Source organism: Manis pentadactyla, chromosome 13 (assembly GCF_030020395.1).
Source record: "Manis pentadactyla isolate mManPen7 chromosome 13, mManPen7.hap1, whole genome shotgun sequence".
NCBI lineage: Eukaryota > Metazoa > Chordata > Mammalia > Pholidota > Manidae > Manis > Manis pentadactyla.
Window position 1 is genome coordinate 57513756 of NC_080031.1, and position 72089 is coordinate 57585844.

At 40.0% G+C, this 72089-nt stretch overlaps 1 pseudogene; it reads left to right on the plus strand.

Annotated features, from left to right (window-relative positions):
* Positions 1-47532: 47532 nt before the first annotated feature.
* On the plus strand, positions 47533-53120 carry LOC118923813 (interferon-gamma-inducible GTPase 10-like; annotated as a pseudogene).
* Positions 53121-72089: the final 18969 nt, after the last annotated feature.

The window sequence follows — 72089 nt, forward strand, 5'->3', positions numbered from 1 at the left end:
TCTAGATACATTTCATAACGTATTTGTTCAAAACCATAGAATGTAGAAGAGTTAACCCTAATATAAATTATAGACTTATGGTGTCAAAGTAGGTTCATCAATGGAAAGGCATGTAACTTTTGATATGGATGTTAATAATCGAGGGGCTTTGAATGTGTGAGGCAGGTGGTATATGGATAATCTCTGTATTTCTGTTCAGTTTTGCTGTGTATCTAAAAATACGCCTCAAAACAACTGACTCTAAATGGGAGAGTAGTATTAAGGCAGACATGAACTGGAAAAAGAAATTTAGGAAATTTTTGGTGTTAATAGGAATGCTTTATAATTTGTTGGAGTTTTAGATTACATAAGATTAAGCATTTGTTGAAGTTTAACAAAGGAGTCCTTAAGGTTATGAATTTTATTGTACATTAATTTCACATCAGTAAAAGACCAATAGAAATATTGATCTCAGATTAACCATATGCATGCTAAAAAGTTTAAGGAAAGTATGCAAATGACTTCAATGAACAGTAGGAAGGATAGGAGGATGGAAATGTGATAAAAAGAAAAATAGTTATTAATGGTAGGAAATAAACATTATATATGTGTGTGTGCATGCATGCATGTATATGTTTACTGTAAAATTCCATCAGTTGTAATTTATATTGGAAATTTTTGTCACAAAATGCAAAATTTTTGATGTGCTAACACCATAAATATTTCTCTTAATCAAGTAATAGCCCATGTTTTTTAGAGAGTAACCCTTGATTGCCATGATTCAAATATTGATTGAGGAATTCATTCTCATCTCACGTGGCATGGCAACCTTAAGAGAACATTTTCCTCCATGCTTACAATGAAAAAGAGAGTCACTGTGGAGTCCAGTACTATTGAAAATAGCATTTGAGGGAGGGACATGACCAAGTGGGTGACATACATCATTCCCAACTTTGCTTCTCTTCACATGAGGAACAACTAACAACAACTATTCATGGAATAGAAACCATGGAGAAAATTCTAACACAATGGGAGTGACACTGGAGCACCCTCCCCACCATACCACAGAATCAAAGAAACTGTATTACAGGGGTAAGAATGGCTACACTTTGACTACATTAGCCCTACCCTAGGCAATCATAGCATGATACTGAGGTTTCTTCCCTGAGTCCATGGTTCCTCCAGTGTGAAAAGAAAGCCACGTGGATATCCAGCTCTCCTAGCATTGTTAGTCACTTCCTGGTGGCTCCCTCTTCACTCTTGTTCAATAAGGATCATAAGATGACCTTCAGGACTTGACCACTGGGTAACTACTTGACATAGATCAGGGGGAAGTCCTTGAAACAACCAGCACTCAGATATTGACAAAGATCTTACAATCACTGCACAGGTGTAGTCTGTTCCACCATCTTGGCTTGTCACCAGAATAAAAACAATGACTCATTTTGTCCTGGGAACCCATCAGAGCATAGGTTTGAATAACTGGGGTCCACAAATGAAGGCTCTCATTGACTTTGGAGATTAGTCTGCCACTGTCTTCCACTGAGGCTGATATGTCATAGCTAGGCACTCTGCAGAGGTAAGTCCTAGCTATAAAACTAGAATGCCTTATTTTCCAACCATGAAGTTGTAGATCCCAGCAATGCTTGAGCAGAGAGTGTGGCAGGCAGAGTTGGTTATCTATACAGAAAAGCCAGTGACACCATTCAGACATAGACCTTGGACAGCAGATTGGCTTGAGTCAGGACTCCAAAGAGGTTTAATCCACTCTGCCCAGGCAGGAGGCTAATTCATAACCACTGCTGAATGGAGTTCCAGGTCTACTTTTGCATAAAGCTAGACCGGGAACAACTCCAAGGCAGCTTGGACCAGCCCTCTTGATCTCCTTGATAGGGAACTAGTTGTAGCCCCACTGAATGCTAAATTCATGTTTCAGCTCACCTTAACAAGGAAGCAAATCACAGTAAAAGGGAACCTGCAGAATACAGCAATAGTCATCATTACAATGGCACTTTAACACAGAGCAATCCTATGACTTTGATTACAGAGAAAAACTGGTGTCCCTGTCTGGCCAGGGAATTCAGTGCAGAGTCTTGCCTGATTTGAGTGTTTATACAATAACCCATGCAGACACTGGAACTGTTTTGGTGTCCCATAAGTGGAAAGAATCTAATTCCTAGCACCTGCTACTGCTTAGTGTACTAACCAGTACCAATCACCCACAAAGCCTGACAAGAAAAAACAAGAAAGCACAGACCACATTACTTAGCTTTTTTTGTCAAGGAACCAATTCAGCAGTCTATTTCACAATTTTTATCTAGAAGCGCTCACCTCCTGAAAGCAGATCTCAGGTAGAAGTCTCACCAAAAAATATATGCTAATTGTGAGCCACACCTGCTCAAAGACATTACCAGAAGACACAGCCAGAAAACAAAATTTGAGCTAACTGGTGTGAATTGTCATTGACAAAGCAAACCTGTAAAATCTGGACAGGAGACTGATCACTGAAATATTCAGACTCCAGTGTAAGGAATCAAGAATCATGGAATATCAGGTACATATGGCACCACCTAGAGAAACTAATAAAGCTCAACCACTGACCCTAAAGAAATGGATGTCTTTGAACTGTCAGAAAAAATAATCTAGAAAACCCTCTATAAAATCTTTACTGAACTACAGGAACACACAGATAAACAACCAAACGAAACTAGAAAATAAGGTATGAACATAAAAAGACAACAAAGAAATTTTTTTAAAACTTCAAAAAGAATCTTAGAGCTAAAAAATACAATGTCTAGACTGAAGAATTCAACATAGCTTCAGAAGTCAACTCAGCCATGCAGAAGAATCATCTCCTATAAGACAAGATATTTGAAACTAGCCAGGTTAGAGAACCAAATGAAAAAAAAAGATAAAAAGTGAAGAAAGAATAAAGACTTATAGCCACAACCAAAGTAACAATATCCTCCTCATGAGAATTCCAATAGGAGATAAGAAAAAAGAAAGGGGGGAAAAGGTATATTTAACTCAATAGTAGCTGAAAATTTCCCATACCTAGAGAGAAAAGTGGACATTTAGATCCAAAAGACCTAAAACATGTTGAATCCAAGTAGGACTACACTGAGACATATTATAATTAAACTGAAAAATTCAAAGACACATACTGAATTTAGAAAGCAGAAAAAGAAGAGAGAAAGTGTCTACATGGAAATCCCCATAAAAATTTCAGGGGTATTCTCAATAAAATATTTTCAAGTTCGGAGAGATTGTGTTATATATTCAAATTATGAAAGAAAAAATGTGTTAACCAAGAATTCTATACCCAGCAAAACTGTCCTTCAGAAAGAAAAGAGACAGAAAGAATTTCTGAAACTATCAATGCCTGTAGAAGTTTGTCACTACTAGACCTGACTTAGAAGAAATAGTTATATTTACTTCATTGAGTGGAAGTAAATATAAGGATGGGTAAAATTCACTAATAATGTTAAAATATAGTCCAAATTAGATTCTGTAATATGTTAAAAGTGCTGCGCAAGTCTTACATTTACAACTGTAGATGAAAAGTTAGAAACAAATGAAGCACAAATAACCATAACTACTATTATCTGTTATTGGATACAAAATGTGAAAAAATGGGAATGCTGTAACATCCATTATGAAATATGTGAAGTGAAGGAAAAGTAAAGGCAAAGTTTACAAATGTTATTCAATTTAAGTTATTATCAGAATAAAACTGGGTATTGTATTTTAAGGTATTTATGTGAGTCACATGAAAACCACAATGAAAAGAACATAGTAATTACAGAAAAATAACTGATAAAAATGTCAAAGCATAATGATATCAAAAGACACCAAAACATACACAAAAAGATAGCAGGAACAGAAGCAAAGAACAGTGAACCATCCAGAGAATCAATAAGTAAATAGAGGATTAGAGCACCACTATAGACAAAATGGAGCTGATGAAATATACAGAACTTCCTACTGACAACAGCAGAATACACATTATTCTCACACAAACATGCCACATTTTCTAGGATAGATTGGATACTTGGCTACAAAACAAGTCTTAACAGATTCAAGAAAACTGCAATCACACAAAGTATCTTCAACAATATATGAAACTAAAAATTAAGAACAGGAGGAAAACTGGAAAACTAATGATAGCATATAAATTAACACTTTTCTGAGAAACAAATGGAGTATGGAAGAAATTAAAAGTATATTGAGACAAATGAAAATGGAAACATACTGAGCCTTAAGGACTGCAGAAAAGTATATTTCTAAGAGGGAAGTTCAGAGCAACAAACAACTGCATTTAGAATCAAGAAAGCTCTCAAATACACAACCTTAGGGTATGCTCTAAGGATCTATAATAACTGAGCATAAATTTGGCAGAAGGAAACAATAGAAAATATTAAACTAAGTTGGTTTGTGATGATAAAACATATTTTGAGTTACTGCTTGGGCATTTTACAATATAACAACTCTACTCTCCCTCAGAGACTTGACATTTAGAGAAGGACCAGAGCTACATATTCTCACCACAAGTTCCCAGTTTGCTTTTCACTGGGTACCTTTTAAAATCACTGATTAGAGTTGAGCTGGCACAAAGATAATAACCCCAAGCTACCTTGTAAGTATTAGGGGCTTGTTACCTTACCCTCAATACTCTGCTCACTTTTGACTTAAGATGGATGGTTGCCCATCCCAGACCATTGTGATCTTCTTTCTGTGATTTCAAAGTAATGTCTTTTGTGACTTCAGTTGCTTTGTGTAGGGCTATTGAAACTGTGTCTTCCATCAAAATGAGCAAAGGGTTTTCTCTTCCTCACAGTGGGAACTCAGATGCTAAGAGAGATACTAGCCAATCCTGCACAAGTGTCTTGTGTCTCATCATTCATATTACTAATTTAAGGCATGATCCCCAAGCACATAGCTATTTGCAAAGATAAATAATATTAACAAATATTGAGCTAGACTAACCAAGAAAAAGTATAAAAGACCAATAACCAGCACATTCTACATGAATGAAGTCATTACAACTGATACCAAAGATAGACAAAGGGTCGTAAGAAGATATAACAACAAACTAGGCAACCTAGAAGAAATGTAAAAATTCTTGAACACATACCATCTATAAAGACTGCATCAGGAAGAAATGGAAAATTTGAACAGACCAATTACCAGAAAGAATATTGAATCAATAATCAGAATTTTCCAATGAAAAAAATCACAGGACCAGATGGTGTTATTTGTATATTTACCCAAATATTTAAATCATTGATGCCAATCCCTCTCAAATTCTCCCAAAAAATCAAACAAGAGGAAGTATTCCCAATCTCATTTAAATGAGGCCAGTCTTACCCTGATTAAGAAAGTCAGAAAAGAACACCATTAGAGAAGAAAACCATACACTAATATCCTTGATAGATATAGATGCAAACATCCTCAATAAAACACAAACAAAATTTAGTAACCCATGAAAAATGACCATTCACCATGATTATGTAAGATTAATCCTTGTTACGCAAAGATGCTTCATTATGTGCAAATCAATAAATGTGATATATCATATTAATAGAATGAAAGAAAAAACATGATGATCTTAATAATGCAGATAAAGGATTTAACAAAATTCAACAACCTTCCATGACAAAAACAAAACAAAAAAAACTGTGGGTTAGCAGGGATGAACTTTTACATAATAAAAACCATATCTGACAATCCCACAACCAACCTCATCCTCCATGGCAGTAGGTTGAAAGCTTTTCCTCTAAAATCAGGAACAAGGTATGGATGCCCATTCTCACCACAGTGATACAACATAGTACTGGAAGTCAGAGACTGAGCCATCAGAAAATAAAATAAATAAAGGGCATCAGGCCTGAAAAAGAATAAGCACATTTTCCCAAATTGCAGATGACTTGATTTTATAAATATGAAATCCTAAAAACTACACCAAAAGACTATTCGATCCAGGCAACACATTTGAATATGGGGTAAATAAATTAACATAAAAAATCAGTAGTATTTCTGTACATTAATAATGAATTACATGAAAAACAAAACAATCACATTTATATTAGGATCAAAAACAATAATATACATAGGAATACAGTTAACCAAAGAAGTAAAAGATCTCTACACTGAGAATTACAAGACTTTGATGAAAGAAATAGAAGACAAATAAGTGGAAAGGAACCTGAGTTCATGAACTAGAAGTGGTAATATTATTAAAATGTCCATGCTCCTCAAAACCATCTTAGATTCACTGCTATCCCTACAAAGATTCCAATGGGTTTTTGTCCAGAATTAGAAATAAAATTGTAAAATTTTGGACCCACAGAAGACCTGAATAACCAATGTAATTCTGAGTAAGAACAAAGGAGGAGACATAGCACTTCCTGATTTCAAGCTATATTATAGAAGTATAGTTATCAAAACTATATAGGTCCAGCATAAAAACGGGCACATAGACAAACGCAACTAAAATGAGAGATGAGAAATAAACCCATTCATACACAGGTGACAAATATTGGACAGGGGAGCCAAGAATACTCCTTGCAAAAAGACAATCTTTTCCATCATGGTGCTAGAAAATTTTAATATTCACATGTAAAGAATGAAAGAGTATCTCTATTTTATACCATTCACAAAAATTAACTATATCTGCATTAAAGGTTTAAACATAAGCCTAGAAACCAGGAAACTTCTAGAAAACAACATTGGAGAAAAAGCTCCTTGACATCAATCTCAGCAATGATTTTTGGATATGACACCTACAGCACAAATAACCAAATAAAAAAAAAACAACTAGGACTCCGTTAAGCTAAAAATCTTTTGCACAGAAGAAAAATCAACAAAGTGAAGACAACCTACTGAACTGGAAAAAATGTATATCTAACCATCTATCTGGTAACTACTTAATATTCAAAATACACAAAAAACTCATTCAACTCAGTAGAAAACAGAAAAACAAATAATCCCTTTAAAATTGGGTGATGTTCCTGAATAGACATTGTCCTGAGGAATACATATAAATGACAAGAAGGTACACAGTAAGGTACTCAATGTTGCTAATCATCTAGGAAATGAAAATCAAAACCACAATGAGATATCACCTCGTGCTTGTTAGAAAGACTATCACCAAAAGAACAGGGATAACAAATGTTGGCAAGGGTTTGCAGAAAATGAAACTCTTGTGCCTTGTTGATTGGAATGCAAATTGGCACAGCCAGCCAGACAAATGGATGGAGGATCCTCAAAAAATTAACAACAGTTAACTGCTGTATGATCCCACAATTCCACTTCTGGGAATATATCCAAAGGCAATAGTGACACTGTGTCAAAGAGTAACTGCCACCCCATGTTCATAGAAGCATTATTTGAAATAGCGAAGATGTGGACACACCTTATCATCAATTCATGAATTGATAAAGAATATGTGGTATACATGATTTCACTTATATGTATATAAGTATAATCTAAACAACAAAGCAATCAAGCAAAAACCCCAGAAACAAACATACAAACTGGTGGCTGCTGTAGAGGAAGGGCATGGGAGGACACATGAAATAGGAGAAGGGGGTCAAGAGGTACTAATTTCCAATTATAACATAAGCCATGACAATGAGGGGTACAGCAATGTGAATGTGGACAATAAAGCTGTAAAAACTGTATGTTTGACAGACATTAACTACATTAATATTCAGGACAGAAGCCTCAGATTGAAAGACGCCAATATTTTATTTTAAACAGGCTTGTTTGTTTATCTTAAAGGTGTTAAGAGCCCCGCGTCTCGTTTAGCATGTAACTGAAGGCCTGCTGCTGCACTCAGGACCAAGGCTGGCAGGTGATATCTTCATAAAGTTGCTATTCCTCCCAGCAGACAGTGGGCTCTCTATACACTCTCACAATGCCTAAGTCTAGATCAACAGTATTTCCCAAAAGATCTTGTGCAGTCTCCTGGTACGATGTCTATGGCTGCTGCCCATTGGACACCCCTTAATTGCCTGGCTCCGGTGGCTCCGGGGACTTACCTTCCTGGGTCCCACAGCACTGTCACAAACACCTGGCTGACTGCTAGCCTTGGGGAACTGCATAGACAGCAGGTTGAAATATATTTCCCAGTAACTCTGTGAAGAAGGCCTGTTTGCTTGCCCTGTAGATTCAGACTAGGGGGGGAGGGGGGAAGGCTCCTGGTTTGGAAATAATGTAGGGGTCCAATAAGTAGTTCTCTGGGAAGAGAAGCAAGTGAATGTTATCTCTGCACTGTCCCATGTCTTTCCCAGCTGAAGATTGTCTCTGAGAATGGAGCTCGTACCCTAGTTAGGCTCTGATTTTTGTAGCAGGCTCCCACCCCGGTAGTTCACAGGTTCCTCTGGACTCAGCAGTGGAAGAGTTCTTTACCAGCTCTTGTCACAGTTACATCAAAAAGGCAGTAGACTCTGCCCCATCTTTCTGTGAATGGAGCCCATTAGCCTAAGACCATAGCTGCAGCCTTCACACATCTAAGGGCCAACTGTGCTCCTGTCCAGGCCTCAGGGGGGGGGGAGGGAGCGCTTATTCTAGCACCCTCTCTCGCTCTCTGATAAGCAGCAAAGCACTATTACCCAGAGGGGCATTTAAAGTTAAATCTGGAGTTCTGATTTTTTATTTAGGGACCCATTTCTGTGGCTCTCACCCAAGGGTTGCTCCTTGATCACGTGGGGCTGGCTGCTTCCAGAAGTGCTTGTGCTCATGAGTCCAGTGAGACAGTAGCAAAGAAAAACCACATGTAACTGGTTATCAGCCTATAGTTCAGTACAGAGGGACAGAAATGCCTGTCTTCCCCTGAAAGAGGTATATCCATCTATATTAAATTTGCTTCCTGAGAATCTGGCCTCCAGTCTGCCTGAATATAGATATAGGAACAAATCATCCCCTTTGGAACACAGATGATCTTGGCGTACCCACAGCTATTGGAAGACACTAGACATAGAGAAGTTGATTAGACAGACACAACAAAGAGGAAGGCCAGGGCTGAATAATACAATTTGTCTCTTATACAGATATACGAGTCAAGACTAGGAGAGCTTGCTGTTGGCAGTTGCTGTTCTATCTAATGCACAGAAACAAACACAGAGAGTCAAGCATATTGACCAAAGAGTGGAATATGTTCCAAATGAAAGAAAAGATAAAATGTGGAAATTATTAATTAACAAAATGGAGATAAGTGTTTAACCTGATAAAGTGTTCATAATAATTGTGATAAAGATGCTCCCCCAACTCAAAGAACAGTAGATGAACAAACTTAGGACTTCATCAAAGTGATAGATAAATATAAGAAAGCCCCAACTAGAATTCACAGAGATGAAGAATACAAAAACTGAACTGAATAATACAACAGCAGTGGTCAACAATAAACTAGATAAACAGATAAAAGGATCAGGGAACTTGAAGATAGGGCAGTAAATCTCAACCAATAAGAACAGAAAAGAAAAATAATGAAATCCTCGAAGTCCACAGACATTGTCTCAAACGGCAAGATTTCCTTTAATTAATGGCTCAATAATGTTCCATTATATAAATGTACTGTATCTTCTTTATCCATTCACCTATAAATGGGCTTTTGGTCTGCTGCCATATTTTGGCTATTCTAAATAATGCTGCAATAAACATAGGTGTGCATATGTCTTTTTGAATTAGTAATTTTATTTTCTGTGTGTGAACATTTACTATTGGGTATAATTATTGAGTCACAAAGTTATACTTCAGAAACCAATATATTATATGTCAACTATATTCCAATAAAAAATAAAAATAATACACAAAAATAAATAAAAATATAAATATTAAAAGAAAAATAATGAAGAAAGTGAAGATAGGTTGAAGGACTTAGGGGGCAAACATGAGTGGACCAACATTTTCATGATCGGGGTCTCAGAAAATGAAGAGAGAGAAAAAGGAGAAGAAAACTTAATTTTTAAAAATGGCTGAAATTTTTCCTAACCTGGTGAACGAAATAGATTACAAGATCAAGGCGTCCTGGGGAGTCCTAAATAAAATAAATTCAAAGAAACCTACAATGAAGAATATTAAAATTAAGTTGTCAAAAGTTATACACAAAAAGCAGATGTTTCACAAAAAAAATTGCAGGCCAGAGGAGAGTGTCATGATATATCCAAACTGGAGAAAACCTTAAAAACCTCTAACCTAGAATATTCTACATGGCAAAGTGGTACTTCAGAACTGAAGGTTAGATAAATGTTTACCAGATAACCAAAAGCTAAAGGAATTAAGAGGGTGTTACAGGAAGTTACTAAACTCACCACTCTGCCAGGACACACCAAACTGACAACTACATATAGAACAAATACTTCTGAAGAAGAACTGAGGGCTTATTGAGAGTTTCTGCACAACAAAGGATAAAGCAAAGACATAAAGGAAGATAGGAGAGACAGAGACCCAATAATAATAGTAAACTCACTCCTGACACAGGGATCCGCCATAGGGAGGTATATGACTGAGGGTACATGCAAAGACTCTCCTGCCCTGGGGCACAGCTGAAAGAAAAAAAGTGGTTTGAAGGGCAACTAGCCTGTAAGTGAAACATATCTTTTAAATAATCCTAGAGCATATGCCAAGAGGGCAGGAAACCTCTGGAACTCTCTCCAGGGTCAGACGTGAACAAATACAATTTTTGAGATGCTCCATCCTCCTCCATAGTGTGTGCAGGAGCAGGGTACAGGTGCTGTAGATGGCCTGCTAGGGCCGTACTAGCATGCTTTAAAGTCCTGGATTGCAGCAGTCACACCATCACCCAAAGGTGTCCCCCGGTGGCATGCCCTGAGTCCTTCTGCTATGCCTCTCTTAGTTCCACACATCCCAAAAAGTAGGCCAGAATGTGGCACACTCCGCAAACCCCAAAGTCTAAAATAGAAATTGCTGTTCCAACACAGCACCCCCACTGCAATACTCCCTAAGATCTCACACAACCAGCAGCTTTAGCTAAAGCCACCCTGCTATGGTGACCCTAGTATGGAGCCCCCTGGGACTTCCAAGTTCACCCCTGCTCTAGCACCACTGGTTTTGTCAAGGCAGACACTGAGCCGCACACCAAGAGTGCCCTAGGTAGTACCCAAACCACTCCAGCTGAACCACCAGCATAACCCCAAAAAGCACAACCCAGGGCCCCTGGCCCACACCTGCTCCTCCATCTCCAAGGCAGCCATGGCAAGGTAGTGCCAGGCAACCTCTTGTCAATGCCCGTCCCAGTTTCAGCCATCCCATAAAAGTAGCACAACAAGGAAAGAGACAAAGAAAAGAAAGGAAGAGAGAAGTGGTACAAGAACAAACAGAAAATAATTAACAAACAGAAAGAAGTCCATACCTATCAAAAATAACTTTAAATATAAATGGACTGAACTGAAATTATAAGACATTGGTGGCTGAATGGATTTAAAAAAGACATATCTATGTGCTGCCTAAAGAAAAGTCTCTTCAGATCAAAAGACATACAGACACTAAAAGTGAAGTGATGGAAGAAGATACTCCGCTGATGGGGTAGCCACACTCATATCTGACAGAACACTCTAAAACAAACCCTGTAACAGAATACAAAGCTGGGCGTTAGATAATGATTAAAGAATGAATCCAACAAGAACATGACAATTGCAAATTTCTACACACCCAGTAAAGGAGTACTTAAATATATAAAGCAAATATTACAGATATCATTGACAATAATATAATTACAGTAGAGGACTTTAATATCTCACTTCTTTCAATGGATAGATCTTCCATATACAAATGGCCAACAGGTACATGAAAAGATGCTCCACATTGCTAATCACCAGGGAAATGCAAATCAAAACCACAGTGAGATGTCACATCACACCAGTCAGAATAGTCACTATCCCCAAGACTAGAAATAACAAATATTGGTGTGGATGTGGAGAAATGAGAACCCTCTACACTGATGGTGGGAATGTAAATTGGTGCAGCCACTATGGAAAGCAGTTTGCAGGTTCCTCAAAAAACTTAAAATAGAAATACCAATATGACCTAGTAACTCCCCTCCTAGGAATTTACCAGAACAAAATCTCTGATTCACAAAGATATATGACCCTTATGTTTATTGTCACATTATTATAATAGCCAAGCAACCAAAGTACCCATCAATAGATGAATGGATAAAGAAGAGGTGGTACATATACACAATGGAATATTATTCAGCCATAAAAAGAAGAGAAGTCCTGCCATTGTGACAACATGAATGGACCTATAGGGTATTATGCTCAGTGAAGTGAGCCAGGTGGAGAGAGACTAATCATATGATTCCTTTACAGGTGGAATCTAAAAACAAAACAAAGCAAAATGAACAAAGCAGCAGTAGATGCGTAGGCACTGAGAAGTGACTGGTGATTACCATGGGGGAGAGGGAATGGTGGGTGTGTGGGAATGGTAAGGGGAATAAAAGGGTGCAAAATCAATTATAAGTTGGTCACAGGGATGAAAGTGAAGCATGAAGAATACAGTCAGTGGTTCTGTAACATCTTTCTATGTTGACAGTAACTACACTAATTGGGGAGAGTATTTAATAATATGGTTAACTGTTGTATTACTGTGTTTTGTACTAGAAACCAATATAATATCGTATATCAACTATATTTCAATAAAAAAAAACTTTTTCAGTGCCTCTGGACCAGTCACCCTGTCTTCTGCCGTTTCTACCACAAGGAGGCGTAAGCATGAGCTCAAACATTTCATGAGAAAGGCACTTGCTTTCTCTCAAGTAGCGGTTCTGTATTCAAAGACAGACACCACTCCCCTGGTGTCTTACATCAATACTCCTGGGCATCCACTTTTATTCACACTGAATTCTAAAAAAAGTAAAAAAGAAGCCTAAGTATGAAAGTTAAACGACAAAAATAGTAAAATCAACTAGAACTCTATTAAGTAGTTAAAAGACACATAAAAATATTTAAAATAGAACATGGAAAAATTAAGCATGGTTGGGGAGGTATTTGTAGTACTTTTAGAATGTTCAAAGTTAAGTGACTACTAGATTAAAATAGACTGCAACTTATACAGGTCAGTACATGTGAAGCTCACGGGATCCACAAACCAAAACTCTACAACAGAGTTTTAAAAATAAAGAGAAAATAAAGGAAGCTTCCCCAAAGCACAAGGGACAAAACAAAGAGAAGAAAGGAACAGAGGAGAACTACAAGAACAACCAGAAAACAATTAACAAACCAGCAATGAGTACACACTTTATTTACTTTAGCTATCTAAATTCAGAAATCGTAAGACACACGGTAGCTGAATGGATTAAATAAATGAGACCCGACCACGTGCTGCATGACAGGTACGGCCCTGTGTGACCTGTGGCTGGAGCCTCGGGAACAAAAGGGCCAACTGGGAAGAGCTGGAGTGTGAACCTGATGCTGGTCTTTGCCTAAGGAGCTCATTTTCTTTTCTTACCTCCTTGAATTTTCACTCAGGGAGCAGAGGTGGCGTCCAACACTCTTGAGCTCTTTTCTCATAGAAGGGAATCGCCATTTGATAGAAGATAGAAGAGATTCTTTCCATTTCTCTGTTCATGTCCTCAGCCGTCTTCTTCCACCAGCTATATACTTACCAATACGTGCATCATATCTCGACACACTTTGGGAAGCTACTTCTGGCTTTCTAAGCAGTGTATTTCCTCAAACCATTTTCTCTGGACTTGCATTTTATACTCTTTATGTGATTCAGTCAGTATTGTAAGCATTTCCTACACATGGCATATTTGCAATTATTATTTTTTCATTATTTTCAATGAAAAACATAACAGAACATGATAAGTAATGTATGACTAAGTGCATCACTTTCAGCAAGAGGAAATAATAATTCCATGAAATTAAACATACTGCAAAAACCTTACGTTATTCTTTCTAGATTTTCAAAACCAGTTGTTTTAACTAAGTTCTAGATCCTTAATTTCAGAAATTATTAGCTGTAATGAAATAATATCAAAATCAAGAATTTTTAAATAACCACTAGTTAATACAGTTTTTTAAGATAAGACCAAAGAAACATAATGAAAGCAAAATTGACATTAAACGGACTATTTAGGATATTCCATATATTATGAATACTTGTTTAAGTGTATATTTTATATAATATAGATGGAGAGACATATTAAAGACCTAATATTTAACTTGTATTTAAAAAAATTATTGCACTACATGACATATTTTTTATAATGGCTCATAGACAAGCTTTTGTACTTCTAGGTATTTAAATGATAAATTGGATAGCTGGGCATTAGGGATTTTTACTCTCTAGGAAGTGTCCTAGATTAATGCTGCCCTGCTTTGTTGAGGCTGCCTCCTTCTCCCCAACAAATACCACAGAAGAAACACTTTCTACTGAAGCACCCCTGTGGGTTAATTCTCTGGTTTAATTGCCCAGGACCCCAAACTTCACCCACCTCTTCTGGCTTCTCCTGTCTCACCTCCTCCTCTCCTGGGAGTTACTGACGGGACTTAGGGGAGACACCACCACCTCATAGCTGCGACACTTCATCCTTTTCTAAGGGTGCATTTAAATGGTTCTTGTCTCAGTAAGGGGATAACTGAGTCCCCCTAGGACCTGTGGGGACACAAGCATGCTAGTTCTTCCCACTATGTTAGATAAGAACAAATCTGCCTGGATGAAGAGAATCTATGAAGCTTGGAGCATTCAAGTCACCTGTAAAATTGCTGTAATAAGGAAATACTCTCTTTAATTGCAGTGTTTCAGAGATTAGCACACGATCATCAAGTAAGTAACATGATTATCTACGTGGGACTTTTGGATAGGATACAGTAGTCCTTGTCTATAGAAAAGATCATTTTTTAACAGTTTATCCAGAGCAATGATTAGGTTCTTTCAGCTGCAGATATGTAGACCATGATTCAAAACCTATATTTCTTCTAAAATGATCATGAGTTTTATTGAAAATTTCAAATATCTTGTCTCAGATACAATCAAAAGAGAAAATTCCTAGAGTTAAAAAAAAAAAGACAGCTGTGAGCAAAAGGGAAACAGATGCACACACACATGCATGCCTCCAGCACACACTTTATACACACAAGTAGGAAGTAAAATAAGGGATGTGGTAGAGATAAAGTGATTTTGTCAAAATATAGCCCACCCTTAGAAATATAGTAAGTGGGATATTTTTTCCTGGACAAGTCTGTTCTTAAATGGAACAGTTCATAGTGAAGTAGGAAGTCAAAATTTCTTCTCTTGTATGCTGCAAGAACTTGTAATTTTTGGTACCTCTGCCTATGCAAGCTTAAAAACCATCCTCCAATTTAATAGTTAAGAATAAATTCTGACAGCCTTTTGCATTTAATTATTGAGAAAGCGAACTTTGAAATTAATGTTACATATTCAAAATGTATTCTATGTAAACTATGTTTATATTTACACATGAATTTACCATACAGGCTATTGTGGAAACAAGAAAGGTTAATGATTCACAAGTTCTTGACAATCATGATTAAACAAAAATTAAAGGCAACATTTATCAAAATTATAATACAGAAAAAAAAGGGTTTCTCTTTCATTATCCCTTTGGCCAAGGCTCTCTCTAAAATAAAAGATTTGGAGTAATTTCTACCACTCTTCTAGTCTTCTCTTATAAAAGAAACTATCTGCAAATATTTAACATCTTATGGCTTTTTAAATGTAGGTTTTACAACACCATCTCCATTACAGGACTATGTTTTATCCTTCTCACAGAATGAGCAATTTGAGTATGTTAGTACTGAAATTAGTTTGATGTGCTGAATTGCAATGTGGTGACTGAAACAGTGCTTTTATATAGAGATGCCTCAGCATTTCTTCTGCCACCAAAAGACGTGGTGTCCAGGATCCACAAAAATGACAACAGCATTTTCCTGTCTCAGCACTCGGATGATCCGGATCAGGGAATGTCCAACCCCAGCCGACTGTGCAAACTTGGAGTGGGGTGACCTGAAGATGAGCTGCCCACTAGCTGTGGCGAATTCTATAACATTGGCAGAGTGTTAATCAAGCCTTCAGAGATAGTACAGATTTTAAACCACAGCAGAAGCTGATACTAACACATTATATGAGGAGACTCAGTTCTATTTGCTGATCATACACATAAGAAATTCAGGTTTGGGTGGGATTTGGAAACCTGTAAATATAGCCAGGCATTATGAAAGATGTTTACAGCCCTAATTGCATGGACTCTGTTTCACAAGTAAATCCTTTGGTATTTGTTTGGACTTTACAAAGCCATTTAGAGATGATTAAGAATTTGGTGTATTACATGGCGGATAATCAAGGCATAGGCACGGAGCAAAGCCAGGAGCTGTGCCGTTCAGTTATGTGTGATGGTATTTACCGCCACCCCCGGTAGGGGGTGGGGGAAGGCTACTGTTTGCTGACTCTTGGAATTTTGAGTTAGAATTTTTGCCACTCCTCCTATTTAAATCAGAAAAAACTCTTGTAAGTTAGAAAATAGCTGAACCTGTAAATTGCTCACCAGGCTGAAGTAAACAAATAGCCTGAAAAGAAAATGTTCTGAAAATGTAAAACATAAATAGTATGTGATACATAATTAATGCTTATTTAAATAACATAACAGGCGCGAATTCAACATACGCTCACTGAGACAATGTTCTCCTGTTCATCTGTTTCCCCCACCAATACTTAAGGGCACCATCTGCACACATACAAACACCCTTTCCGCCAGGGACAATGGCCAGAACTACTGAGATGAAGTTTGCAGCCAGCAAATAGTCTGGTTATATCTTCCTATATTTAACATACATATATAAAGTTAAAATTAAAATAACTTTTTCATTGTTTTCTAAATTATATCCACTGCCTCCTGCCTGCCAGTATCTCTGTATGCTGTGCACATTTGCAGAGAACTGGCAGGCACAGAGGTCACAGGGAGCACCTCCCCAGGCCCATCTATGCCACTGACTAGCTATGGGAGGGCAGCTGTCAACCTCTTTCTCAGGATCAGCTGTGACCTGACAGTAGCATTGGCTCCTTACTCGTTTGCTTCCTGTACAGATTAAATGATGAATGTCTTCATCTTAAACGATTCAGCGGTTATGATGACTGCCATCATTGCCAAACCTTTTTATTTGCAAAGTATTTCATAGACTTCTAACTATACATTAATGAAGCTAGTGCCTTGAACACCTTCAACAAGCTGATAGCTTACAGAGGGTTTATTTAGCTGACAAATGTCTATAGCCAGGAAGGAGCAAACATAAGGTCCACACCCAGAAATTTTAGCTTCATTAGCCATGCTTTTAACTATCATATTAACTTTGCCTGAGACAGTGAATAATAAGAAAATGTTACCTATTATTTTAATTGTCTCATTTAGGAGCTGCTCATAGACATTGATGTTTCCCTCATTCCAAATATCATATACAAAATATGCCTTATTCCTCTTAATAAGTTTCCATGGGACTCCACATATAATCTCTTGCTAACTAAAACTGAGTCCCCTAAAATATCAGACAAATTTCACAAGGTAACACACCTACTGTGTGACAGACTCCGACTGAAAATTTTCCTGAACACTGGTCCTTCCCCTTCCTCCTGTACTACACCAACTCTCCAAGGACTCATTATAAACCTGTAAATAATTCTCCTTTTTTTTCCCTAATGAGCACACTAAAATTCAGAAATGTGTTATTTCATTACCTTCTGCACACATCAGATATGGTCTGAAAAACACTTGACATGCAGAAAAATGGGCATGTTTTTTTCTGACTGTGACTTTAAAATATGCCCTACCATTTACCTTTCTTCAAACATTCACATCACAGGAGATTCTTCCTGAAAGTTAAGAAACTGATTCATCACTGTGAAATGTTTAACCACTGTAAAATACATGTAATATAAATTTTCCATCTTACCTACACTTACGTGTATAACCCAGGGGTGTGACAGTCATTCACACAGTTGGGCAGCCGTCTTCAGCGTCCGTCTCCAGGACTGTTTCGCTTTGCGATACTGAAAGTCTGTACCCACTGAACAAGAACACCAAGTCTCTTCATTCCCCCAGCCTCCGCCCCATTCACCATTTACTCTCTGTCCATATGAATTTAACAAGTCTAGGTACCTCATCTAAGTGGAGCCATACAGTATTGCCATTCTGTGGCAGGACTGTTGTAGTTAATATAATGCATTCGAGGCTCATTCATCTTTAAAGGTAAAAAATAAAACCAAATGCACATTTAAACAGCTCCGCACAGAATGAAAACAGCGACATTTCCAGGGAGACCTTGGTCTGTGCTCGTGGCTTTGGTTTTCTTTGAAACTGCTTTGTAGTGTGAGACGGAGTTTCTTCCAAGAGCTGCAGGGAAATCTGGAACATTTCTTCCACACTTTGTGCTAGTTAATGTCACACTGGTTACTTGATGTGGTCGTAATAGGAATATTAACAACATAGTAATTTAAAAGCACTAAGTGGTTACCTTATCCATTCCCTGCAGCCTCTCATTGACCATTCTGAGCCCATCACAATAAGATGAAACCACGGCATCTCTGCATTTGGGAATCATAAAGGTTAATTTCTTGCTAGAGTTACAATCTTAATATCTTTATTTTTGCTAGAAACTCCACTTATTTTATATTCCACATTTCTGAACTGTAATTGAGAAATAAAAATTTATGTATTTAATGTTTAACCTCATATATATACATGTACTATATATATGTGTGTATATGTATATATATCTGTGTGTATGTGTGTGTGTATATATATATATGTATACTTGTACCCACAAATGTGAAATAATGAACATAAATGACATAATTAACATATCCATTAGCACAAGTAGGTATCATTTTCATTTATTTCTGTAGTTTTCATTTCAGAACACAGTTAATCTTGGGGACACCGCCACTGGATGAGATGTTCAACCACACAGGCGTCACTGAGTTCCTCCTCCTGGGATTCTCTGAGGACCCGGCGATGCAGACCATGCAGGGTGTCCTGTTCCTCGTGGCTTACCTGGCAGCCCTGTTAGGAAATGGACTCATCATCACACTCATTACTTGGGACCCTCAGCTTCACACACCCATGTACTTCTTCCTGAAGAACCTGTCGTTCATAGATCTGTGCTACATCTCTGTCACTGTTCCCAAATTTGTTCTCAATACTCTGATGAACAGGAACTCAATATCTTTCCTGGGATGTCTCTTTCAGGTGCTGTTTTTCATGTGTTCTGGTTGTGCTGAATTGGCCGTCCTCACAGTGATGTCCTATGACCGCTACGTGGCCATCTGCCGCCCGCTGCACTATGAGACCATCATGAACAAGGGGGCCTGTGGGCGGATGGTGGTGGCGTCATACTTTAGTGCTGGGGTCTCTGGAGCCATGCACACGGCAGCGACATTTTCCACTACTTTCAGTTCCAATAAGATCCATCATTTCTTCTGTGATATCCCTCAGATTATCTTGATCTCAGACTCCAAAATGAACATACATGAAGCGTCTGTGACTGCATTCACTGCAAGTCTCTCACTGGTTTGTTTCCTCTCTATTTTATATTCCTACGTGCACATCTTCTCTGCCGTCTCAAGGATCTCCTCCCTGGAGGGCAGGTCCAAAGCCCTCTCCACCTGCCTCCCTCACCTGGTTGTTGTGACTCTGTTTTTTTCAACTGGTACTTTGAACTACCTGCAGCCAACCTCTGAACTAAGGTCAGAGCGAGGTATGATTTTGTCTATTTTTTACACAGTGGTGCCTCCATCATCGAATCCCATCATATACAGCCTTAGAAACAAGGATATAAAAGTAACTCTGGAGAAAGTCCTTGGAATTGTAGCATTTAAATCAAATTAAATGTATCTGGGTAGTTTAGACAGATGTTTGTCTTTATCTCCAAGACACAGATTATTTTCAAATGTTACCTTTTATACAATGGGCATGTACCTTCATATTAATGTAGGGCCTTTTGGAAGAGTGAGAGAATTGTCACTGAAGAATGTCCTTCAGACTCGTGTAATAGAACAGAGTTATCAGTGGAACATGATTATTGTTGTACGTGTTGGGCAGTGACTAACAATTTAGCAATATTAACAAATATTGTTACAAAAAATCTAGACATCCTAATTGAGAAACCAGCTGAAGAGTATACTAAGATATCATCTTAATTTAGTAAAATTTTTTAAAAGTAGCATTGCACAAGTGGTGTTCTTTATAAACCAAAAGCCAGTGTAATTGGTATAGCCTGAGCCTTACAAGCCAAAATGAGTCTACAGTTGGTAAAATAATGGTGTTATGTATATATCCTTGTTACTTTAGTTGATGTGTGAACTTACTGCTACATCCTCGTATGGCAAGTGGGAGCACGTCCATATGAAGCCCTGATCGTTGGTGTTCAGAATGTCAGACTGAGAGATACCTTTTAATCTTTATAATATATAAATGAGGTTTTCCTACCCTGAAAATGACCTGAAGACTCCAAAACAGACCATCTACACCTGGTGGAATAGAGTGTAAAGGGTCAAAGCTGTGATTGGTTGGGACATAAGCCCTTCCCCCATCTCAGCCCACAGCGGGAGGGGGAGGAAAGGAGCAGGGTGGGGAAACTGCTCGGGAGTCTAGGGCATCTGGCCCTGGAGATCTGTTCCCAGAATTAGAGCCCACAGTTGTGCTGGGCTTCCATGGTTAACAGGCTGGACGCCAGGGAGAGCTGCAGCCCTCTGGGGACCTGTGACTCCTGATGCTTGGGGAGGACAGACAGATATGCTCTTTTGTTCCTGCTGACACCCAACACAGAAGCAGAAGTTTCTACAATTTACCAGCAGTGGGAAGTGTGCCAAAAGGGTGGGGTTGGAGGGAGCTCTCTCTGAAGGAGAAATGGCACGTGAAACACGTTTTCCAAGACCTCCTGAGACAAAATGGTTGGATGCTTGTGGGAACCAGCTCACAATGTTGCATCTCCCTAACTGAAAGCCCAACCACACGGCAGCACCTCCTGTGTTCCCCCACTACCATCACTGGTATAATCGGGCATTAATGGTTTGCCCCATGCATATAAGCAAGTACATCATATTATTATAGTACATAGAACACATTATGTTATATGTAATCTTTATAATATATAAATGAGGTTTTCCTACCGTGAAAATGACCTGCCAGTCCCACTCAGCCTGGCGGTGGTCTGGCTTTGCTGCCTGGCATGTGGAGGGCCAACCACACTTTCCTGGATTCCCAGCCCACTTGTGGAAGACAGCATCAAAATTCTTCATCTTCCTAGGTGGCAGGTCAGCTCCATGGCACCCCTCCCCAGCACACCTGAACATCCCAGCACTCTGAACCCAGCTGAAGTCCATCACTGCTGATGGGCAGGCTGAGGATGGCCCAGCAAACAATGAGCCTCAGCAGCAGCACCTCACACAAGACAAAAGGCTCACAGAGGGGAGCTGTGGGCATCAGCCACAGCCAACAGACAGGCAGGCAGGAAAGCCCCACCCACAGCCCACCAACAGCAAATGCCCCTCAGCCCCAAAAGAGAACCAGGAAATGGCAGGTCAAGAATCTTAAGCTTCTGGGCACCACAGGAAACCCACTTCATGAAGCTGTTACTTTCAAGACAAGGAGGCATAGCTGTTGCATCAATACAAAGCATGGGCTAAACCATTAATGCACGATTAAACATAATATGTTCTATGTACTATAATAATATGATGTACTTGCTTATATGCATGGGGCAAACCATTAATGCCCGATTATACATAGCATATACTTATATAGTGTTTGTTGGACTGTACTATATTACAGGAAGTAGTTTATAGAGAATTTCAGCTTTGGGTGCTGATGGTAGGGCTGTTGTCTTCTTCCTGAGTCTTGGGGAAGGTTAGTTCCTTTGCTGGTTTACAAAGCAAGAGTATTAAAATATAAAAACCCAGACAAAATCAGGACGCAGAGGAATATGTTCCAAACAAAAGAACAAGAGGAGGCACCAGAAAAAGGGGTAAATGAAATGGAGATTACCAGTCTTCTTGATACAGATTTCAAAGTACCAGTCATAAAGATACTTACTGAACCAGGTGTAAGAATTGATGATCTCAGTGAGAAGTTCAACAAAAGGAAAGTATGAAAAAGAGCCCCTCAGACCTGAAGACTACAAAAAAATTGGTGTGCAAATAAACCTACAGTAAAGTTAGAAGGTTTTAATTACTAAGGAAGCATCAAGTTAAAAATACAAAAGTAGTAAAATACACTATACACGAAATTAGTCAAGGCATATACAATAGATGTATATTATGATATCATATATAAAGTGTGGAGGAGAAAGAATAATAAAAAAGCAGTACTTTTAGAATGTGTTTAAAACTAAGCAACAATCAATGATATAGACTATTATATATTTAGGGAACTATCTGTGAACCTTATTGCAACTACAAAGCTAAAGCCTATAAGAGATACACAAATTTTTAAAAAAGGAATCCAAGCTAATGAATATCATCAAATAACAGAAAAAATTATAAAAGAGGAAGGGATGGAGAACTATGAATAAGAAAAACAAAAATAAACAAATAAAATGGCAATAACTATATACCTATCAATAATTACCTTGAATATAATTGTTAAATGCACCAATCAAAAGACAGGGTGGCAGAATGAATAAAGGAATAAGAAGTATCTATATGCTGCCTACAAGAGACTCGTTTCAGACCTAGAGACACACACAAACCGAAAGTGACAGGATAGAAAAAGATATTCTATAAAAATAGGAATGTAAAAAAAGCTGGAGTAGCAATTCTTATATGAGACAAAATAGACTTCAAAACAAATCATATTACAAGATTTTAACACCTCACTTACATTAATGGGAAGATCAGCTATACAGAAAATAAATAAGGAAACAGAGGGATTGAACAACAAATTATGCTGGATGGACCTAACAGTTATATACAGAAAGATTCACCCAAAAGACACACTTTTTTCTCAAGTGCACATGGAACACTCTCCAGAAAAGATCACATTTTAGAACACAAAAAGAGCCTCAATAAATTTAAAAAGATTGAAATCATATCAATGTGACATACCATATTAACAGAAGGAAAGATAAAAACCATATGATCATCTCAATAGATGCTGAAAAAGTATTTGAGAAAATTCAACACCATTCATGATAAAAACTGAACAAAATGGGTATACAGGGAACATATCTCAACACAATAAAGGCCATATGTGTGTGTGTATACATATATATATATATATATATGGCAAACCCACAGCAAACATACTCAGTGGCAAAAAACTGAAAGGTTTTCTTCTCATATAAGAAACAAGACACTGATGGCCACTCTCACCGTTTTTGTTCAGCATAGTATTTGAAGTTCTGTCCATGGCAGTCAGATAAGATAAACAGATATACAAATGTCCAAATTGGTAAGGAAGAATTTTAGTTAGTGCAAATTGTGCAATAGTGAAAATCTGTCACTATTTGTAGATGACATGTTACTATATATAGAAAACCCTAAAAACTCTACCAAAGAAACTATTAGAACTAATAACTGGATTCGCCAAAATTACAGGATATAAAACCCATACACAAAAATCTGTTGCATTTCTATATACTAGCAATAAACTAGCAGAAAGAGAAACTGGTAAAACAACTCCATTGACAATTGCATCAGAAAGAATAAAATACCTAGGAATAAACCTAATCAAGGAGCTGAAAGAACTGTACTCTGAAAGTAGAAGACACTGATGAAAGAAATACAGAAATAAATGGAAATCTAACCCATGCTTATGTACAAGAAGAATAAATATTGTGAAATTGGCCATCCTGCCCAAAGCAATTTTTAGATTCAATGCAATCCCTATCAAAATACCACTGGCATTTTTCAATGAACTAGAGCAAATAATCTTAAAATTCATATGGAACCACAAAAGACCCCAAATAGCCAAACTTGAGGAATCCTGAGGAAGAACAAAGCTGGAGGTATTATGCTCCCTGACTTCAAGATATGGTACAAAGCTACAGTAATCAAAACAGTTGGTAATAGCATAAGAACAGACCCAGGGATTAATGGAACAGAATAGAAAGCCCAGAAAAAACTATGCATATATGATTGATTAATATATGTTAAAGGGGCCATGAATATACAATGGGGAAAGACAGCCTCTTCAATAAGTTGTTTTGTGAATTCTGGATAGTTACATGTAGGAGAATGGAACTGGATTACTCCCTAACACTATACACAAAAGTACACTCAAAATGGATTGAAGATCTAAATATAAGACATGAAGCCATAAAACTCTTAGAAGAAAACATAGGCAAAAATTTCTTGAATGTTTTTCTGGACATATTTCCCCTGGCAAGAGAAACAAAAGTAAAAATAACCAAGTGGGACTACATCAAACTGAAAATCTGTACAGCAAAGGACACCATCAACAAAACAGAAAGGCAACATATTGTATGGGAGAATATATCCATAAATGATTTTTCCAGTAAGGGGTTAACATCCAAAATATATAAAGAACTCATATTATTCAACACTGAATAAACAAATAACCCAGTTAAAAAATGGACAGAGGACCTGAATAAACATTTTTCCAAAGAAGGCATATAGATGGCCAACAGGCACATGAAAAGATGCCCCTCATCACTAATCATCAGGGAAATGCAAATCAAACCAGAATGATGGGCCTCTATCCAAAGAGAACAAATAACAAGTGTTGGCAGGGAAGTGAGTAAAAGGAACCCTCCTACACTTGGTTGGAATGTAAACTGGTGTAGCCATATGGAAAGCAGTGTGGAGGTTCCTCAAAAAAATCAAAATCAAAACATCATTTGACCCAGTAATTCCACTTCTAGGAATCTATCTGAGGAAAACAAAATCTCTGATTTGAAAAAATATATGCACCAATTTTTATTGTGGCATTATTTCAAGCCAAGATATGGAAGCAACTATGGTGTCCATTAATAGATGAATGGATCTAGAAGATGTACATACACACAATAGAATATTATTCAGCCATACAAAGAAAGAAATCTTGTTATTTGCAACAACATGGATGGACCTAGAGTTTGCTATGCTAAGTGAAGTAAGCCAGGCAGATAAAGATGAATACCATATGATTTCACTTACTTAAATAATCTTAAAATTCATATGGAACCACAAAAGACACCAAATAGTGAATCCCCAGTCCCAGGGCTCATGTGTCACCAATGGGCCAAGGGGTCATGGGTAACTGTGTGTGATTGCAGGGACCCCCAGGAGTGATCAGTGTGAGAGCAGTAATGTGTGTGAGCCTGCAGGTCACTCAGGCTCAGAGCAGTGACCGGGAGGTTGAGGAGAGGCCATCAGGAATCCGCCTGGAATGCAAGTGGCCCCACACGCCTTTTCTGCAGAGAAGGCATGGTATACCTCTGGTCATGTTGTACTGCTGGTCTTCACTCTCTGAACAGGGGATCAGGCGTGCTGAGAAAGGAAGTGTACCTTTATGGAGGGAGTCCCGAAAAGCAGGTTAGCTGGAGAGGGCATCGGGCTTGGAAGGAGAACAAGACCCCGTGAGCAAGATCTCTCAATGTCTCTGAATGAGACCAGGAGTAAGAGATGCATTTCACACAGGAACTAAGCACACTCACACTCTGCTTATACCTGAAAAAGTATTTCATCACATAATTTGTGTTTCCTCCCTTTTGATCTATTGTACTTTATATTCCAATGGGTAACTTTTTTTTTAACTCTTATTGCAATGTATCAAATTGATTTCATAACCTAAGATGTAGAACAAATTATACTCATTAGTGTATTTCCAACGCAGGTTTCTATATAGTTCATGTCATGCACAATTAATCTGGAGTAGAGATCAGCCTTGTTTCAGCATGGAATCTGAGGCATCAGGGACTTCTGTGTGTATGAACCTATTGTGGACCAAGCCCAGAGTTTGTCCCCCACTTGATCATCACAGGGAAAAGCTGAGAGAACCTCAATTTCTGACTTATTCAGGAAAGTATAATAAACCTGGGCATGAGCCCTAAAGGACAGGCTCTGGGAAAATGGTGTCTGAAAGAAAGCTGCACCTTGCTGACATGACCAGCAAAGGGCAGAGCTGGTGCCCTGCCATAGAGATAGTTTCTCCAATGGAGACACGCTTTTGCTTTGAAGGGGTCTTTGTGGTCCCTTAAGCACCCCATCCCGGAAACCCCGCTCCAGGTCCCTATTCCAGGGCGTTCCCTCTGGGGACACTGATAGACACAATTCCAGGCTGTTCCAGAAATTGTCAGTGGCTGATTCTCCAGCTTAGATGGTAAGAAATCATGAGTGGCACATCCTGCCCTCCTTCCCCACACGTGTTCTCCATCAGAAGACCCCAGTGCCAGGAGCATGGAGGTGAGAGTCACATGCCTCCACACTGAAGGGCTGGTTGGGTTTGGGGCAGCAAAGCATGTGGGTGCTGAAACTTGTCCCTGAAGGAAGTCATGAGGGTCCTGCTGTGAATACTCCCTGAAATGGACTAGCAAGATGCCAGGTGCTCCTTGCCTGGTGTCAGGCTGGCTCTACTTTTGACATCTATACCATACACAGTTATTATTCAATTTAGGTTTTAGGAATCCACTCATATAGATGCTCCAGGAAGCAGAGGATGACAGTGATGAGGGAGATGGTAGTGGTCCTTCTGGCAAGTCACCCCTCCCTGGAGTAAGGTCTCGTTCTAAGAGAGAGGCATTGCCCTCTGGGACCATACAAAACTGGACAGCATGCCAAGATTGCTCCAGAAGGAACAGTTGTATTGGGTTGAGGTTAACCTAGGAAGAACCAAGAGGGAAGGAGGAAAGAGGAAGTGGAAAGACAGTGTGATCTCCCCAGGTTCCTCTTCCAGATCCTGTGTTTCTCATTTCCATGATACTTCCACATGTAGGTCTTAATGGGGCCCCAATACTAGGGAAGGGGACTCAGGGTGGAAAGGTTTCAGTTTCTATTCCTGGAAATGATCCCAGTTCTCAAGAAAGGGCTTCTCTACGATCTTCTAGCTTTTTAAAGCCTACTTGCTACATTTGCAGTTCCTCAATACAGAGGCTAATGATCTAAAACCTCTTGCATAAGACTCTAGAGAGCTCAAGTCTAAGAGGATTATTCAGAGATCAAGGTAACTGTTTTCCAATGCCTTTTTTTTATAAATTATTTTCCCCACTCCACCAAAATAAGGGAAAATCCAAGAGTATGGGTACACAGCTAAGTGAATAATTTAGGAGGAGGAATTTGAGAGAAGATTAAGGATATGTTCTAGGATGTCCTATTTTTGGTATTACTTGGGAATGGAGAGAAGGGAACCAAGTCATGGTTTATATTTCTGGGATTTTGTCAACACTGTATGGGTGGAAGCCAGTGAACAGGGCATAGCGAGGAGCAGGAGATACGAGAGAGGGAAGGAGAATCAGGGAGTAGACTGGCAGCAAAGACGTACTGAATCAGGCAAGCTGAAGAATAGTGGTTTTTGCTCCCACCCTAATTTTCAAATCAGGTTTCTGAAACAGGACCTAGCAAACATCAATCTACTTGAAGGCTAGGAACTGTTACTTGTACTGTTAGTAAAATTGCAGCTTTCCCCTCTTCTTCACGGGCATCAAGTGGGCACTGTATGGTGAATGGGGGGAGGCTGTGCCCTGAATCCCCAATCACTCTGAAAGCTTTCCCTGGGGAGGGGAGCTGAGGTATGGAGGAAGGCGCTGTTGTTCCACAACCTCCCCCTGCTCCCTGCTGCACCACTACTCACAAGAAATGTCTTTTAAGGCAGGGCGGAGTCAGTGTGGGAGAATGCAGATGACCGTGGGTGGGTCATGGAAATCTCATATAACAGACATGTGAAATGTTAAAAGGGAAGGATCTCTTGACCTTCCATTATGGCCACATTGCATGTGAAGATGTTTGCTGTTGGGTTTTGGGATGCATTCCCTGTGCAGAATTTAGACTCAGAATACTGGCTCTTTGACATTCTGCCACCAGATCTCACCTGTCATTTTAAAGAGCATGGACACTGAGGACGTGCTTCTCCACCTCGTCTACCAGATGTGGCCACCACTGGGACCCACACAATGTCCCTCTCCTCCAGAAGGCATGGCCTTTCCAAGATCCTGGGCATTTTCCTTCTGTTTTAGTGGTCTTTCATTCTGACTGCAAAGGAGAAATCAAATGGGTCTTGTGTGTGGAAAGACACTCGTCTCAAAACAAAAGTTATCAAATGTTTGTCCTGTGGGATTTGTCTTCAAAGTTCCCTTGGCCCCACATTGCCTGATCTTTAGTTTTATTTGGTCATTGATCTATTGACTATTTAGGAGCATGTTGTTAAGCTTCCATGTGTTTGTGGGATTTTTTGTTTTCTTTGCATAATTTATTTCTAGTTTCATACTTTTGTGTTCTGAGAAGCTGGTTGGTACAATTTCAATCCTTCTGTATTTACTGAGGCTCTTTTTGTGGCCTAGTATGTGATCTATTCTTGAAAATGTTCCCTGTGCACTTGAGAAGAAAGTGTATCCTGTTGCTTTTGGATGAAGCATTCTGTAGATGTCCGTTAGGTCCATCTGTTCTAATGTGTTGTTTGGTGCCTCTGTCTCCTTACTTATTCTCTGTCTGGTTGATCTGTTCTTTGGAGTGAGTGGTGTGTTGAAGTCTCCTGAAATGAATGTATTGCATTCTATTTCCTCCTTTAATTATCAGCAATTACCTCAGCAATTACCTCCTCAAAGACACTTTCTATCTCTTTTTCTTTCTCTTCTTCTTCTGGTACCCCTATAATGCAAATATTGTTCCATTTGGATTGTCACACAGTTTTCTCAATATTCTTTCATTCCTAGAGATTCTTTTTTCTCTCTGTGCCTCAGATTCTTTGTATTCCTCTTCTGTAATTTCTATTTCATTTACTGTCTCCTCTACTTTATCTAATCTGTTTTTAAATCCCTCCATAGTATGTTTCATTTCAGATACTGTATCCTTTAATGATTGAATCTTGTTCCTGAGTTCTTGGATATTTTTCTGTAGCTCTATAAGCATGTTTTGATTTTTATTTTGAAATCTCTCTCAGGGAGATTGATGAGTTCAGTTTCAGTTGGCCCTCTTTCTGGTGTTTGTAGAATTTTGGCTTGAACCAGGTTCCTTTGACATTTCATATTTGTATGTGGCATCCTCTAGTGCCCATAAGCTCTACTCTCTGGATCTGCTCAGCCTCCGAGGGATAGCAGAGTCACAGGCAAGCAGCACTGGTCCCTGTTGGGAGGAGATAGCTGTTTCCTGCTTTGCAGCTGCAGTGCCTGTCTCCACTGCTAGGGCCAGTGGGCTGAGCACACTGGGAGAAGACTCTATGCTTTGCTCTTCTAGCTGCTGTAGGGGGAGCTTCCCTCTGGCTGGCCTGGTGCATTGGTGGGGGAAGACAGTTTTTGAGCTGGTGCTGGCCAGGAGAGAGGCGCAGCAGGCTGTGTATCATGACGGGGCACTCGGAGCTGCATAGCCAGCCAGGGGAATAGAGTGCCTGAAAATCCTGAAAGTTCCCAAACTGCTGGGTTGAGTGTGCCTGGACAATTTGCCCACCTGTCCTTTCTACTGATCACCAAGCTCTGAGCAATACTTGCCCCTTTAGCAGCCCTCTTGCTATTAGGAAGTCTCTCAGACTGCCAACCTTTCTATTGTCCCAGAGTGACCAGATGTGGATCCCGGTTTTCCACAAGTGGCTGGAATCTCAGTCTCTCCATGTATTCCACCTGCCTTAGCTTTCCAACCCCACTAATCTCCAGAGCACCATGTAATGTAGGTTTGTACTCCCAGAGCAGATCTCCAGAGTTTGGTGTTCAGTAGTCCTAGGACTCTACCCCCTCCCCACTCTGTTTCTCTTCCTCCCTCCATGAGGTGGAGTAGGGGAAAGGCTTGGGTCCCGCTGGATCACGGCTTTGGTACATTACAGTGTTCTGTGAGGTCTTTTCTTTTATCCAGATGTAGGTGGTCTGGTGCAGCCTTCTTTCCTCTTGCTCTTTCAGGATTAGTTGCATTAACTGTATTTTCATGTTATATGTGGTTTTGGGAGGAGGTTTCTGTCTCACCTCTCATGCCACCACCTTTAATCCTTTCTCTACTTTTGCATTTTTAACTTAATACTTCCTTAGTCATTAAAACCTACTAACTTTACTGAGGTTTATCTTCACTGATGAAAAAAAATTGACTTAGTAACATTTCCTAGAAAAAAGGTCCATTGACATATCCTGTAAGGCCAGTTAAATGGTTGTGAATACTTTTAACCTTCATTTATCTGGGAAACTTTTAGTCTGCCCTTCAATTCTGTATGGTAACTTGCTGGGAGAGGATTCTGGGTTGTAGATTCTTTCTTTTCAATACTTTTTTCATGCCATTCCCTTCTGCCCTACCAAGTTCCTCTTGAGAAATCTAGTAATAACCTTTCAGCGTTTCCCTTATAGGTATCTGTCTGCTTCTCTCCTGCTGCTTTTAAGTTTCTCTTTTCATCTTTATTCTTCTCCATTTTAATTACTATGCTTCTTTGTGTTGTCTTCCTGGGGTTCCTCTTGTTATGGGTGCTCTGTGCTTCCAAGTCCTGGATGTCTATTCCTTCTCTATATTGGGAAGTTTTCGGCTATTATTGCTTCAAGTAGTCTTTCTACTCCTTTGTCTCTCTCTTCTCCTTCTGGACTCCTATTATATGAACATGGTTTAATTTGGAGTTGTCCACAGCTCTTAGCACCTTCTCATTTTTAGACATTCTTTTTTTCTCTGTGTTCCTCAGCATGTTTCCTTTGCCATCTCTATCTTCCATCACACCTATTTTTTGTAGTCCTCAGGCCTGAGGGGCTCTTTTTTATACATTTTCTTTTGTTGAACTTCTCACTGAAATAATGGATTCTTTCACTTGGTTCAGTAAGTATCTTTACGACTGTTACTTTGAAATCTGTACCAAGAAGACTGGTGATCTCCATTTCATTTACCCCTTTTCTGGAGCCTTCTCTTGTTCTTTTGTTTGGAACATATTCCTCTGCGTCCTGATTTTGTCTGGGTTTTTATATTTTAATACTCTTGCTTTGTAAACCAGCAAAGGAACTAACCTTCTCCAAGACTCAGGAAGAAGACAACAGCCCTACCATCAGCACCCAAAGCTGAAATTCTCTATAAACTACTTCCTGTAATATAGTACAGTCCAACAAACACTATATAAGTATATGCTATGTATAATCGGGCATTAATGGTTTGCCCCATGCATATAAGCAAGTACATCATATTATTATAGTACATAGAACATATTATGTTTAATCGTGCATTAATGGTTTAGCCTATGCTTTGTATTGATGCAACAGCTATGCCTCCTTGTCTTGAAAGTAACAGCTTCATGAAGTGGGTTTCCTGTGGTGCCCAGAAGCTTAAGATTCTTGACCTGCCATTTCCTGGTTCTCTTTTGGGGCTGAGGGGCATTTGCTGTTGGTGGGCTGTGGGTGGGGCTTTCCTGCCTGCCTGTCTGTTGGCTGTGGCTGATGCCCACAGCTCCCCTCTGTGAGCCTTTTGTCTTGTGTGAGGTGCTGCTGCTGAGGCTCATTGTTTGCTGGGCCATCCTCAGCCTGCCCATCAGCAGTGATGGACTTCAGCTGGGTTCAGAGTGCTGGGATGTTCAGGTGTGCTGGGGAGGGGTGCCATGGAGCTGACCTGCCACCTAGGAAGATGAAGAATTTTGATGCTGTCTTCCACAAGTGGGCTGGGAATCCAGGAAAGTGTGGTTGGCCCTCCACATGCCAGGCAGCAAAGCCAGACCACCGCCAGGCTGAGTGGGACTGGCAGGTCATTTTCACGGTAGGAAAACCTCATTTATATATTATAAAGATTACATATAACATAATGTGTTCTATGTACTATAATAATATGATGTACTTGCTTATATGCATGGGGCAAACCATTAATGCCCGATTATACCAGTGATGGTAGTGGGGGAACACAGGAGGTGCTGCCGTGTGGTTGGGCTTTCAGTTAGGGAGATGCAACATTGTGAGCTGGTTCCCACAAGCATCCAACCATTTTGTCTCAGGAGGTCTTGGAAAACGTGTTTCACGTGCCATTTCTCCTTCAGAGAGAGCTCCCTCCAACCCCACCCTTTTGGCACACTTCCCACTGCTGGTAAATTGTAGAAACTTCTGCTTCTGTGTTGGGTGTCAGCAGGAACAAAAGAGCATATCTGTCTGTCCTCCCCAAGCATCAGGAGTCACAGGTCCCCAGAGGGCTGCAGCTCTCCCTGGCGTCCAGCCTGTTAACCATGGAAGCCCAGCACAACTGTGGGCTCTAATTCTGGGAACAGATCTCCAGGGCCAGATGCCCTAGACTCCCGAGCAGTTTCCCCACCCTGCTCCTTTCCTCCCCCTCCCGCTGTGGGCTGAGATGGGGGAAGGGCTTATGTCCCAACCAATCACAGCTTTGACCCTTTACACTCTATTCCACCAGGTGTAGATGGTCTGTTTTGGAGTCTTCAGGTCATTTTCAGGGTAGGAAAACCTCATTTATATATTATAAAGATTAAAAGGTATCTCTCAGTCTGACATTCTGAACACCAACGATCAGGGCTTCATATGGACGTGCTCCCACTTGCCATACGAGGATGTAGCAGTAAGTTCACACATCAACTAAAGTAACAAGGATATATACATAACACCATTATTTTACCAACTGTAGACTCATTCTGGCTTGTAAGGCTCAGGCTATACCAATCACACTGGCTTTTGGTTTATAAAGAACACCACTTGTATTTAAAAGAACACTACTTCTAAAAAATGTTACTAAATGAAGATAATATCTTAGTATCTTCTTCAGCTGGTTTCTCAATTAGGATGTCTAGATTTTTTAAAATTCTCTTTTTTAATATTGCTCAATAAATTGTGCTAGTCACTGCCCAACACATACAACAATAATCGTGTTCCACTGATAACTCTGTTCTATTACACGAGTCCGAAGGACATTCTTCAGTGACAATTCTCTCACTCTTCCAAAAGGCCCTACATTAATATGAAGGTACATGCCCATTGTATAAAAGGTAACATTTGAAAATAATCTGTGTCTTGGAGATAAAGACAAACATCTGTCTAAACTACCCAGATACATTTAATTTGATTTAAATGCTACAATTCCAAGGACTTTCTCCAGAGTTACTTTTATATCCTTGTTTCTAAGGCTGTATATGATGGGATTCGATGATGGAGGCACCACTGTGTAAAAAATAGACAAAATCATACCTCGCTCTGACCTTAGTTCAGAGGTTGGCTGCAGGTAGTTCAAAGTACCAGTTGAAAAAAACAGAGTCACAACAACCAGGTGAGGGAGGCAGGTGGAGAGGGCTTTGGACCTGCCCTCCAGGGAGGAGATCCTTGAGACGGCAGAGAAGATGTGCACGTAGGAATATAAAATAGAGAGGAAACAACCAGTGAGAGACTTGCAGTGAATGCAGTCACAGACGCTTCATGTATGTTCATTTTGGAGTCTGAGATCAAGATAATCTGAGGGATATCACAGAAGAAATGATGGATCTTATTGGAACTGAAAGTAGTGGAAAATGTCGCTGCCGTGTGCATGGCTCCAGAGACCCCAGCACTAAAGTATGACGCCACCACCATCCGCCCACAGGCCCCCTTGTTCAAGATGGTCTCATAGTGCAGCGGGCGGCAGACGGCCACGTAGCGGTCATAGGACATCACTGTGAGGACGGCCAATTCAGCACAACCAGAACACATGAAAAACAGCACCTGGAAGACACATCCCAGGAGAGATATTGAGTTCCTGTTCATCAGAGTATTGAGAACAAATTTGGGAACAGTGACAGAAATGTAGCACAGATCTATGAACGACAGGTTCTTCAGGAAGAAGTACATGGGTGTGTGAAGCTGAGGGTCCCAAGTAATGAGCGTGATGATGAGTTCATTTCCTAACAGGGCTGCCAGGTAAGCCACGAGGAACAGGACACCCTGCAAGGTCTGCATCGCCGGGTCCTCAGAGAATCCCAGGAGAAGGAACTCAGTGACACCTGTGTGGTTGAACATCTCATCCAGTGGCAGTGTCCCCAAGATTAACTGTGTTCTGTAATGAAAATCATCTGGATAAAGGGAAATAGTATCTACTTGTGCTAATGGACATCTTAATTATGTCATCTGTGGTCATTATTTCACCTTTGTGGGTACAAGTATATACACACACACACACACACACACAGATATATATATATATACCACACACATATATAGTACATGTATATATATATATATATGAGGTTAAATATTAAATACATAAATTTTTATTTCTCAATTACAGTTCAGAAATGTGGAATATAAAATAAATGGAGTTTCTAGAAAAAAATGAAGATATTAAGATTGTAACTCTAGCAAGAAATTAACCTTCATGATTCCCAAATGCAGAGATGCCGTGGTTTCATCTTATTGTGATGGGCTCAGAATGGTCAACGAGAGGCTGCAGGGAATGGATAAGGTAACCACTTAGTGCTTTTAAATTACTATGTTGTTAATATTCCTATTATGGCCACATCGAGTTGCCAGTGTGACATTAACTAGCACAAAGTGAGGAAGAAATGTTCCAGATTTCCCTGCAGCTCTTGGAAGAAACTCCATCTCACACTACAAAGCAGTTTCAAAGAAAACCAAAGCCACGAGCACAGACCAAGGTCTCCCTGGAAACGTCACTGTTTTCATTCTGTGCGGAGCTGTTTAAATGTGCATCTGGTTTTATTTTTTACCTTTAAAGATGAATGAGCCTCGAATGCATTATATTAACTACAACAGTCCTGCCACAGAATGGCAATACTGTATGGCTCCACTTAGATGAGGTACCTAGACTTGTTAAATTCATATGGACAGAGAGTAAATGGTGAATGGGGCGGGGGCTGGGGAATGAAGAGACTTGGTGTTCTTGTTCAGTGGGTACAGACTTTCAGTATCGCAAAGCGAAACAGTCCTGGAGACGGACACTGAAGACGGCTGCCCAACTGTGTGAATGACGTTCACACCCCTGGGCTCTACAGGTAAGTGTAGGTAAGATGGAATATTTATGTTACATGTATTTTACAGTGGTTAAACATTTCACAGTGATGAATAAGTTTCTTAACTTTCAGGAAGAATCTCCTGTGATATGAATGTTTGAAGAAAGGTAAATGGTAGGGCATATTTTAAAGTCACAGTCAGATAAAACATGCCCATTTTTCTGCATGTCAAGTGTTTTTCAGACCATATCTGATGTGTGCAGAAGGTATTAAAATAACACATTTCTGAATTTTAGTGAGCTCATTCGGGAAAAAAGGAGAATTCTTTACAGGTTTATAATGAGGCCTCGGAGAGTTGGTGTAGTACAGGAGGAAGGGGAAGGACCAGGGTTCAGGAAACTCTTTTCAGTTGGAGTCTGCCACGCAGTTGGTGTGTTACCTTGTGAAATTTGTCTGACATTTTAGGTGACTCAGTTTTACAACTAGTTAGCAAGAGATTATATGTGGAGTCCCATGGAGAGTTATTAAGAGGAATAGGCTTATTTTGTGTATGATATTTGAAATGAGGTAAACATAAGTGTCTATGAACAGCTGCTAAACAAGATAGTTAAAATAATGGTAATATTTTCTTACTATTCATTGTCTCATGCAAAGTTAATATGATAGTTGAAAGTATGGCTAATGAAGCCAAAATATCTGGATGGTCTTTACCTTTGCTCCTTCCTGGCTACAGACATTTGTCACCTAAATGAACCCACTGTGCCAAAGCCATAAGTTTGTTGCAGGCTGTTCAAGGCACTAGCTTCATTAATAGATAGTTAGAAGTCTATGAAATACTTTGCAAATAAAAAGGTTTTGGCAATGGTGGCAGTCATCATAACTGCTGAATCATTGAAGATGAAGACATTCATCATTTAATCTGTACAGGAAGCAAACGAGTAAGGAGCCAATGCTACTGTCAGGTCACAGCTGATCCTGAGAAAGAGGTTGACAGCTGCCCTCCCATAGCTAGTCGGTGGCAGAGATGGGCCTGGGGGGTGCTCCCTGTGACCTCTGTGCCTGCCAGTTCTCTACAAATGTGCACAGCATGCAGAGATACCGGAAGGCAGGAGGCAGTAGATGTAGTTTAGAAAACAATGAAAAAGTTATTTTAATTGTAACTTTATATATATGTTAAATAATAGGAAGATATACCAGACTATTTGCTGGCTGCAAACTTCATCTCAGTAGTTCTGGCCATTGTCCCTGGCGGAAAGGGTGTGTTTGTATGTGTGCAGATGGTGCCCTTACGTATTGGTGAGGGAAGCAGAGGAACAGGAAAACATTGTCTCAGTGACTAGAGTATGTTGAATTCCCATCTGTTGTGTTATTTAAATAAGCATTAATTATGTATCACATACTACTTATGTTTTACATTTTCAGAATATTTTCTTTTCAGTCTATTTGTTTACTTCAGCCTGGGTCTACATGACATTGTTTCATGAGCAATTTATATGTTCAGCTATTACCTAATTTATAAGATTTTTTTCTGGTTTAAATAGAAGGAGTGGCAAAAATTCAAACTCAAAATTCCAGGAGTCAGCAAAATGTAAACTCTCTCCTGCACTGGGGTTGGCCTTAAATACCATTACTCATGATCAAAAGACACAGTTCCTGGTTTTGTTCAATACCTATGCCTTGATTATCAGAGATACACTACATCAAATTTTTCCTCGTCTCTAAATGGCTTTGTAAAGTCCAAACAAATACCAAAGGATTTACTTGTGAAACAGTCCATGCAATTAGAGCTGTAAACATCTCTGATAATGCCTGGCTATATTTATAGGTTTCCAAATCCCACGCAAACCTGAATTTCTTATGTGTATGATCAGCAAATAGAACTCAAGTCTCCTCATATAATGTGTTAGTATCAGCTTCTGCTGTGGTTTAAAATCTGTACTATCTCTGAAGGCTTGATTAAATATGTTAATCTCTGCCAATGTTGTAGAATTCACCACAGCTAGTTGGCAGCTCATCTTCAGGTCACCCCACTCCAAGTTTGCACAGTTGCCTGGGGTTGGACACTCCCTGATCCGGATCATCCGAGTGCTGAGACAGGAAAATGCTGTTGTCATTTTTGTAGATCCTGGACACCACTTCTTTTGGTGGCAGAAGAAATGCTGAGGCATCTCTATATAAAAGCACTGTTTCAGTCACCACATTGCAATTCAGCACATCAAACTAATTTCAGTACTAACATACTCAAATTGCTTATTCTGTGGGAAGGATAAAACATAGTCCTGTAATGGAGATGGTGTTGTAAAACCTACATTTAAAAAGCCATAAGTGTTAAATATTTGCAGATAGTTTCTTTAATAAGAGAAGACTAGAAGAGTGGTAGAAATTACTCGAAATCTTTTATTTTAGAGAGAGCCTTGGCCAAAGGGATAATGAAAGAGAAACCCTTTTTTTTCTGTATTATAATTTTGATAAATGTTGCCTTTAATTTTTGTTTAATCGTGATTGTCAAGAACTTGTGAATCATTAACCTTTCTTGTTTCCACAATAGTCTGTATGGTAAATTCATGTGTAAATATAAACATAGTTTACATAGAATACATTTTGAATAGGTAACATTAATTTTCAAAGTTCACTTTCTCAATAATTAAATGCAAAAGACTGTCAGAATTTATTCTTAACTATTAAATTGGAGGATGGTTTTTAAGCTTGCATAGGCAGAGGTACCAAAAATTACAAGTTCTTGCAGCATACAAGAGAAGGAATTTTGACTTCCTACTTCACTATAAACTGTTCCATTTAAGAACAGACTTGTGCAGGAAAAAATTTCCCACTTACTGTATTTCTATGGGTGGGCTATATTTTGACAAAATCACTTTATCTCTACCACATCCCTTATTTTACTTCCTACTTGTGTGTATAAAGTGTGTGCTGGAGGCATGCATGTGTGTGTGCATCTGTTTCCCTTTTGCTCACAGCTGTCTTTTTTTTTTTTTTTAACTCTAAGACTTTTCTCTTTTGATTGTATCTGAGACAAGATATTTGAAATTTTCAATAAAACTCATGATCATTTTAGAAGAAATATAGGTTTTGAATCATGGTCTACATATCTGCAGCTGAAAGAACCTAACCATTGCTCTGGATAAACTGTTAAAAAATAATCTTTTCTATAGACAAGGACTACTGTATCCTATCCAAAAGTCCCACGTAGATAATCATGTTACTCATGTGATGATCATGTGCTAATCTCTGAAACACTGCGATTAAAGAGAGTATTTCCTTATTACAGCAATTTTACAGGTGACTTGAATACTCCAAGCTTCATAGATTCTCTTCATCCAGGCAGATTTGTTCTTATCTAACATAGTGGGAAGAACTAGCATGCTTGTGTCCCCACAGATCCTAGGGGGACTCAGTTATCCCCTTACTGAGACAAGAACCATTTAAATGCACTCTTAGAAAAGGATGAAGTGTTGCAGCTATGAGGTGGTGGTGTCTCCCCTAAGTCCCGTCAGTAACTCCCAGGAGAGGAGGAGGTGAGACAGGAGAAGCCAGAAGAGGTGGGTGAAGTTTGGGGTCCTGGGCAATGAAACCAGAGAATTAACCCACAGGGGTGCTTCAGTAGAAAGTGTTTCTTCTGTGGTATTTGTTGGGGAGAAGGAGGCAGCCTCAACAAAGCAGGGCAGCATTAATCTAGAACACTTCCTAGAGAGTAAAAATCCCTGATGCCCAGCTATCCAATTTATCATTTAAATACCTAGAAGTACTAAAGCTTGTCTATGAGCCATTATAAAAAATATGTCATGGCCCAGTGGGGAGGGGGCGGAAGATGGCGGCGTGAGTAGAGCAGCGGAAATCTCCTCCCAAAACAACATATATCTATGAAAATATAACAAAGACAACCCTTCCTAGAATAAAGACCAGAGGACACAGGACAATATTCAGACCACATCCACACCTGAGAGAACCCAGCGCCTCGCGAAGGGGGTAAGATACAAGCCCCGGCCCCGCGGGAGCCGAGCGCCCCTCCCCCCAGCTCCCGGCGGGAGAAGAGCGGGCGGAGCGGGAGGGAGACGGAGCCCAGGGCTGCCGAACACCCAGCCCCAGCCATCCGGGCCAGAGTGCAGGGCCCTCGATACTGGGAAAACAGGGCAGCAAGAACAGTGAGCAGGCACTGAAGGCTGGGCGACAGAGGACATAAGAAAAGCGCGCGACCATTTTTGTTTTTTTTGCTTTTTTGCTGCTTTGTTTTGGCGAGCGCTTTTTGGAAGTCTTAAAGGGACAGGGACCCCAATATTAGGGAAACGGGCAGAAAGACCGGTGAGCAGAGGCCTGAGGCTGGCACCGGAGAATAAAGGAAAACGAACGACCACCTTTTTTTTTTTTTAATTAAAAAATTTTTTTTTTTTTTAATTAAAAAAATTTTTTTTCTTCTTTTTTTTTTGTGGTCGTTGTTTTGTTTTGGCGGGTGCTTTTTGGAAGTCTTAAAGGGGCAGGGCGGGTCACTTAATCCAGAGGTAGGGAATCCGGGATCTCTGGGCACCCTAACCCCTGGGCTGCAGGGAGCAGGGAGGCCCCTTACGGAGATAAATAGCCTCCCAGCAGCTCCTGCTCCAACGCGACTCCACCATTTTGGAGTAGCTGCCCGAGCCAGGCCACGCCCACAGCAACAGCGGAGATTAACTCCATAGCAGCCAGGCAGGAAGCAGAAACCCTGTCTGAGCACAGCTGCGCAGCACAAGCCACTAGAGGCCGCTGTTCTCCCAGGAGAGGAGGGCCACAAACCAACAAGAAAGGAAGTCCTTCCAGCCGTCACTCGTCCCAGTTCTGCAGACTATTCCTATCACCATGAAAAGGCAAAGCTACAGGCAGACAAAGATCACAGAGACAACACCAGAGAAGGAGACAGACCTAACCAGTCTTCCTGACAAAGAATTCAAAATAAGAATCATAAACATGCTGACAGAGATGCAGAGAAATACGCAAGAAAAATGGGATGAAGTCCGGAAGGAGATCACAGATGCCAGAAAGGAGATCGCAGAAATGAAACAAACTCTGGAAGGGTTTATAAGCAGAATGGATAGAATGCAAGAGGCCATTGATGGAATTGAAATCAGAGAACAGGAACGCATAGAAGCTGACATAGAGAGAGACAAAAGGATCTCCAGGAATGAAACAATATTAAGAGAACTGTGTGACCAATCTAAAAGGAGCAATATCCGTATTATAGGGGTCCCAGAAGAAGAAGAGAGAGGCAAAGAGATGGAAAGTATCTTAGAAGAAATAATTGCTGAAAACTTCCCCACACTGGGGGAGGAAGTAATCAAACAGACCACGGAAATACACAGAACCCCCAACAGAAAGGATCCAAGAAGGGCAACACCAAGACACATAATAATTAAAATGGCAAAGATCAAGGACAAGGAAAGAGTGTTAAAGGCAGCTAGAGAGAAAAAGGTCACCTATAAAGGGAAACCCATCAGGCTAACGTCAGATTTCTCAACAGAAACCCTACAGGCCAGAAGAGAATGGCATGATATATTTAATACAATGAAACAGAAGGGCCTTGAACCAAGGATACTGTATCCAGCACGACTATCATTCAAATATGACGGTGGGATTAAACAATTCCCAGACAAACAAAAGCTGAGGGAATTTGCTTCCCACAAACCACCTCTACAGAACATCTTACAGGGACTGCTCTAGATGGGAGCACTCCTAGAAAGAGCACAGCACAAAACACCCAACATATGAAGAATCGAGGAGGAGGAACAAGAAGGGAGAGAAGAAAAGAATCTCCAGACAGTGTATATAACAGCTCAATAAGCGAGCTAAGTTAGGCAGTAAGATACTAAAGAGGCTAACCTTGAACCTTTGGTAACCACGAATTTAAAGCCTGCAATGGCAATAAGTACATATCTTTCAATAGTCACCCTAAATGTTAATGGGTTGAATGCACCAATCAAAAGACACAGAGTAACAGAATGGATAAAAAAGCAAGACCCATCTATATGCTGCTTACAAGAAACTCACCTCAAACCCAAAGACATGTACAGACTAAAAGTCAAGGGATGGAAAAACATATTTCAAGCAAACAACAGTGAGAAGAAAGCAGGGGTTGCAGTACTAATATCAGACAAAATAGACTTCAAAACAAAGAAAGTAACAAGAGATAAAGAAGGACACTACATAATGATAAAGGGCTCAGTCAAACAAGAGGATATAACCATTCTAAATATATATGCACCCAACACAGGAGCACCAGCATATGTGAAACAAATACTAACAGAACTAAAGGGGGATATAGACTGCAATGCATTCATTCTAGGAGACTTCAACACACCACTCACCCCAAAGGATAGATCCACTGGGCAGAAAATAAGTAAGGACACGGAAGCACTGAACAACACAGTAGAGCAGATGGACCTAATAGACATCTATAGAACTCTACATCCAAAAGCAGCGGGATATACATTCTTCTCAAGTGCACATGGAACATTCTCCAGAATAGACCACATACTAGGCCACAAAAAGAGCCTCAGAAAATTCCAAAAGATTGAAATCCTACCAACCAACTTTTCAGACCACAAAGGCATAAAACTAGAAATAAACTGTACAAAGAAAGCAAAGAGGCTCACAAACACATGGAGGCTTAACAACACGCTCCTAAATAATCAATGGATCAATGACCAAATCAAAATGGAGATCCAGCAATATATGGAAACAAATGACAACAACAACACTAAGCCCCAACTTCTGTGGGACACAGCAAAAGCAGTCTTAAGAGGAAAGTATATAGCAATCCAAGCATATTTAAAAAAGGAAGAGCAATCCCAAATGAATGGTCTAATGTCACAATTATCAAAATTGGAAAAAGAAGAACAGATGAGGCCTAAGGTCAGCAGAAGGAGGGACATAATAAAGATCAGAGAAGAAATAAATAAAATTGAGAAGAATAAAACAATAGCAAAAATCAATGAAACCAAGAGCTGGTTCTTCGAGAAAATAAACAAAATAGATAAGCCTCTAGCCAGACTTATTAAGAAGAAAAGAGAATCAACACAAATCAACAGTATCAGAAACGAGAAAGGAAAAATCACGACGGACCCCACGGAAATCCAAAGAATTATTGGAGAATACTATGAAAACCTATATGCTAACAAGCTGGGAAACCTAGGAGAAATGGACAACTTCCTAGAAAAATATAACCTTCCAAGATTGACCCAGGAAGAAACAGAAAATCTAAACAGACCAATTACCAGCAACGAAATTGAAGCGGTAATCAAAAAACTACCAAAGAACAAAACCCCCGGGCCAGATGGATTTACCTCGGAATTTTATCAGACATACAGGGAAGACATAATACCCATTCTCCTTAAAGTTTTCCAAAAAATAGAGGAGGAGGGGATACTCCCAAACTCATTCTATGAAGCTAACATCACCTTAATACCAAAACCAGGCAAAGACCCCACCAAAAAGGAAAACTACAGACCAATATCCCTGATGAACGTAGATGCAAAAATACTCAACAAAATATTAGCAAACCGAATTAAAAAATACATCAAAAGGATCATACACCATGACCAAGTGGGATTCATTCCAGGGATGCAAGGATGGTACAACATTCGAAAGTCCATCAACATCATCCACCACATCAACAAAAAGAAAGACAAAAACCACATGATCATCTCCATAGATGCTGAAAAAGCATTTGACAAAGTTCAACATCCATTCATGTTAAAAACTCTCAGCAAAATGGGAATAGAGGGCAAGTACCTCAACATAATAAAGGCCATCTATGATAAACCCACAGCCAACATTATATTGAACAGCGAGAAGCTGAAAGCATTTCCTCTGAGATCGGGAACTAGACAGGGATGCCCACTCTCTCCACTGTTATTTAACATAGTACTGGAGGTCCTAGCCACGGCAATCAGACAAAATAAAGAAATACAAGGAATCCAGATTGGTAAAGAAGAAGTTAAACTGTCACTATTTGCAGATGACATGATACTGTACATAAAAAACCCTAAAGACTCCACCCCAAAACTACTAGAACTGATATCGGAATACAGCAAAGTTGCAGGATACAAAATCAACACACAGAAATCTGTGGCTTTCCTATATACTAACAATGAACCAACAGAAAGAGAAATCAGGAAAACAACTCCATTCACAATTGCATCAAAAAAAAATAAAATACCTAGGAATAAACCTAACCAAAGAAGTGAAAGACTTATACTCTGAAAACTACAAGTCACTCTTAAGAGAAATTAAAGGGGACACTAACAGATGGAAACTCATCCCATGCTCGTGGCTAGGAAGAATTAATATCGTTAAAATGGCCATCCTGCCCAAAGCAATATACAGATTTGATGCAATCCCTATGAAACTACCAGCAACATTCTTCAATGAACTGGAACAAACAATTCAAAAATTCATATGGAAACACCAAAGACCCCGAATAGCCAAAGCAATCCTGAGAAAGAAGAATAAAGTAGGGGGGATCTCACTCCCCAACTTCAAGCTCTACTATAAAGCCATAGTAATCAAGACAATTTGGTACTGGCACAAGAGCAGAGCCACAGACCAATGGAACAGACTAGAGAATCCAGACATTAACCCAGACATATATGGTCAATTAATATTTGATAAAGGAGCCATGGACATACAATGGCGAAATGACAGTCTCTTCAACAGGTGGTGCTGGCAAAACTGGACAGCTACATGTAGGAGAATGAAACTGGACCATTGTCTAACCCCATATACAAAAGTAAACTCAAAATGGATCAAAGACCTGAATGTAAGCCATGAAACCATTAAACTCTTGGAAGAAAACATAGGCGAAAACCTCTTAGACATAAAAATGAGTGACCTCTTCTTGAACATATCTCCCCGGGCAAGGAAAACAACAGCAAAAATGAGTAAGTGGGACTATATTAAGCTGAAAAGCTTCTGTACAGCAAAAGACACCATCAATAGAACAAGAAGGATCCCTACAGTATGGGAGAATATATTTGAAAATGACACATCCGATAAAGGCTTGACATCCAGAATATATAAGGAGCTCTCACGCCTCAACAAACAAAAAACAAATAACCCAATTAAAAAATGGGCAGAGGAACTGAACAGACAGTTCTCCAAAAAAGAAATACAGATGGCCAACAGACACATGAAAAGATGCTCCACATCGCTAATTATCAGAGAAATGCAAATTAAAACTACAATGAGGTATCACCTCACACCAGTAAGGATGGCTGCCATCCAAAAGACAAACAACAACAAATGTTGGCGAGGCTGTGGAGAAAGGGGAACCCTCCTACACTGCTGGTGGGAATGTAAGTTAGTTCAACCATTGTGGAAAGCAGTATGGAGGTACATCAAAATGCTCAAAACAGACTTACCATTTGACCCAGGAATTCCACTCCTAGGAATTTACCCTAAGAATGCAGCAATCAAGTTTGAGAAAGACAGATGCACCCCTATGTTTATTGCAGCACTATTTACAATAGCCAAGAATTGGAAGCAACCTAAATGTCCATCAATAGATGAATGGATAAAGAAGATGTGGTACATATACACAATGGAATACTACTCAGCTATAAGAAAAGGGCAAATCCAATCATTTGCAGCAACATGGATGGAGCTGGAGGGTATTATGCTCAGTGAAACAAGCCAAGCGGAGAAAGAGAAATACCAAATGATTTCACTTATCTGTGGAATATAAGAACAAAGGAAAAACTGAAGGAACAAAACAGCAGCAGAATCACAGAACTCAAGAATGGACTAACAGGTACCAAAGGGAAAGGGACTGGGGAGGATGGGTGGGTAGGGAGGGATAAGGGGGGGAGAAATAGGGGGGTATTAAGATTAACATGCATGGGGGGGTAGGAGAAAAGGGAGGGCTGTACAACACAGAGAAGGCAAGTAGTGATTCTACAACATTTTGCTATGCTGATGGACACTGACTGTAAAGGGGTTTATAGGGGAGACCTGGTATAGGGGAGAGCCTAGTAAACATAATATTCGTCATGTAAGTGTAGATTAGTGATAGCAAAAAAAAAAAAAAAAAAAAAAAAGGACAGTTCCTGTGTGGTAACCTCCAATGAGTTCTACACAAGGGTATAAAGGGCATATAAAAGTGTAGGCAAAGGGTCTGTTTGTGTTTATACAGAGGATCAAAGCCTAATTGGGCTACCCAGAAAATGAACTAAGATACGATATGAAAAAGAACTTCCAACATCTGCACTCTCTGGAAGACTCATGCCAGAAGATGATCATCAAAAAACCCCAACAAAGATCCACGCACTGCTACAGGTGTAGATGCACTCATCCCACCAGTTCCTGGACTTGCCATGGGAATGAGGAAGGAGATATCTAAGCTGGCCTGTGCATGCAGTAAAACAACAAAATTGGACTGGATCTATACTGTTGGAACTCAACCAAGAATTTGGAGAAGTGCAAATTGTAGCGCTCCAAAGTCTTACAACTACAAACTATTTATTGTTAAAAGAACATATGGCATGTGAGCAGTCCCCAGGAATGGGTTGTTTTAATTTGTCTGATTTCTCTCAGACTGTTCAAGTTCATTTGGACAATATCCACCATATCATAGATAAGTTTTCACAAATGCCTAAGGTGCCTAACTGGTTTTCTTGGTTTCACTGCAGATGGCTGGTAATTACAGATATGCTTTGGTTATGTAACTATACTCCTATTATGTTAATGTGTGTGTGCAATTTAAGTAGTAGCTTAAAACCTATACATGCTGAAGTTACTCTACAAGAAGATATATCAAAGAAATAATCAATCTTCCCATGTTTTCTTCCGCCTGCTACTTCTATAGCTTTTCTTCTTCCTTCCTAATTACAACCCTTAAATAGAATTCGTGCCTCATATCAAATTTACCGAGTATCATAATTCTTCCAAGTGGTAAAGATACCTCAAGACAAATGCTGGGCATAGAAGCCACAGGGCATAAATATGCAAAGAAGTAAAAAGCTAACTTTTTCAAACAATAAGGCTTCTCTCTCACTTACCAACTTCACATTTCCCTGTATGGCCCCGGAAGATGACTGGTTAGCCAGAGACGGGTAAGATTCCTCAAGGGAGGAACAACCTAAGACAGGCACAGTCGCAGGGGGGCCATCAGGTGAGAAATTGGGGATCAACAGAGGTGAGGCTTAGAACCTCACCCCCCCTGTTCTGAGAGAAATCTTCTGCATACGTGGATGTTTTATTGCCCTGGTCTAGCTTGGATTAACACATAGTCTACAGGCACACACCTGATCATCTACATGTGCTTTCTTACAACACTAAACTATGTTTTCTACCTTTATCTTGTATCTACCTACCACTTCAGCATTTTATTAAAAATAATAATAATAAAGAGAGAAATGTGGTATCCACATATAAATCAAGTATAAAAACCAAATGAGTATTCATATTTGAACTGACTGTTTATAGTTCATAATGCATGAGCAAAACCGAAAGTTTCTGTGATGACTGCCCTTGTACTGTTCACTATGTAACTTATTCATTATGTAAGAATTTGTTCTCCATGTAAGAACTTGTTTGTTATGCCTCAGAAGATTGGAGACTGACAAAAATTAGGCTTGGGGTGGAATAATGATTGTGCATTGAGCATTGACTCCCCTATACAGAATTTTATTGTCGTTAACAACCATTTGATCAATAAATATAAGAGATGCCCTCACAAAAAAAAAAAAAAAAAAAAAAAAAAAAGGACAGACTTCCAATGGTAAAATAAATTAGTAACCAGGATGTAATGTATAGCATAAGGAATATAGTCAAGATATTGTAACAGCCTGGTAGGGTGATAGCTGGAACCTAGAATTATGTATATAAATGTTCTACCACTGTGTTGTACACTTGAAACTCATGTAATGTAATACTGTGTGTCAACTACCCTTCAATAAAAAATAATTATTAAAAAAAAAAAAAAAAAAAAAAAATGTCATGTAGTGCAAGAATTTTTTAAATACAAGTTAAATATTAGGTCTTTAATATGTCTCTACATCTATATTATATAAAATATACACTTAAACAAGTATTCATAATATATGGAATATCCTAAATAGTCCGTTTAATGTCAATTTTGCTTTCATTATGTTTCTTTGGTCTTATCTTAAAAAACTGTATTAACTAGTGGTTATTTAAAAATTCTTGATTTTGATATTATTTCATTACAGCTAATAATTTCTGAAATTTAGGATCTAGAACTTAGTTAAAACAACTGGTTTTGAAAATCTAGAAAGATTAACGTAAGGTTTTTGCAGTATGTTTAATTTCATGGAATTATTATTTCCTCTTGCTGAAAGTGATGCACTTAGTCATACATTACTTATCATGTTCTGTTATGTTTTTCATTGAAAATAATGAAAAAATAATAATTGCAAATATGCCATGTGTAGGAAATGCTTACAATGCTGACTGACTCACATAAAGAGTATAAAATGCAAGTCCAGAGAAAATGGTTTGAGGAAATACACTGCTTAGAAAGCCAGAAGTAGCTTCCCAAAGTGTGTCGAGATATGATGCACGTATTGGTAAGTATATAGCTGGTGGAAGAAGACGGCTGAGGACATGAACAGAGAAATGGAAAGAATCTCTTCTATCTTCTATCAAATGGCGATTCCCTTCTATGAGAAAAGAGCTCAAGAGTGTTGGACGCCACCTCTGCTCCCTGAGTGAAAATTCAAGGAGGTAAGAAAAGAAAATGAGCTCCTTAGGCAAAGACCAGCATCAGGTTCACACTCCAGCTCTTCCCAGTTGGCCCTTTTGTTCCCGAGGCTCCAGCCACAGGTCACACAGGGCCGTACCTGTCATGCAGCACGTGGTCGGGTCTCATTTATTTAATCCATTCAGCTACCGTGTGTCTTACGATTTCTGAATTTAGATAGCTAAAGTAAATAAAGTGTGTACTCATTGCTGGTTTGTTAATTGTTTTCTGGTTGTTCTTGTAGTTCTCCTCTGTTCCTTTCTTCTCTTTGTTTTGTCCCTTGTGCTTTGGGGAAGCTTCCTTTATTTTCTCTTTATTTTTAAAACTCTGTTGTAGAGTTTTGGTTTGTGGATCCCGTGAGCTTCACATGTACTGACCTGTATAAGTTGCAGTCTATTTTAATCTGAATATAGTTTTAGTATACAACATTAATTTAAAATGTACACTTACTTATAAATTTAATGCAAAAAATTATCAGAATATACCCTTAATAATTAATAGGTTTTAAGGAAAGTACAATGAAAGGTACCAAAAACTACAAATTTTAAAGGATACAAGACAATAATTTGATTTTAACTTTACTGTAAAAATTTATTCTCCACATACAGCTGTTTAGTTGGACAACATATTAGATGGACAAATATTAGTCCATATCACTAGTCATACCTCCTTTACCCAAGGTATACCGTGCACTTCTCCCATGCCACAGCTGCACACATGCCTGAGTCCAGTGCAGGGTTCTGTGTTCTGTGGTGTGCGTCAGTTGTTCTATCCTGCGCCAACACCAACTGTGTTAAATAAAATTGCACTGAAAAAAATCTTATCTGGTGTAGTAAATCCTCCTATATTATTCTGCCAAGGAAACTGGTATTTTCCACTTTCTTAAACATTCTGCGACCGTGTCTCCTTCCTCCCCGCCTATGTCCCCCCCATGCTCTCTTGCCGTGGCTCCCCAGAGGCGCTCCCAGCAGTCTGAGTCACCCTGCACATGTAACCACATGGACGACCAGTGCCACACACACCCATGTGTTGGCAATGTGGCAGTCAGCTAGAGTGCTCGAAAGAGAGAAACAGGAGAAAATGTGGACTCTCTCTCCTGTCTGAAGGGAAATGTTTCTCCCTAATTCAGTGGGAGCTTTGGGGGCTTGTTCATGCCCCCTCCATGTCCCCAGGGCCCCCCTAGGCCTCTAGGCTGGGCAACCCCCACGAGTCATTAGTGCCCCGCCTCCTCTGGCCTTAGAGCCTCTCAGCCCTCAGGCCCTCCAGAAGCCACCTCAAGTCACACTTCTTTTTCTCTTTTCTGGAAATGCTTGTGCTGTGAAGAAAGGTGTAAACATGGTTGCCCTGGTTTCATTTTCATTACCTGTAAATGTGAGCCCCCAACTACTGGCTGTGTCTTCCTAAGGGAGGGGCTCAAGTCTGAGGCTGCGTTCCTTCCTGCTGCCCCCGCGGTGGCTTCATGACCCTGAGTGGACCGAGGCTCACCAGCGGCTTGTTCACAGAGAGCATAGGCACACCCACTGGCAGCCTTTCCTGAGGCAGGACGTAAGTGCGGTGTTCCTATGCCAAGGACTACCAGGGGCACTTCCCCCCGCAGCATTTTCTGGTGTTTTAGTGGAAACATTTGGACCTGATCTCTGATTCCAGAAATCTCTTTACTCTCTGAGCTGATAAGTGAGCAAACTCTTTGCAGTGATGGGATGCTGCCTTTGTGCTTGGAGGGTTGTGGGGCAAGGCTGGCTGGTGGAGGACTGGGTTATCCAGCAGCTCGTGCCTATTTTTCAGAGAACAGAGAGCACTTGTGTCTGAAGATGCTTGTTTCTTTGTTTTTGTTTTTTTTTAAGTGAGAAAGTTGTAAGAGATTTTGGAATAAGTAGAATGTTTACTGGGTGTCTCCAGCGGGAAACTGTGCAATATTTAGTGCATAACCACAGGGTTTTCTGAGTCTAAGCTCTCATTACCTTGGAGCTATTTGAAAAATTAATGAGTTTTGACTATTAGAAGCAATGCAAAATAATTATTCTATGGGAGTTTTGTTTTTTTTTTAGTATTTCAGGCTATAACAAAATTCCACAGACAGGGTGGCTTTTAAACAGAAATTTATTTCTCCTATTTCTGATGATGTGAAGATCAAGATCAAGACACCTGTAGATTCAGTGTCTGGTGAGAGCACATTTTCTACATGGCTGCCTTTCCTCTGTAAGCTCACATGAGGAAGGTGCAGCTAGCTCTGGGGACTCTTTAATGAAAGCACTAATGCATTCATAACGTCTCTGCCTTCATGACTAAGATGCCTTCCAGTGTCCCACCTACTTATGTGATCACTTTTAATGTTGAATTTCATCTATGAACTTTGGTGGGACACACACTTTCACTTTGCAGCGGGCATAGAGGGACAGTGGACCTCCTGCCCTTGCCTTAGACCCTCCACTCATCCCATGTCACACTCATTTCAATGATCTTTGGCCACAATTATGTTTCTGTTCTGGGCTTCTCCATTCAACTAGCAGTAACATCTGCCTTCATTAGTAATCAGTTAAGTACAACCCTTAACATGAACTTATTTTATATTCCTTTGATAGTCATGGTTTTACCTTCTTTGAAAATTACATTTGCAGAGTTCTAGGATGGGGACGGTCATCAAGCACACCCTGTTGAAAATAGCCCACTGTAGTGCCTGAGAAAACTCTATTTGTATGACTGTTTTTGTTTTTATTTATTTATTCTCTCTTTTTTTTACTTTTTGTTGAGGTACAACAGTATATTGGTTTTAGGTCTATGACACAGTGATTTGCAATTTACATACATTATGAAATACTCACTACAGTAGGTGTAGTTACCATGTGTCACCATACCATTGGTTTCCAAGCTCCTCAGGAACTTGCAGGTGCAATGTGAAACTGGTCTCCATATTCAGAGGGTGGGGAAAAAGAGGCAGGCAACCCAAAGCTGGTAGGTGGCAGGTTCAGTAAAGGAGGGAACATGCACACAAGGCTTGCCTTGGGCAACTGCCAGATGGGAAGATCTCTGCACACGTCCACCTTAAATGTTTTATAGAAGTCGTAATTGGGTTCAGCCAAGACTACTTTCCAGATAGTCTCAATACCACATCACAATCTCAAGGCTACTGAGGCCGTCTCTGGGAGTGGAGAAGCCAGGAAAAATCCCCGTTCCCAGGATAGGGTAAGGGCTGATGAGCCTGGATGGCTGTTGTCCAGCATTCGGGTCACCAGATGGTCACATCTTCTCCAGGAACTTTCCCAACACTCCTCCCTTACGACCAGCTCTTACAGGTCACACACCACCACCCTCTGCAGTGCGCTCCAAACAGTTCACAAGGGCCTCCCTAGCACGGATGCCTCCCTCAGCAGCTCTCTGGCTGCACTGGAGGCACATGGATAATTCAAGATAATCTCTCCATCTGAGGATACTTAACTAAATCACACCAGCAAAGTGCCTTTTGCCATGGAAAGGAACACATTCACGGATTCTGAGGCTCAGGATGTGGACATCTTTGGGGACCACTGTTCTCTCTTCCACACCATCCTGAAACCTGGGACATAGGAATCACTGCCTAGAGAGCATATAGTCCCTTCCTTAGCGATGGAAACAAAACTCATCAGGAAAAATGACTTAGTAAAAGTAACATGAGTAAGTGTGAGAGGATGGGGCTGATCTGCTGAGACCAGCACCTTTCCTTGGCTGACTTCCGATGCTCAGTTCACCTCACCTTCTTGTTCGCTGTTCTCTTCCACAGGCCTTCCAGAGCTAACCGGCATGGATCAGTTCATCCCACACTTCCTTTCACAAAAGAATTTTAAGCAACTGGCCTTTGACTTTGTCGCTTACTACCCCACAGTAAAGAATAAGGTAGGGGGGTCCTCTCTCCAAAAACCCTCGCTAGCACTACAGCAGCACTGCAGGAAGGGAAACTAAAAGATGTGGATAATATAATTCAGAAATCACTTTTGGACGCAGAGAATGCTTCCCTGGATGTGGCTGTGATCGGGAATCTGGAGCTGGGAAATCTAGTTTCATCGATGCCCTGTGAGGAATCAGTCACGAAGAGGAGGGGTCTGCTAGGGTTGGAGTTGTGGATACCACAATGGAAAAAACCCCCTATCAACATCCAAAATACCCCAATATGACCTTCTGGGACCTACCTGGGATCAGCTCCCCCAATTTCCATCCACAGAAATATCTAGAAATGGTGGAATTTTCTAAGTACGACTTCTTCATGATTTCTTCCTCCCAGTTCAAAAACAGTGACGCTTCTCTGGCCCAGAAAATTGAGGATATGGGGAAGAAGTTCTACTTTGTAAGAACCAAAGTGGACAATGATTTATGTAATGTAAAGAAAAGCAAACTGAGGTCTTTCAAAAAGGAGACAGTCCTTCAGCAGATCCGAGATGACTGCTTGGCTAATCTCAGCAGAATTGGAGTCCCTGAGCTCCTCATCTTCTTGGTCTCCAGTTTTGATGAGGATGACTTTGATTTCCCAAGACTGCATGAGATGATGCTGAAAGAGCTGCCTGCTTGTAAGCATTACATCTTTGTAATGCAGTCACCCAGTTTGTCTGAGGCTTTTCATTGAGATTAAGAGAGATTTCCTCAAGGAGAAGATCTGGTTGGAGGCCCTGAAATCATCTGCTTTGGCCTTCATCCCCTTTGCGGCCTTCTTCAGGGGCTTTGATTTGCCCCAACAGGAGAAGTGCTTGAACTTTTATTGAAGCTGTTTGGGTTTGGATAAGAAATCAATCTAAGAGATAGCCCAGAAGCTGGGCACATCTGTGCAGGAGATTGAGAGCTACACCAAGTCCTTGAATTTCTGGTCACTTGTGAGGGATGACAGTATAGCAGCAAATGCCATGAACTGTGTTGAATCCTTCTGCTCAATAACTGGATGCCTCCAATCAATCTTGTATATTTCAAGTTTGTAAAACCTACCTTCTACTATGAAATGTCTCAATACAGTGTCTGATGATGCTAAAATTCTCTTGCATAAGATTTTAGAGAGCAATTCTAAGAATATGGAGAGATGGGTTGAGTTGTCCAACTAAATAATAAATAGGTCTCAGATCTTGTGTTCTTTTGGTGTGGCTGCGATCCTCTTCCACTCATTGCCAATACTAACTCTCCCCTAAAGTGGAAAGAATGTCTATTCTTTGGAGGGAGACCATTGTCCCACACTTCACTGCTATGCAAAGGGGACTTGGCCATAGCCTCTTTTCTCTACTCCCTGGGCTATTTAGCTTGAATAACAATAGAAATGCAGCTAGTGCTTTTCATTAATCTCCATGCGTTATGAGGTAGTTTGCATTTGCTTGATTTACTTACTTAATAAACACTAGGCAACAACCAAGATAACTGTTTTCCATTGACTTTTTATGAATTATTTTCCTAGTCATCATATTAATACCCCCCTCAGCAAACTAAGGAAAAATCCAAGAGTATGGAAATATGGCTAAGTGGACAATTTAGTGTGCAGTGGGGAACCACAACATGTTCTAGAATGCCACATGTCCAAGTTCAGCTTGGGAATAGAGGGAAGGGACCAAAGTCAGGGATTATATTTCAGGGACATCACCAACACCGGGCACACCAGAGAGCAGGGCCCAATGAGGGAGGGAGATGTGAGAGAGTGAAGGTGAAAGGATGGAGAGTTGGAAGCAAAGATCAGTTGAATTAGACAAGTTTGAAGAATAGTATTTTTTGCTTCTACCCAAATTTCTGCATCAGACTTCTAAAATAGGACCTAGTAAACATCACCCACAATGGGCTCAAAGCTTGGGGATCATTATTCCTAATGTTACTGCAGTTGTGACTATCCCTCCATCTCCTGTCACTGGAACAGGGTGGATGTTGCATGGTACAAGATGTACACGGGGGTGGCGGTCCCTTGAATTCCCCATTATTGTAGAAGTTCTCCCCACAGAGGGGAAAGCACTGAGATGTGGGGAAAGGCACTATTGCCTAACAACCGGCTGACTGGTCCCTGCTCCCCCATTGCTCAAAACTGCTCTCCTGTAGGACAGAAGGGAGTCAGTGGGAGTAAAAAGCAGATGATGGTATGTGCTTCCTCATGTATGAATGAGTGTGAAATCTTAAAAGGGGAGCTCAGCGCCCTCTAATGGCCACATTGCATTTAAGCATTTTGTTCCTTACATTGATATTCCCTGTCTAAAATCTAGACTCTCAGGATCCAGGCTCCTTGCCATCCTGACACCTGATCCTATCTGTCCTTATAGAGCTTGAAAACTGGAGAAATCCCCCTTTTTTCTCCATCTCATTAATCAGATGTAGCCACCACTGGGACCTACACAACATCTGTCTCCTCTAGAAGTCATAGCCTTTCCAAGATCCCTGGGCCTTTTGCTTCCATTTCACTGGCCTTTCATTATGAGAGCAAAGGAGAAATCAAACAGGTCTTGGGAAGACTCTTGCCACAAAACAAAAGTCATCAAATATTTATATCTGTGGAATTCATTTTAAAAGTTCCCTTGTTCCCACATGAGATGAGTAAGTGAATCTTCCCCACTGGGAAGGAAGAAGCCTGAGGAAGGTGGAGGCAGGGGGATTGGTGCCCGGGCTTAGCTTCCTCAGCATCACCCCAGGGTAAGGGTGAGTGTTCACCTGCACGGCCCAGCATTCATGAAAGAACCAAGGATTCCCCTGGCCATGCAAAAGGGAAAAAGATGGGTCTGTGAAGAGGAATGGAAGGTGTCAGGGGCTGAGAGAAGGGGCAAGAGCTGTGAGGTGTCTGTGAACCAAGGCCTGAGGGCTGAACCCATGAGTGATGTGATCGGCTTTAGGTCCTTATGAGGTCAGTGCCTGAGACCCCCCGCAGTCTGTGTGAAGAGCTCTGTCCCTCATCCATGAAGTGTTGTGATGCCACTTCAGGCATCTGGGGTGAGTCCTTTTCACTCAGAAGTCTTCAGCCTCTAGGCTATAGCAGCACCTTACTATGTCTTAAACTTCCTTTTTCCCTATGTGACTTCTCTCTGAATACAAAACTGCTTTCCATGACCTGAGGTTCAGGGGTGGTGCCTTGGAACATCTGAGGGGTGGTTTTGGTGAGAAAGGGAAACCCCTCAACCCTAATTCTCCATGCTCCATTCCAAAGGCATCTTGCAATGTACCAGCTGGGTCAGTGGTAAAATGGTCTGTCCTATCTTCTACCCAATTCAGGGACTACTAGATGACATATTAGTTCTCTGCATGGTTGTTTGAACAGATGATGTGAAGAGTCCGGCTCCAAGATCACCTGGGCCTCTCTCTCTCATCTTAGCAACCCTCATTCTACATAGCAAGGGACAATCACTTGGTGGCAACAAGCATTAAGAAAGGGGAAGATGAACTTTATTGATCTTTCCTGGATGCCTCTTCTGTATAATTGTGATGGCAGACGACTTTTGCTGAAAGTCTGTCACGGGCCAGGCTAGTGCTGTCGTATATGACTGTCATAACAAGGCTAGAGGGCACTTTTGTCACCCTCTTTTTTCATATGTAGCCCAGATTGTTGAGTCTTTTGCCCACAGTCACATAACTGTGAAATGGGGAAAGTGGGATCACACTCTAAATCCTATTTCATCACTTGCCCTCCCTGGCTTCCTCTTTAGGGACCAAAACCAAAGACCCAGTGACATGACGATCTTTATTTGAAGGTCTGTGTTTGCATCAGAATGTGCATGATACCTTTACTGTGGCTGATGCTACAGAGCTTAGATGGTTCCATCAGAACAATGAGCATTTGTTAGTCAAAATCAAAAGAGCCCAAAGTGTGCTAATCTGAGAAAAGATAAGTATGATTGCTACATGACATAGTGAAGACTGCATGGCTTACTGTCTAAACAGCCATGTGTTGAGGTTGTCATGACCAAAGGCTTTGGCCCATGGTCCAACCTTCCTCATTTGTTCACTTTTTCACTGATCCATTTATCTTTAATTGAATACCCACAACATGTGAAGATCTTGGGATCTTACAGCAACCCTCAGCCACTGCCTGAATACTTTCCAAATGAACCATAGCAACAGTGCAAGCAACAAAAAGTACCAAGTTGATGCCCATGTCAAGCTTTCACTTCAAAGCAGAGAAATACAATAAATAGTAGAAGAATGAAAAGGTGTTATAGTATCATATAGTGCTGGTGATATGAAGAAGAATCTAAAATTGTAGTTGAAAAGCAGGGTTATTTCTAATTGTTGGCTAGCTAAGACCTCCCTGAAGGCCCAACAGTTGAACACACACAAAATGTGCACATATGTGGGAAGAGTGCCCCAGGTGGAGGGAACAGAAAAGGCTAAGGCCATGAGAAATTCAGGGAGTCGGCCATGTCCAGTGACTAGCTGGTGGGCTATTGCTGTGGAGTTGAGTTAGGAGTGAGAGCATGGTAGGAAGTAAAGGCCTGGAAGTAATCAGGGACCAAGTCATGTAGGACATTTGAAGGCTAGGCTTTGCTTCAGAATTTATTCAAATAATGATGGGAACCAGTGAAGGAAAGACTCAACCTAATTTAGGCTTTGGAAGGAGTTTGGTGAATAGATGATAAAGGGAAACAAAGGGGTAGGCCTAACACACAAAAAGGAGCATTTTCAGTAGTTCACCTGAGAGATTATGATAGCCTGGGCAAGAGTGAGAGAGACAGAGGGCATGAAAAAAGACTGGACTCAAAATGTATTTTGTTCACTAAGTGGATAAAGATATTGCAGAGACCTACCAGGTTTGTCACTAAGTGGATAAGGATATTGCACAGAAGATGTAAGAATCACCTGATGGGAGAGGAAAGAAGATGGTGCTGTGAGAAGTGAGGGGGAAATCTCCTCCCAAAACCACATATATTATGAAAATACAGCAAATACATCTATTCTGAAAAGACTGGCCAGAAATAAGACCGCACCAGCCAGTCTACATCTGGAAGAAGAGTACATCTCACAGACAAGGGTAAAGTAAAAAAGCCATGACCTGGCAGGACCCAAGTGCTCCCCCCACCACAGCTCACCAGTGTGAGGAAAAAGATCAGAGCTGGAAAGGAGTAGAAGTCCAGGAGCACAAACCCACATTGCATGGTGCTCTGAAGATTAGAGGGGCTGAAAACCAAAGTCAGAGACTGAAAGTGAAAACACATTCCACAACCAGCTGCCCTGGGACAAAAGAAAGGCAGGCACTTTGAAAGACTTCCCAACAGTGAGAGGGCTGTTAAAGAGGCAAAGGTTTAGGAGAAGGAACAGGTGGACAAAATCATCCCAGCACACTCAGCCCAGCAGGTCGAGAACTTTCAGGAGCTTCAGGTGCACCTTCCCCCTAGCTGGCAATGCAACCCCAAGGACTCTCACTGCAATAAGCAGCCTGCCACTTCTTCCTCTCTGCCAGCACCTGCCTGCAAACCCACTGTCTCCACCATTGTCCCAGACCACCCAGAGGTCAACCCAGCTACAGCAACTACACAGCTTAAAGCAGAGGCTTCTCGCTGTGTGCAGCTCACTATGACCCCCTCCATTGCCCTAGGCCATCCTGAGGGCCACCCTCCCACAGCAACTTAGGAATTAATCCAGAGGCCATTCCCTGCCCTGAATGCAGCTCACTGGCTCTGACAACAGAGACAGGCACTGCAGCCGGGAAACACAAAAGGGCTTGGTCCTCCCAGCAGGCACCGGCACCACTCACCTGTGCCCCCACCATTGCTTCAAGATTATGAAAAACAGAAGAACCTTGTTCAATTCAAAATCCCTCAAACACCAGAAAGAGGGCTCAGTGAAACTGAAATCACCAATCTCCCTGGAAAAGAATTCAAAACAAAAGTCATAAGCATGCTAATGGAGCTACAGAAAATTATTCAAGAGCTAAGGGATGAATTCAGGAGGGAAATAGATACCTTAAAAAATACAGTAGCTGGAGGAATTCTCAAGATTGTGGCTTGAGTAAGGTGGCATAAATCTCCTCTCAAAACCACATATATTTTGAAAATACAGCAAATATAACTATTCCTAAAAGAGAGACCAGAAGGTACAGTACAGCAGCCAGGCTACATGTACATCTGTGAGAACTCAACATGTCATGGAAAAGGGCAAGATACAAAGCCATGACCTGGTGGGACCCGAGCACTCCCCCAACCCCAGCTCACTGGTGGGAGGAAAAGAATTAGAGTGGGGAGAGAGTGGAAGCACAGGACTGCTAAACAAGCAGCCCTAGTGATTTACACCAGGAGCAGAGACAGACAGTGCAGTGCATGGTGTACTGGATTTTAGAGAAATAGAAAAACAAAATCTGAGACTAAGACTGTGAACAGGTCCCCAGAGCCGGCTGCCCTGGGACAAAAGAAAAGCAGGCACTTTAAAAGTCTTAAAAAAGGACAAGAGTTTCACACTAAGCCCAGCAGGCTGGGAACTTTAAGGAACTGCAGGAGCCCTAACGCCCTGGGTGGCAACAAAGCTCTGAAGCCCCCCAAGGCAATAAGCAGCCATAATGTTCATTCCCCCCAACAGGCACTGCAAGCAAACCAGCTGACCCACCATTGCTATGGAGTAGCCAGGGAGCAGCCCTGCCCACAGGAACCACACAGAGTCTTCTCCCAGCACGCAGCTAACTGGGCCAGACTCAGAGGCTGCCCCCTGTGCTCAGCTGCCCAGCACAGACAGCAGAGACCAGTGCAGAATCAGGAAGGCACAAAGGGGATTTTTTCTCACAGTGAACAAGCACTGCTCGCCTGCAACCCACACCAGTTACCTAGGGCATCTCAAGGGCTTCCCTGTCCACGTCAGCTCAGTGGACTAACCCAGAGGCAGCCCCTTGCACCTAGTCAACTGCCACAGGCAGAGGACGCCAGCACAGAGTCTGGAAGGCATGTAGGGGTTCTGTTCCAACAGCAAACATGCTCTGCTTGCCTGCAACTGCCACCAGTGCCCTAGGCTATCCAGAGGGCCACCGTGCACACGGCAGCTCAGTGGATCAACCCAGAGGCTGCTCCCTGTGCTCGATTGCCCAGCACAGGCAGTGGAGACCATTGCAGAGTCCGGAAAGCACAAAGGGCCACCATTCTCACAGGAGAACACACACTGCACACTTGCAACCCCCGCCAGTTCCCTAGGCCATTCCGACGGACACCCTGCCCATGGCAGTTCAAGGGATGAACCCAGAGGCTACTCCCTGTGTGTGGTTGACTGGCACAGGCAGCAGAGATGGGCAATGTGACCATCAAGCAGGAAGGGACTTTGTTCTCCCACCTGACACATTTGCCACTCACCAGCAATCACTTCTATCACCATGAAAAGGCAAAAGAAACTTGATCAGTCCAAAATCCCTCAAACCCCAGACAGAGGGCCTGGTGAGACCAAAATCACCAATCTTCCTGAAAAAGAATTCAAAATAAAAGTCATAAGCATGCTGATGGAGCTACAGAAGAATATGTAAGAGCTGAGGGATGAATTTCAGAGGGTGACAACAGAAATGAAACAATGGAGGGATTTAAGGACGACTGGATGAGGTGCAAGAGATTGTTAATGGAACAGAAAACAGAACAGGAATACAGAGAAGCTGAGGCATAGAGATAGAAGGATCTCTAGGAATGAAAGAATATTAAGAGAACTATGTGATCAATTCAAATGGAACAATATTTGCATTATAGGGGTACCAGAAGAAGAGAGAGAAAAAGGGATAGAAAGTGTCTTTGAAGAGATAATTGCTGAAAATTTCCACAGTCTGGGGAAGGAAATAGTCCCTCATACCATGGAAGTCCACAGATCTCCCAACACAAGGGACACAAGGAGGACAACACCAAGACATATAATAATTAAAATGGCAAATATCAAAGACAAGGACAGAGTATTAAAAGCAGCCAGAGAGAGAAAAAGATCACCTACAAATGAAAACCTATCAGGCTATCATTAGACTTCTCAGCAGAAACCTTACAGGCCAGAAGAGAATGGCATGGTATATTTAATGCAATGAAACAGAAGGGCCAAGAAACTGTATCTAGCAAGATTATCATTTATATTTAAAGGAGGGATTAAACAATTCACAGACAAGCAAAAGTTGAGAGAATTTACCTCCCACAAACCACCTCTACAGGATATTTTAAAGGGACTGCTCTAGGTGGAAGTGCTCCTAACGCTAAATAGATGTCACCAGAGAAAATAAAACCACAGCAAAGAAAGTAAAGCAACAAAATACTAACCAAAATCAAAATAAAATCAACTATCCACAAAATCAGTCAAGGGAAACACAAAAGAGTACAGAATTAAACACATAAGATATAAAGGGTGGAGGAGGAAGAATAAAAGGAAGAGAAATAAAGAATCATCAGACTGTATTTTAATAGCATAATAAGTGAGTTAAGGTAGATGGTTAGATAGTAAAGAAGTTACCCTTGAACCTTTGGTAACCACAAATCCAAAGCCTGCAATGGCAGTAAATACACCCTAAATATAAATGGACTGAATGCACCAGTGAAAATACACAGAGTAGTAGAATAGATAAAAAAGCAAGACCCATCTATATGCTGCCTACAAGAGACTCATGTCAAACCCAACGACATACATAGAATAAAAATGAAGGGATGGAAAAAGATATTTCATGCAAACAATAGGGAGAAAAAAGCAGGTGTTGCAGTACTTGTATCAGACAAAATAGACTTCAAAACAAAGAAAGTAACAAGAGATAAAGAAGGACATTACATAATAATAAAAGGGGCAATCCAACAAGAGGATATAACCATTATAAATATCAATGCATCCAATACAGGAGCACCTACATACATGAAACAAATATTAATAGAATTAAAGGAGGAAATAAAATGCAATGCATTAGGAGACTTCAAGACACCACGCACTCCAAAGGACAGATCCACCAGGCATAAAATAAGTAAGGACACTGAAAAATACATTAGACCAGATGGACATAACAGAAATCTACAGAACTCTCCACCCAAAAGCAGCAGGTACACATTCTTCTCAAGTGCACATGAAACATCTTCCAGAATAGACCACATAGTAGGCCACAAAAAGAGCCTCAGTAAATTCAAAAAGATTGAAATTCTACCAACCAACTTCTCAGATCACAAAGGTATAAAACTACAAATAAATTGTACAAAGAAAACAAAAAGGCTCACAAACACATGGAGGCTTAACAACATGCTCCCAAATAATCAATGGCTTAATGACCAAATTAAAACAGAGATCAAGCAATATATGGAGACAAATGACAACAACAGCACAATTCTCCAACTTCTGTGGGAAGCAGCAAAAGCAGTACTAAGAGGAAAGTATACAGCAACCCAGTCCTATTTAAAAAAGGAAAAACAATCCCAAGTGAATAGTCTAAATTCACAATTATTAAAACTGAAAAAAGAGGAACAAATGAGGCCCAAAGTCAGCAGAAGGAAGGACAAAATAAAGATTAGAGAAGAAATAAATAAAATTGAGAATAAAACAATAGAAAAAATCAATGAAACCAAGAGCTGGTTCTTTGAGAAAATAAACAAAATAGATAAACCCCTAGCCAGACTTACTAAAGGAAAAAAGAGAATCTGCACACATAAACAGAATCAGAAATGAGAAAAGGAAAATTATTACAGACACCACAGAAATACAAACAATTATTAGAGAATACTGGGAAAATCGATATGCTAACAAGCTGCATAACCTACAAGAAATGGACAACTTTCTAGAAAAATACAATCTTCCAAGCATGACCAAGGAAGAAATAGAAAATATAAACAGACCAATTACCAGCAATGAAATTGAATCAGTAATAAAAAAAATACCCAAGAACAAAACCACCGGGACAGATGGATTCACAGCTGAATTTTATCAGACATTTAGAGAAGACATAATACCTATTCTCCTTAATGTTTTCCAAAAATAGAAGAGGAGGGAATACTTCCAAACTCTTTCTATGAAGCCAGAATCACTCTAATACCAAAATCAGGCAAAGACACCACAAAAAAGGAAATTACAGATCAATATCACTAATGAACATAGATGCAAAAATGCTCAACAAAAATTAGCAAACCGAATTCAAAGATACATCAAGAGGATCATACACCATTATCAAGTGAGATTCATCCCAGGGATGCAGGGATGGTACAACATTCAAAAATCCATCAACATCATCCACCACATCAAAAAAAGAAGGACAAAAACCACATGATCTTCTCCATAGATGCTGAAAAAGCATTTGACAAAATTCAACATCCATTCATGATAAAAGCTCTCAACAAAATGGGTATAGATGGCAAGTACCTCAACATAATAAAGGCCATATATGAGAAACCTACAGCTAACATCAGACTGAACAGTGAGAAGTGGAAAGCTTTTCCTCTGAGATTGGGAACCAGACAGGGATGCCTACTCTCCTGCTTTTATTCAACATAGTTCTGGAGGTCCTAGCCACAGCAATCAGACAACACAAAGAAATAAAAGGCATCCAGATAGGTAAGGAAGAAGTCATACTGTCACTATTTGCAGATGACATGATATTGTACATAAAAAACCCTAAAGATTCCACTCCAAAACTACTAAAACTAATATATCTATTCAGCAAAGCTGCAAGATACAAAATTAATACACAGAAATCTGTGGCTTTCCTATACACTAATGATGAACTAGCAGAAAGAGAAATCAGGAAAACAATTCCATTCACAATTGCATCAAAAAGAATAAAATACCTAGGAATAAAGCTAACCAAGGAAGTGAAAGACCTATATGCTGAAAACTATAAGACACTCTTTTTTTAAGAGACTATAAGGCACACTTAATTTCAGAGAAATTAAAGAGGATAATAATAAATGGAAATTCATCCCATTCTCTTGAGTAGGAAGAATTACTATTGTCAAAATGGCCATCCTGCCTAAAGCAATCTACAGATTCAATGTAATCCCTATCAAAATACCAACTGCGTTCTTCAATGAACTGGAACAAATAGTTCTAAAATTCATATGGAACCATCAAAGACCCCAAACAGCCAAAGCAATCCTAAGAAGGAAGAATAAAGCAGGGATCTCGCTTCCCAGCTTCAAGCTCTACTACAAAGCCATAGTAATCAAGACAATATGGTACTGGCACAAGAACAAACCCATAGACCAGTGAAACAGAATAGAGAGTCCAGATATTAACCCAAGCATATATGGTCAATTAATACACAATAAAGGAGCCATGGACATACAATGAGGAAATGATAGACTCTTCAAAAGCTGGTGTTGGCAAAACTGGACAGTTACATGCAAGAGAATTAAACTGGATCATTGTCTAAACCCATACACAAAAGTAAATTCAAAATGGATCAAAGTCCTATATGTAAGTCATGAAACCATAAAACTCTTGGAAAAACACAAAGGCAAAAATCTCTTAGACATAAACATGAGCAACTTCTTCATGAACATATCTCCCCAGGCAAGGGAAAGAAAAGCAAAAATGAACAAGTGGGACTGTATCAAACTAAAAGCTTCTGTACAGCAAAGGACACCATCAATAGAACAAAAAGGCATCCTACAGTATGGGAGAATATATTCATAAATGACAGATCCGATAAGGGGTTGACATCCAAAATGTATAAGGAACTCACATGCCTCAACAACCAAAAAGCAAATACCCAATAAAACAATGGGCAGAGGTTCTGAGCAGACAGTTCTCCAAAGAAGAAATTCAGATGGCCAACAGACATATGAAAAGATACTCCATATTGCTAATCATCAGAGAAATGCAAATTAAAACCACAATGAGGTATCACCTTACACACACTTTTGGATGACTAACATCCAAAAGTCAAGCAACAAATGCTGGCGAGGATATGGAGAAACGGGAACCCTCCTACACTACTGGTGGGAATGTAAATTAGTTCAACCACTGTGGAAAGTAGTATGGAGTTTCCTCAAAAACCTAAAAGTAGAAATACAATTTGACCCAGGAATTCCACTCCTAAGAACTTACCCTAAGAAAACAGAATCACCGGTTCAAAAAGACATGTGCACCTGTATGTTTATCACAGCACTATTTACAATATCCCAAAAATGGAAGCAACCTAAGTGTCCATCAGTAGATGAATGGATAAAGAAGATGTGGTACATATACACAATGGAATATTATTCAGGCATAATAAGAAAACAAATCCTGACATTTGTAACAACATGGATGGAGCTAGAGGGTATTATGCCCAGTGGAATAAGCCAGGTGTAGAAAGACAAGTTCCAAATGATTTCACTCATTTGTGGAGTATAACAACAAAGAAAAAACTGAAGGAATAAAATAGCAGCAGACTCTCACAACCGAAGAATGGACTAACGGTTACCAAAAGGAAAGGGACTGGGGAGGATGGGTGGGAAGGGAGGGAGAAGGGGATTGAGGGGTATTATGATTGGTACACATGGTGTGGGGAGGTCACAGAGAAGACAGTGTAGCAGACAAGGCAAGTAGTGACTCTATAGCATCTTACTACACTGATGGACAATGACTGTAATGGGGTATGTGGTGGGGACTTGATAAAAAGGGGGAATGTAGTAATCACAATGTTGTACATGTGAAACCTGAGCATAAGGCTGTATATCAATGATAGCTTAATGAAAAAAAGACTCATCTGATGGCTTTGTTCTGAGCAACTGATTGAAGAAGAGTGTCATTTGAGGGATGGGGAAGGCTAAGGGAGAGCAGCTCTGGGGTAAGGGTGGTGTAGAGTAGTAAAGAGTCAAGAGCTTAAAGAGCGGCTAGAGAAAAGATGATGGAGAAGGAAGGCAAGGCAGAAACCTCCTCTCATGCACACATTGAGTAAACAACTACAGCAAATACAACTAAGCCTGAAAAAGACCTGAGGCCTGCAGAATAGACCACCTACTCCTGGGGAAGGAGAATGGAATGAGTTGAGAGGGGTAAAGTGGCATATCCAAGACTGATTGAGCTCCAAACCCTTCCCACATCCCAGCCCGTAAGTGGAAGGGTGAGGATAAATGGTCAGGAATGCAGCATGTATTGCTTTACAGATCTGCTCCAGAAATACAAGTCCACATAGCATATGACTGTTGATTAATGGGCCTAGACACTAGGGAGAGGTGGAGCACGGTGGGGGGCAGACACTCCTCTCACTTGTGGAGGACAGGCATGCTCTGTCAGTTCCACTGAGGCACAACACAGAGGTGGCAGTTTAAAAGATGTGCCAGCAGTGGAAATGTACCAGAGGGGTGAGAGCCTGAGGGAGCTCTCTCCAGAGGAGAAACGGCATGTGACCAATGCTTCTCTCAGCCCACCTGGTTGGCACTTGGGGAACCCAGCACTGAAATGCTCCATCTCCCTCACTGGCAGCTCAACCCTGAGGAAGCACTCCCCATATACCTGCCCCACCTGGCACACTTAGCCGGGCAGAGGGCAGGTTTTGCTGACTGGCAGGCAGAGGATGAACTACACTTTCCTGGCTCTTCCATCTCTCCCTCAGCTCAGGTGGTCAGATGCTTGCAGGAGCCAGCTCTAAATTCCCCACCTGCTCCATTGGCTCAACCCCAACCCCCCCCACAGCATGCCCACCATGCAGGCACACTTGGCCCAGGCGTGGTCTGCCTTTGCAGGCTGGCAGTCAGAGGCTAGATCTGCTCACAATGAATCCAAGCAGAAGCTCCTCAACTCACACAAAGGGCAGACAGCTGGCTATGGGGACCAGCCATTGCTGGCAGAAGGGCAGAAAGTCAGGCCCAGAAACAGCTGCGGCTCAGCCACAGAAGAGCACCAGGCATTAGTGAGTGGACTACAGGAAGCAGAGGAAAGAATCAGTGTGATGGAAAATAGAGAAGAGCAGAGAAACCAAGCTGAGGAACAGAAAGAAAAAATGAATTTCTAAAAGTGAGAGGATGCTGAGAGAGTTTTTGACAACACCAAATAAAACCATGTTCACATAATGGGGGTCCCAGAAGGAAAAGAGAGAGACAAAGGAGTAGAAAGCCTCTTTGAGGAAATAGTAGCTGACAACTCGGCCAACCTGGGGAAGGAGAGACACCTAGGTCCTGGAGGTACCAAGAGGCCCTAACAAGAGGAACCCAGGAACACAAGACCAACACATATAAAAATTAAAATGGCAAAAATTAAAGATAGAGAATCTTAAAAGCAGCAAGAGAGAGGTGGCAGGTTACCTACAAGGGAAACTCCATAAGGCTCTCAGCAGACTTCTCAGCAGAAACTTTACAGACCAGAAGGGAGTGGCATGAAATATTTAATGTATTGACAGGGAAGAACATACAACCCAGAATCCTCTACCCAGCAAGGTTATCATTCAGAATTGAAGGAGAAATTAAAAGTTTCTCAGATAAACAAAAGATAAAAGAATTCACCACCACTAAACAGGATATGCCAAAGGGACTACTTTAGATGGAAATGTTAAGTCTAAATAATTGTCATCAGTGAAAATAAACACACAGTAAAGGTAGTAGGAAAATTACTTACTAAGCAACTATAAAGTTAAAAAATAGTAAAATCAACTACACAAAAAAAATCAGTCAAGGAATACACAAAAGATGCTGATTAAGACATCTAATAAATAACGTATGGAGAGGATAGAAGAATAAAAAAGTAGTACTTTTAAGTTGTGCTCAGAATCCAGTGACAATCAACATAATATAAACTATTATATATTTAAGAAACTATGAACCTTATGGTAACCACAAACCTAAAGCCTATAATAGATACCCCCAAATTTTTAAAAAGGTAATCTAAGCATAACAATAAAGAAAACAATAAAATCACAAGAGAAGAGTATAAGAGAGGAAGAAAGGAACAGAGAGGAACTCCAAAAACAACAAGAAAACAACTCATAAAGTGGCAATAAGTACATGCCTACCAATAATCACCTTAAATATAAATAGACTAAATGCACCAATTAAAAGACATAGGATGGCAGAATGGATAAAAAGACAAGACCCATTTATAAGCTACCTACAGGAGACTAATTTCAGACCCAAGACATACATAGACTGAACGTGAAGGGATGGAAAAAGATGTTTCATGCAAACAAAAGGGAGAAAACATCAGGAGTAGCAGTATTTAGACAAAAGAGGCTTCAAAACACAGAAAGTAACAAGAGACAAAGAAGGACATTATATAATGATAAAGGGGTCAGTCCAACAAGAGGCTCTAACAATCCTAAATATCTATGTACCCAACATAGGTGCACCTAAAGGATGTAAAACAAATACTAACAGACCTAAAGGAGGAAATAGATTGCAACACAATCATTTTCAGGAATTTTAACACCCAGTTTATATCACCAGAAAGATCATCCAGACAGAAAATAATTAAACAGAGGCATTGGACAACCCATTAGACCATATGGACTTAACATATGTATACAAAATATTCCACTCAAATTCAACAGGATACACACTTTTCTGAAGAAGACATGGAACATTCTCCAAATTAGATCACATATAAGGACACAAAAAAGCCTCAATAAATTAAAAATGATTCCAATTGTGTCAAACACCTTTACTGATCACAGTGCTATGAAACTAGAAACCAATTACATGAAGAAAACCAAAATAACCCCACAACCCATGGAGGCTAGCTTGCTTCTACATAATCAATGAATCAAAGAACAAGTAAAAGAGGAAATCAAACAATACATGAAGACAAATGAAAAGAGAAACACAATGGTTCAAAATATGTGAGATGCAACATAAGCAGTTCTAAGACAGAAGTAGATGGCAATACAGGACTACTTCAAGAAATAAAAACAATCCCAAATAAATAACCTACATTCACAACTAAAGGAATTAGAAAAATAAAGAACAAAGCCTGAAATCAGTAGACGGAGGGGCATAATAAAGATCAGAACAGAAGTAAATAAAATAAAGAATAAGAAAATAATAGAAAAAAATCACTGAAACCAAAAGCTGGTTCTTTGAGAAAATAAAGAAAATAGACAAATCCCTAGGCAGACTTATCAAGAAAAAAGAGAGAGGACACCTATAAGATCAGAAGCAAAAAGGAAGAAGTTACAACTGGCAACACAGAAATTAAAAGAACTATAAGAGAACTGCACAAAAATTATATACCAATAAAATGAAGTACCTAGAAGAAATGGAAACATTCCTAAAATTGTACAATCTTCCCAGACTGATGCAGGAAGAAATAGAAAATCTGAACAGAGTGATTACTAGTAACAACATTCAATCAGATATCAAAAAACTCACAACAAACAAAAGTTCAGTACCAGATGGATTCTCAGTTGAATTTTACCAAACATTTAAAGAAGAGCTACTACCCACCCATCTCAAAGTACTCCAAAGGTAGGAGTGGAAAGAATACTTCCAAACTCATAGTATGAGGCCAGCATCTCTCTAATACCCAAAACAGACAACAGTACAAAAAGAGAAAATCGGGACTAATATCCCAGATGAATATAGATGCAAAAGTCCTCAACTAAACATTAGCAAACTGCATTAAAAATACATCAAAAAGATTATCCAACATGAAGAAGTGGACTGTATTCCAGGGATGCAAGGATGGTACTGTAATTGTAAATCAATGTCATAAACCACATTAACAAATGGAAGGATAAAAACTACATGATCATCTCAATAGATTCTGAGAAACTATTTGACAAAATTAAACATCCATTCATAATAAAAACTCTCAACACAATGGGTAAAGAGGGAACTTACCTCAATATAATAAAGGCTATATACAACAAACCCACAGGTGATATGATCTCAATGGCAAAAAGCATAAAGCATTTCCTCTAACATCAGGAATAAGACAAGGATGCCAACTGTCACAACCTTTATTCCATAGTACTGGAAGTCTTATCCATGGAAATAAGACAAAAAAGCAGGAAAAAGGCATCCAAGTTGGTAAGGAAGAAGTAAAACTGTGACTATTTGCAGATGACAAGATACTATGCATATAAAACCCTAAGGGTTCCACAAAAATGCTATTAGAACTAATAACTGGATTCAGAAAAGTTACAGGATACAGAATCTGTATACAGAAGTCTGTTGCATTCCTATATACTGAAAATGAACTAGCAGAAAGAGAAATCAGGAAAACAATTCCATTTATATATGCATCAAAAGAATAAAATACCTAGGAATGAACCTAAGCAAGGAAGTGAAAGACCTATATTCTGGAAACTATGACACTCAAGAGACAAATGAAAGATACCAATAAATGGAAATCTATCCCATGCTCATGGATATGAACAATCAATATTGTCAAAGTGGTCATCTTGCCCAAAGCAATTTACAGATTCAGTGCAATGCCTATCAAAATTCCATTGGCATTTTTCAATGAACTAGAGCAAATACTCATAAAATTTACATGGAATGATAAAAGACCCCAAATAGACAAAGCAGCCCCAAATAGAATCAAGCAAATAACATGATACAAACCTGGGGTATCATTCTCCCTGACTTCAAGCTCTACTACAAAGCTAATGTAATCAAAACAGTATGGTATTGGCTCAGGAACAGACCATGAATCAATGGAACAAAATAGACTGCCCAGATATAAACCCACACATATACAGTCAATTAATATATGATAAAAAGATCTATGAATACACAACATGGAAAAGACACTCTCTTTAATAAATGGTGTTGGGGAAAATGGACAGCAACATACAGGAGAATGAAATTGAACTACTCCCTAGTTCTGTACATGAAGGTAAGCTATTAATAGATTAAAGACTGAATTTAAGGCATGAAACCATAAATCTCTTAGAAGAAAACATAGGCAAAAATCCCTCGAACATAAGCATGAGCAATTTTTTCCTGGACACATCTCCCTAAGCAAGGGAAACAAAAACAAAATGAACAAGTGGGACTACATCAAACTAAAAACTTCTGTACAGCAAAGATCACCACCAACAAAACCAAAAGGCAACCTACAGGATGGGAGAATATATTCATAAATGATTCATCTGATAAGGGGTTAATATCCAATATATATAAGGAACATGTACAACTCAACACCCAGAAACCCAAATAACTCAAGTGAAAATTGGCAAAAGACCTGAACAGACATTTTTCCGAAGAAGACATACACATGGCAAACAGGCCCATGAAGAGATGCTCCACATCACTAATCATCAGGGAAATGAAAATCAGAACCACAAGGAGATATCCCTTCACAGCAGTCAGAATGGCCACTATCCAAAAGACAAGTGTTGGTGAGGATTTGGAAAAATGGGAACCCTCCTACACTGTTGATGACAATGTAAATTGGTGCATCCTGTGTGGAAAGCATTAGGAGGTTCCTCAAAAATTTTAAAGTAGAAATGCCTTATGACCCTGGTAAATACCACTTCTAGGAAATACCCAAAGAAAACAAAATTCCTGATTTGAGAAGATATATGCACCCCTATGTTTATTGCTGCATTATTTACAATAACCAAGATATGGAAGCAACCAAGATGTCCATTGATAGATGAATGGATAAAGAAGAGGTGGTCCATTCACACAGTGTAATATTATTCAGCCATAATAAAATGCTGCCATTTGCAACAACATGGATGGACCTAGAGGGTATTATGCTCAGTGAAATAAGCCAGGTGGAAAAAGACAAATACCATATGATTTCACTTACTTGTGGAATATAAAAGTCAAACAAAACAAAATGAACATAACAGCAGGAGACTCATAGACACTGAGAAGTGACTGGTGGTTACCAAGGGGGAGGTGTCAACATGGGGGAATGAAATCAGTGAAGGGGATAAAGAGGCACAAAATCTCAGTAATGATATAAGTTAGTCACAGGAATGAAAGAACAGCATAGATAATTGACTAATAGTCCTGCAACATCTTTTTATGTTGACAGATAGTAACTGCACAGCAACATACAGGAGAATGAAATTGAATTACTCCCTAGTTCTGTACATGAAGGTAAGCTAATTGGGGTAAGGATTTAATAATGTGTATAACTGTTGTATCTCTATGTTGTATACTTGAAACCAATATAATATTGCTTATCAACTATACTTCAATAAAAAATTCAACAGAACTTTTTTTAAATTATGGTAATATAATAATGTGTTAGCTTTCTTATTGTTTTATAATTTTGCTATCAAAGAATTAATTTACTTTGTCTTTTAATTGGAGTATACCTCTCTCTCTAATTGAAGAAGGTGTGTATCGGCCTATTAGAGGTAAGTGTTTTTTTTAATATAACAATGTCTCTACTACTGTACTATGAATGTGATTGTAATACTGTACACCATGAAAAATTTGCAATGATTTATTCATTAGTGTATAGACTAGGCTACAGGGAATCAATCATATTGATTACACTAAGTTACTATAAAGTAATCATAATATTTCTGCTTAATTATCAATGAATGAATACTTGTAAATAAATATGGACATATTCCTTACATTATCTTTCCATTTCAGATGTCTAGTGTTAGTCATATATTTGACAACTACAATGTTTTGTATGATGTAAGAGAATATTAATGTAGATACTGACAAAAGCCTCATGTTGAAAACAGATGGCATAAGCTTACATTATGTATAAATACACTACATTACTGTAAATATATTTTCCTTCCCTTATAATTTTCTTAAATGATACTTTATTCTCTAACTTACATTATCATAAGAATACAGCATAAAATACATATAACATACAAAATATTTTAATTGGCTGTTTACAGTCAGGCTAAGGCTTCTGGTCAACAGTAGGTAATTAGTAGCTACATTTTGGAAAATGAAAGTTACACATTGATTTTTGACTTCATATGCTGTCAACACCCCTTCCCCCTTCATTCTGCAAGCATAATTCTGTTTTAAATTTCTTGAAATCTCTAAGAAAAAGTGAAGCAATCCAGTATGGGAGTGGGCAAATGACATGAATATGACTTTTTTAAGGAAAAGAAACATATATGGCCAAGAAGCATACAGGGGGTTTAGCAGCTTCATTAATAATGAGGGGAGTGCTCATATGTGTACAACGAGATGACATTGTCCATACTTTCAATTGGAAAGATTAAAAAGTTGGACAATACTGGGGTATTGGTCAGACTGTAGACACCTGTAGTGTCTGCAAAGCAGGGCTGCTGGGAATGTAAACGAGCACAATCACTGAAAAACAATGCAGCTTAATCTTGGTATATTGTATGTGCAAACACCTTAGAAGCCCGCAATCCACTCCTCAGAATCACTCTACATAAACGTACAGGAGACCCCTGGTAGTGTGCTCCTGGCAGCATTCTTCCTGGTGTGGGGAGGACGGCATAGCCACCGACGGAGAGGGATTAACACAGCGAGCTGCGCGGCATTGAAAGGGAAGAACCAGAGCTGTAAGAAAGGACTGAATATTTTAGCACAGCTTGAATCTAAAAATTGAGAACAATTAGAACACCTTTTAAATAAAGCTTCAAGAAAACGTAATCAATATAATGTTAAGCAT